The sequence below is a fragment of the Elaeis guineensis genome, chromosome 5, assembly GCF_000442705.2.
Source record: "Elaeis guineensis isolate ETL-2024a chromosome 5, EG11, whole genome shotgun sequence".
Classification (NCBI taxonomy): Eukaryota; Viridiplantae; Streptophyta; class Magnoliopsida; order Arecales; family Arecaceae; genus Elaeis; species Elaeis guineensis.
The window spans coordinates 21848997-21918287 of record NC_025997.2 but is presented as its reverse complement, the minus strand read 5'-3'; the positions used below and the strand labels follow the sequence as shown (position 1 = coordinate 21918287).

The 69291-nt window shown below is 37.2% G+C and overlaps 1 protein-coding gene across 2 annotated transcripts; it reads left to right on the top strand.

Annotated features, from left to right (window-relative positions):
• The first annotated feature begins 18922 nt into the window (after positions 1 to 18922).
• On the top strand, positions 18923 to 49295 carry LOC105045131 (protein TPR1). 2 transcript variants are annotated; one of them, XM_010923287.4, is made up of 25 exons: positions 18923 to 19233; positions 19339 to 19518; positions 19635 to 19748; positions 22043 to 22201; positions 22419 to 22593; positions 22685 to 22814; positions 24785 to 24903; positions 25043 to 25178; positions 25277 to 25386; positions 40608 to 40677; positions 40751 to 40824; positions 40897 to 40992; positions 41075 to 41167; positions 42428 to 42555; positions 42680 to 42914; positions 43003 to 43170; positions 43244 to 43339; positions 44476 to 44628; positions 44723 to 44833; positions 44923 to 45102; positions 45194 to 45322; positions 45407 to 45502; positions 47636 to 47818; positions 47894 to 48069; positions 48868 to 49295. In XM_010923287.4, the coding sequence occupies exons 1-25, from the start codon at positions 19154 to 19156 to the stop codon at positions 49082 to 49084; spliced, it is 3408 nt and encodes a 1135-aa protein (XP_010921589.1). In that variant the 5' UTR covers positions 18923 to 19153; the 3' UTR covers positions 49085 to 49295. The 2 variants fall into 2 exon arrangements, with proteins under 2 accessions (XP_010921589.1, XP_010921588.1); XM_010923286.4 differs by having other exon boundaries at positions 19016 to 19233; positions 24782 to 24903.
• The last annotated feature ends 19996 nt before the right edge of the window (positions 49296 to 69291 follow it).

The following is a 69291-nucleotide window of genomic DNA, read 5'->3' as shown; positions in this document are numbered from 1 at the left end:
GAAGCAGATACTGTTCTGGAAACATGTTGAGGACCCATTGATTAGTGTCTGGCCACCTGCTAGTCAAATCTGTTTCCATAAGATTGATCTAAACTGATAAACTATGGCAGTTTTTTTTTTAAAAAAAAAAGAGGAAGAAAAAGAATGTGGTGGTGGAGATCCTCCATTATGCTTCACTTTGGCTGATATGTGTGGGTCTTCTGAGTGTGATATTAGATTCTTGCATGGTTGAGAGCCATGTTATCAATTCAAGAGTCTGAATAGTCTTATCAGCACATAGTAATCCTATTGTCAGACGTGTTATATTATGAAGTGATAACTGATGAATGCTTCATACTTACATCCAGCATCTATTGGAAATCAAATTTTCCACAATATATGATGTAGGAATAATGATAAGATAAGTCATTGGGAACCTGCATGCAGAAATAAAGATAAGTCAGCAATTTCCTCACTTGAGGCATGACAGGGGAAGTGCTTGCTTGAAGGTAGATAATAATCCATAGCATGCGAATAGTTTCCCAGCAGCCTGCTTTCTGTGCAAAACTTGTTTCATCTCCCTCTTAAAGCTGTAGTCTGATATATCACCTTTAGCCAAAGACCAACAAGCCTTTAGACTTGCAAAAGGTGAGAAATGTGATTTAGAATTAAGTAAAGTTTTTTTTATGCATGAAAAGAGAACATATTTTGAAACTCAAGTACAGATATAGCAAGTCAAAATTATACCCTTATGTAAAGGTTAGATTTTTTCAGAAATTGCACATTTTTGTAATTCTTGACATCAAGTGTCATATCATCCTTATTTTTCTCTATGCTAATTGAAAAGTTTCTTGGTGCTCAGCATAGTTCTCTACTGGACAAATCTCACAGTGCACAATATCCTGGAATTGAAGCCAAGATCCATGCAAACTTTGAGAACATGGTAGCAAGGATTTAACAATTCTCATTACTTATTTGTTGTCCTGTTATAGCAGCCATTATATTATGTGGGTAATGGATTTTACTTAGCATTTTCACTATTCAGATTGAGATACTATTTTGTATTTTGTAAGCTTCAAATACTCATGCCTAATTGCAGTTATATACCTTATTCCATAACTCAGACAAATAAACTTTTTAGTTGAATCTTGATGGGAGGAAGAAACAGGTATAATCGAACAACTAACAGCTGTTATCTCCATTAAAACAGGAGAAGGCATAATTGAAGAGGCCAATTGTTTGGTCCAGCATCGCTTTCAACTACTAAAACTCCTGGACATAGCAACACAGATTCCCAAAACAATCATTACTTTCACATTTATAACCCTATCTTAACTTATAGGAAAAAGTTGGACCAAAGAGGCAAGAGGTGAAAAAATTCAAACCACACACAAAAGGCTCCGATTGTATCTTCTTTGCGAAGGAACGATCGTTCTTCTTTCACAATGTTGATCATTGAATCATGTTCTGCATAGATCTCAAAGCATCCAAATTCTCTTTTCACCATCTGCATCGCTCATGAAATGGCCATTGTACGATCCAACGGTGGATTCACATGAAGAAAAATGAATCCTCCTTTTGGACGAAAGATATAACCCCTGTCCATACACAAAAGCTCTCTAGCCTTTGGAAGGAGTGTGGTCCAACAAAGCTTTATTCCTTTCTATCCCCATCAGACCCCTATCTCTCCATGTAAGAATCCAAAGGCCTTTACCCATGATGGTTTCATTTTGGAAGGGCTACCAACTTGCCACGTTTTCATGTGTCAAAACATTATTTTAAGCTACAGCCAACTCCATGACGGGCAGGACACGAATGACGAGAGATACCAAAGTTTCATGGGATCGTGATTTGACGTATGATATTAACGTGGTGTTTTTTTGGTGATATTATCGAACATCTAGAATGAGTCTAAAGAGATTATCGCGATTAAATGGAGTTGGTGGACCGAGCTGTTGGAGGATTTGGATGAACATGGGGCGATGGATAATGAGATAAAGATAATAAAGCCGAGAAAGTGAGCCTACATAATCATCTCAAACGAATTTGTGGTGTGAGATACGTAGAGGTGGATATATGGCTATATATATATTTTGTAGTACAAATTATATATATAGTTAATATTCTGGTACTATATTGAATTTTTAGAGTACTATATTAAATTTTTATATTGAAGCATATATATCTAATATTCTAGTACCATATTGAATTCTAGTATTATTCCCCAACCTCATGTCACTTTCAGATTCTTTGATCTAATTAGATTCTTATAGCTGATAGAACGGCCCCTTAAAGGATAGGAATATACTTGAAGCAATCATAGAGAATGTATTGTCTTAGCTAAACTGGACAGATTCTCTCTCTCTTGAATGGGACTTCTTATGCCCTTAATTGGTTCAAACCATCTTGGCTGATTCTTTTCTTATCACCTCCAATCCTTCTTTCTTTTTAGAAAAGGATGCATCAAAAACTCCATTCAGGTTCAACAAAAGCTGGCTATCTCATGAATCAATCAATGAGGTTGTATCCAAAGACTGGAATTTCATTCTGCCTTCCGAAAATGCAGTGGTTAATCTTGTTCTTATGTTGCACAAGACTATAGCAGCTCTCAAATCTTGAAGTGCTAAGACTAAAACCTTTACCAATGAACTCAAAGTCTTCTTGCTTCAAAAAAATCCAAGATCTGGACTGTAAAAAGGAAAGGTCCCTCTTTCCCCTGATGAATTTGAGAGTCACTTAGCCTTCAATAAAGATCCCTATAAGATCTATAAAACTGAAAAGATTTATTGGAGGCAGCACTCCAAAGTCAAATAGAGGAAAGCATGAGACAATACCATTTTTTTCTTTACAAGATTGCGAGCTTCAACAAAAAACACAATTGGATCTCCTTTGTCACTTGGAACTGCCACTTTTACAACGATGACCAGGAAAGCAACAAAGGGAATTCTCATCCTACTTTAAAGAAATTGCTAAGCCAAAAATTACCCTTTTGATCTTCATTGGGTTTTCACTTGCTTCCAAATCCATCCATCTTACTTGCTCAAAAGCTTTGAATATTCTACTCGAAATCTTGCTCATGCTGCTTTTTATCTCTCTTTATCTGCCTCACCGTCCAGCCTCTCTCTCTAACGTCTTGGTATTGGATCCGCTTTTTCTCTCATGTCCTTCTGGGCGGTACAAACAAATTCGGAATGAGTGCACCGATAATACGCCGGACCATACTCAAAAAATGAGACTTACCATGACAAAGGTCTGCCTTTCACTGCATTACTTTGGCCTCTCTCTAGCCAAAGCAATGGCATTCAAGCCAAGCCCAGGGAGCAGCTTCACCTTCTCTCCTCCACATGCGCTTGGAAGTTCAATAATATCACTCACTGGTAAATAGCGCATTTAACTATTATGAACCCTCCTTTCATAAAAGTTCCAACCATTTTTCGGCAATCGAGACAGATTCGTTGAATTAGAAATTGCATTATTTTTAGATCGAGGCCCAAGAGCTTATCCGCCAGTGCAGAATCTCCCCCTAAGGCCTCCCACACGTGATCATAAAAATCTCTGGGGACACTTCTCGAGATGCCAGAAGAGAGAAAAACCTTCAGTTTACAACAAAGGTCAAATCGGTTCATGAGCAGCTGCTAAAGGATAGGGAAAGGTAAAGTTAGTGGCTTTCTTTGGCTAGCTGACTACGATGATAGCCCTCATTCAAAAACCGCAGCCGCTTCAAATAACCAATAATAAAAAAGAACGATTTTTGTAAAGACCTGATAAATAATTGTAAGGTAGTTTAGGCTTATCCGTGCCGTGCTGCTCCCTTCTTCTTTCTCTTAGGAGAAGCCCAAAGCTAGCTATCTTTTCCTTGCTCGCCTTCCCTGAGGATGACTTCAGAGTGCTTCAACTTGGCCAAAAGTGGATGTAATCCAGGTAAAAGAATGGCACTTGCTCTATTCTTGTTAGCTTGCTTGTAAAAGGATCTGTACAGACTGTTGCCAAACTCTTTTGCCAATCCTATCCTACCGGTCTGCTGTGGTTCTTGCAGTTATGGCTGCTTACTTCCCCTCAGTCAGTTGTTGACTTCAATTAAATTAAGAGAATGGAAGTGGAAATATGGTTAGGGCAATAGGTATCTTTTTTCGAGTGGATTAGAAGCAGTTATCTCACGTTTTAACGATCTTCTAGCGGGTTTAGTCATCATTCTCATAGGAGTGGGCAGTTTCGAGTGTTATGAGGCTTTCTGTGGTGGTTCCCAATGTGAACGAGTAGCTTCTAGCCCTCTACTATTCCTTTCCAATATTTCTATTTTGATTATGCCGATTGAAGTGACTATTGACTTTGCTTCTTATTCATACTATGAGACGAGACGAGCTACTCTATTGGCTTATCTAAAGTCTTAACTAAACCATTCTGTGAACATTAGGATTCTAGAAAGTAAAGATGTTACATTCATTCCTGCTTCAGCTACTTGTTTAGCAGAGGATATCCGATAATCTGACTCTGAACTTTCCTGTAAACTCGAATTTCCCCTCGCTGTGCACCTTGCTCTCAGGTGAAGTCCTTGTACTTGGCTTGGCCACTCTATCACTTGGGCTGGGATCGCTTCGCACCTAAATCCAAGGTTATGTACACCTTTCTATCCTGATTTCAGCTCTCCCTTTTCTCTCTTGAAGAGATTAAAGCTGATGTTTATAGCTTTAAGGGTGAAAGTAATCCTGGCCTTGATGGTTTTTCTATACATTTTTATCAATATTTTTGAGAGTAGGTTAGTGGGGATCTTCTATAGTTTTTCCAGTAGCTTTTTGATCACAACATTAGTCTCTCTCATCTCAACTATGCGATCTTAGCTCATGTACCCAAGAGGGAGGCAGCCTCTAATCCTTTTGATTTTTAGCCCATTATGCTCATTCATAGCTGCATAAAAATTATGTCCAAAGTCTTGGCTAATCGGCTCAGCCCTTTGTTGAACTCTCTAGTGGATAAGGTACAAACTGCTTATATCAAAGGGCATGCTATTTTTGACAATATTTTGGTGTGCAAATGAGATCATTCATCATTCCATGAAGAATCATTCTGGAGGTATGCTATGTAAGTTTGATTTTTTAAAAGCTTTTAATAAGCTAAATATTGAATATCTCATTAATGTCCTTAAACATAGAGACTTCCCCAAAAGATAGAACCCATGATCTATATTTTTTTCAATTTTGTTCTCCTCTCTCACATTCTTTTGTAGATCCATAGCATATGCCTTTCTAAAATTCCTATAAATGTTCATTAAATTCCTCTTTCTAGTAGGATATTTGTTTAAGCCTACTTATAATTTTCACAAACACATATAATTTATTTTCAGAAACAAAGGATATATAGTAAAAGTGAAAAGTGAGAGATGATAATAAAATCTACCCAAACTATGTCCATCACTTATATGTCTCAACGAGTAATTCTTTGTGCATCACATGCGGTGCAATAGGGGCACATTGTCCAATAATATATGGGCACATAGCGCACTTAGATGAAACAAACATTTAATACTATTCAATTTTTTTTAATTTTTAATGACGAAAATATCTTTCTCCCCATAGAACAAAGAAAGAATAGTGTTATTATTTTCTAATACCTTATATGACTTCCTATTAATATCTATAATGTCTTGAACAATCTATATAATTTTTTATATCTTTATGATATTCTGAATAATATATATAATTTTTTAATACTTTGTATAACTTTCTGTGAATATATATGGCATCTTGAACGATATATATAGCTTTCTAATACTTTATATGACTTTTTATAAATATATATGATATCCTAAATAATGTATATATCTTTTTATGTATATATATGACATCCTGAATAATATATATGACTTTCTATATATCTTATATGACTTTCTATAAATATACATGACATTTTGAACAATATATATTACTATCTGATCTCTTATATTCACAGAAAGTCATATAAAATATGAGGAAGTCATATATATTATTCAGAATATCATATATATTCATAAAAAATTATATATATTATTTAGAATATCATATATATTAACAAAAAGTCATATAAATTATTAAGAAGTCATTTATATTGTTCAAGATGTCATATATATTGTTCAGAATATCATATATATTCATTCAAAGTCATATAAGATATTAGGAAGAGATATATATTGTTCAAAATATCATGTATATTCATAAAAAATCATATATCGTTCAGGATGTTATATATATTTACAGAAAATTATACAAGACATCAAAAAATCATATATATTATTCAGGATATCATAAATACACAGAAAGTTATATATATAGTTCAGAACGTCATATATATTTACAGAAAGTTATATAAGCCATCGAGAAGTAATAGCATTATTCCTTCTTTGTTCTATGAAAGAAAGGGCATTTTTGTCACTAAAAATTAGAGAAAGAAAAAATTGGACGGTATTAAATGTCTGTCTCATCGTTATGTATACTACGTGCTCTAATATATTTGATGGCGTGCTCTACATCAATTTTGTTGCATTGCACGCGGTGCACAAAAATTTTCTCATGCCTCTATATCTTATCTAGCTTCACAAGTTTTAAAATCATATCAGTGCCAACAAAAGTTCAACTCATCATAAACAAGTTAAAATCTTAAGCACATATTCTAATTTGCTTATTAAATAAGAACATGATTCAACTAGCATGATCTGGTTGAAAAGAAGAGCAATATGGTAAAAGAAAGGGTCGTTTGGATTATATTATATTCAACATGATTAACTTGTTGATATTAATTTTCATATGCATGTTACATTTTTCTATGTTGAGCAATGTGGTCGTGGTGTGCCACCGATAGTGTTTGAATGTTAGACTTCTACTTTTAAAGGGCAAGTTCTTAGAAAGGGATGCCAACCAGTTGAGTGAATATATAGCTGTCCACTAACTACAAATTAATATGATACGAATTTTCTATCTCATGTTACTAGCCCTTTCCACCAAAAAAAAAAAAATTGTTACTAGCCCTAACTCAACATGATTAGTTTGGAATTAACAAGAAAAAGAAGGCAAACAAATTAAGCTAGGGCTTGTTTTGAACCCATAGATGAGATGATAAAGAGAATAGAGGCAAACTAGCATGCTTCCTCACGGCTTCAATACTCTGGCTTGTATTTTGTTTGCTAAATATATTTTATATAGAAATTTGAACTAATAGTTATTTTTAAAAATAAAATAAAATACATGATTACAAATTTTGATTCATGGGAAAGATATTTTATGGAGGGTCTGAGAAGATATTTTGCTTTTCACAAAACTTTTTTTTTTATGTGATCTCATGACCTATTAACTTTCTAAACACCAAGTGGGGGATGCATAGCCCCTCCTCACCTCTTGTGGCTATCGGTGCTCACAATTTGGACATGAGAAGCCATACACTAAAGTTTATTATCTTCAAAGAAGAGAAATTCTTTGTGCACCTCCTGTGGTGCAGAAAATCCGACATAGAGTACATCATCTTGTTCGATTGATTCATGTAGCCACCACTTCTCAATGCGTATTTAATGTCAGCAGATCGATTTTTTCGTTTAAAAATTTTGTATGATGAAAATATCTTTCTTAAAAATTATAATATTTTTTCTTAAAAATTATGATATTCCTTAATAAAAATTATGACACATCCTGTATAAAAGACTAAACTGAAACAGGATGTCATAATTTTTATGAAAGGATGTCATAATTTTTAAAAAAGACATCATAATACTACACAAAGAAAAAAATAATGAATATATGTGAAAACAGTATTATGATGCCCCTTCTTAAAAATTATGACATCCTTTCATAAAAATTATGACACCCCACTTTAATTTAACTTTTTATGCATGGGGTGTCATAATTTTTGTGAAGGAATGTCATAATTTTTAAGAAAGATATTTTCGTCATATAAAATTTTTAAACGAAAAAAATGATCTACTGATATTAAATATACGTTGGAAAGCGGTGACTATATGGATCAATCAGATAAAATGGGTACTCTACATCAAATTTTCTATGCTGCAGGCGATGCATAAAAAATATCTACTCCTAAGAAAGTTTCAAGGCCACCGCCCAGCACTTGCTTGGATGCAGGGTGGGGCGGGGTTGGAGTCAGCCCATTGAGGATGGGACGAGCACAAGATTGGTATTAGCTTCTTCTATTCAAAGGAAAAAAGGGAAGTTCAAAGCTATGTTCAAGCCCTTGTCAGCTAGGTTTTTTTCGCTTTTTCGGTTCCGTTTCAGTAAAATTTGATCGTCATATGGTCTCAAACTTTTAGACAAGGGGGTCGATTTGTTTGGGTCACATCGATTTGAGGTCAAATCATACCAATTGGCTTAGTCATCATTTATAGATGAAGCCTAAACTCAACCCATCAGTTGAGTGGATTAACGCAATGGATCCAATCATACCCAAACTCATTCACGTCACTCAATTATACTACTATGAGTTAGCTTTGAGGAGAATAATATTCCAGACACCATATGCATCATCTGGTTATGCACGCCATCAATCATAACCACTCATTTTTATAATGATACAAGGAGATACATGCTTAATGAATAAATTCATAAATAGAAAGGCGATTTTGATTGATGGCATGCATGGCTATATGATACATGCAGTGTAGAAAATAATTTTTATAGCAGTTTTATACTCTATGGTTCCAGCGAACGTGATGCAAGCTTGACAGCACCTAAATTGAGTCGGTTGGCTATCGTGTAAAGTTCCCAGCTCAAGTCTGGTATAGCAAAAGATGGTAAAACTTTAGGAGAGTTGGGTAAAACTTAGGCCGGTCTATCACTCCTATTATTTTTCAAAAATATTTCGGACACCGTACGCGTCATCTGGCCATGCACATCATCAATCATAATCACTCATTTTTATAACAGTACCTAGAGATATGTGCTTAATGAATAAATTTATAAATAGAAAGGCGACTCTGATTGATGGCATGCATGGCTATATGATACATGCAGTGTAGAAAATAATTTTCACAGCAATTCTATATCCTATGGTTTCGGTGAATGTGATGCAAGCTTGACAGCACCAAAATTGAATGGGTTAGCTATCATGTAAAGTTCCGAGCCAGCATATCTTAAGTCCGGTATAGCAAAAGATGGTAAAACTTTAGTGGAGTTGGGTGAAACTTAGGCCGGTCTACCACTCCTATTATTTTTCAAACCACTTTTTCCGGCCCATGTTTTAAGTTGACATGCCATCAAGTTGAATGGCTGCATCTTTCCTCCTTGTAAGCTTGATTTAAGATGCATAATGCACATTGAATGATCGGCATGCCTCTTTAGCTCAATTGTGATGATTCCAAGAGGATTTGAATCCTAATGGATCCGAAGAAAAAGAATAAAAATCATATGGGACAAGCATTAAAGAAGAAAATATGGGACAGATTTCCTATTTGGTCATGCCTTCTCTAGCATCTATTTTAAAGCAGAAGTCCAAAAGTCAGAGACTTTTCTTGCTAATAGAGTTATTGGTTCCTGATAAAAAAAAAAGAAGAAGAAATCATACATGAATCCTCTTTATTTATTTCTAAAATATTTTTTTATCGGCACAAATTACATGATTAAATAATATGCATTAAGCAAATTAGTCATCTAGTAAATCTATGTATATACATACATACATACATACATACATACATACATATATATATATATATATATATATATATATATATATATATATATATATATATATATATATATATAGAGAGAGAGAGAGAGAGAGAGAGAGAGATAAAATAATACATAGTTTTTAAAACATGATGTTTACTGATATATTGTTATACGGTTAAGTGATACATGCTTAACAAATTAGTCATCTAATAACTCAATACACCCCTTCAAATAAATTAATACATGATTTATAAAACATCATGTTCATCAGTACACACTACATAACCTAATGATATATACTCGTTGACTTTTTAATACATACCGCATGCTTCTTTGATACATATATAATAATAATTCAAGATATGTCTTCAAGTAAAAAGCTTCTTTAATGATTATTGTTCTATGAAAATCTTGAATCCATCTCCTCCTAGAAAAACCACAATTGTGTTTTTGTTGCCTGAATCTTAGGTGCCAAATGCTAGCAATCTGACATTGTGACATTGCAAGTCCAGGACCTTAAGACATGGTGCTTATGGTTAACGACAAAGCCTTCTATCAGTATATCATACAGAATAAAGAAATTTTTTCGAAATAGAATAGCTGGACTCTCTCAAGTAAGAATCCTCTATATTTTGAGGATCAACTAGAGATCAAGTCCAGTGCAGCAATTAGAACCATCTATGTTGCATGATTGCCATGGTTAAAATAGGTGCTTTATGATACATGGATGAACAGAGTTTGAATATTTTGTGCAAAAAAAGGATTCACTTCATGCTACATCAATCCACCATTGTATTATATCTGGGTCACTTCGATGATGAATGAAAGGGTTATAAGTACTTGGAGATTTGTGCATAGCATAATTTAATGATCGATGTCAAAAAAAGATCAATCATGTTTTCATACGAAAGATACAACTGGAATTCTATGCGGATAACATAATTGCAATACTCAATCCGTGCAAACTCTCTCTCTCGCATGCGCACGAAGAGAGTTGAGCTTGCTTTTTTTTTCTTTTCTTTTCTTTCTTTTTTTTTTTTTTTAAATGGATGCTCATATCAATCTAATATGGATACACCTCATGAGATCAGAAAATAAAATATCCTGTAGAACCCGTGGATAGGCCTGATTCTGACGCCAGATCCAATGGCCAGTATGTTCCACCATATAGGAAGCGATCCAGTTGGCGGTGCTATTTGCATCATGATAGATATATTGAGCCGGCACTGCCACGCAATCATGAATACACAAACGAATATCCTGAAGGAGTGGATGATCGTTCATGTTCGTCATCTCATCCAGGATCAACTAATCATGGTCGCAAAGTCACCCTCAATGATGATTCGCTTTGTCCGCAACTCTTGTCGAGCACAAATGATGCCTGTCCAGATGGCATGGAGCTCCACTTCTGAGATAGTGGGTCCAAAGAGATGCGAACCCCCTACCGCAAGCAGTATGGCATTCGGTCCCCCGATAACAAATCTTACGCCACCCTTGCCATCCTTGACATTGCCATCGAAGTTAACCTTGACAGACTCCAAAGATGGGGATTCTCAGGAGATGAGAATAACTCTTCAGCTCGCTGCAGAAGCAGCAAGGGAGCCTCAAGATTTGGAGATATCAAGGAGAGGATTGGTAGCTTCGAATCGACTGTACTCCATGGTCAAACACAAGGCTCTCTCGAGCACCCATCTAGCAGACATCATCTCCGCTTCGAAGATCAATTTATTTCTAAAGAGCTAGATTTGGTAGGCAACATACGCCACCCTCTCCCTCAAAGCATAAGTCATCCCTTTAGCAGTACATCGATAGATCATCTTCAGAAAGTGGCCCAATCAGGAACCACTACTAGTCTTTCGGGCCATCCATCTGTCTCCAAATCAATCTCGCCCTCAGACAGTGCGGTAGAGCATGCTCCATCGACTCATTATTCAGTCTGTAGATAGAACAGAACGTCGGGATCTTTATATCTCTGCTCTCAAGCACCATTCATATCGGGAGTTGGTTCCAAATAAATTTTCAGAAAAAGAATCTCATCTTAAGATGAACAAACACTTGCTGTAGGCCTGCATCTCTCGTACAGATTTCTTATGGGTGCTTTGGGACAATAGGAGCGGCCTGATACCCTTAAGTCCTAATAATGGTTGGATTGAAATTAAAATAATGAGAATCTGATTGACAAACGAGTCACCGAATATACGGGCAACATCCTAAGATTTGGTAATAACATTTAGCCTAAGATTTGAGCCTAACCCTGGCTAAATCAGTTGCGGCCTCAACCACGAATCTGACCTCCTCGCGATCCCCATGAAAAGTTCGAGTCCCCAACCATTGACTCGTCTCGCTCACCTATGCGGTGAGCTGAACCGCGGTGCATGCGAGATGTCTTTCTTTATGACCATAAATGCTCGATAAATCCATCATAAGACAAACCAAACTTTAGTTACCCTCTCGATATCGCACGAGAAATCGCTGCAACTAGTGCCGAGTTCTAGTCCATGCTAGTGTTCTAAAAAATAAGTTTTTTTCTTAATTAATATAAAAAAAATTATTTATCTAAATAATCTCATTTTAAACTTATTTATTGGAATGATGCAAAATGGGTAAAACGCCATTTTGAATGGCGTTTTCCCATGGCCATGTCATCCCCTATTTTTCATCATATTTTTTACGTAGAAAAAAAAATTAAAAAACAAAAATACCAAAATATATGGCAATTTTAAAAACACCATTTTGGATGGCATTTTTAAAAACGTCATTCCAAATGGCATTTTTAAAATCGCCATATATTTTGGCATTTTTTTCCCCACAAAAAAAAGAAAAATATGGTAAAAAATGAAAAAAAAATTAAAAAAAAAATTTATAAAAAAATTTATAAAATAAAAAATGAGAGCCAAATAAAAATTATAATTTTTAATTTAAAAAAATAAAAATTTTAACTTTAATTCAAATAAAAACCATCATTTCAAATTATTTTTCCCATTTCAAATTAGTTTTTTTAAAAAAGATATGTCAAAAAAACTAAAAAATAAAAAAAAAGTGCCATTAAAGAGAAAAATATTAAAAAATTATGAAAAATATAAAAATTATAATTTTTAATTTAAAAAAATAAATAAAATTTTACTTTTTTTTCACTTTTCATATGGCATTTTTTTTATTTTTCTTGAATTTAAATTAAAATTTTAATATTTGTTATAACTTAAAATTATAATTTTTATTTTTTTTTCAATTTTATCAATTTTTTTTTGTTTTTATAAATTTTTTTTAAGATTTTTTTATTTATTTAATTTTTTTTAAAAATTAATTTGAAATGAAAAAAGTAATTTGAAATGATGTCTTTTATTTGAATTAAAATTAAAAATTTTATACGCTAATGAATTTAAAATTATAATTTTTATTATTTTTTATTTTTTTAAATTTTTGGCCTCTTTCATGGTACTTTTAAATTTTAAATTTTTGGCGCTTTTAAATTTTCCCAAAAAAAAGAAAAAAAGAAAAAAATGGCCAAAAAATAAAAATTTTAATTTTAAATTTTTTTAAAAAATAAAAATTATGATTTTGATAAAAATAAAAATTAAATTTTTATTTCAAATTATCTTTTTAAAAAATATTTGAAAAAAATTATTATAAAAAAAATTAAAAATATCATAATTGAAAATTTAAAAAAAATAAAAAATTATAATTCAAAATTTTAAGAAAATAAAAATTTTAATTTTAATTCAAATAAAAATCATCATTTCAAATTACAATCTCCTTTTCAAATTAATTTTTTTAAGAAAATATCACAAAAGAAGAAAAAATAAAAAAAATAAAAATATCAATTTTTAATATATTTTAAAAAATAAAATTTAAAATTTTAATTAAAATAAAAAAATAATTTTAAATTATTTTCTTCATTCAAAATTAATTTTTTTAAAAAATATTTAAAAAAAATCTTAAAAAATTTTAAAAATAAAGAATACAATAAAAAAATAAAAAAAATGAGAAAAAAATAAAAATTATAATTTTGAATATAAAAAAATAAAAATTTTAATTTTAATTCAAATAAAAACCATCATTTCAAATTACTTTCTCCATTTCAAATTAATTTTTTGAAAAAAATATGTAAAAAAATAAAAAATTTAAAAAAAATAGCAAAAAAAGTAAAAATATTTTAAAAAATAAAAAAATAAAAATTATATTTTTTAATTTAAAAAAATTAAATTTTTAATTTTATTTGAAATAAAAAATATCATTTCAAATTATTTTTTTCATTTCAAATTATTTTTTTTAAAAAATATTTCAAACAAAGAAGTAAAAAATGAAAAAAAAATGAGAAAATGTACCGCACTTGAAATAACTTTTGCATAACTTTACGTTATAATTTCTATAGCCCTTTTAGCATAACTTTTTTCCTCCTAATGTTCTGAGACACATTTGAGTATGTGTATCCATATCCACAAAGCATAATATCCGATCACTTGAAATTAAATAATATAAAATAAAATTAATATTTAATAATATTAAATATAATAAAAATATCAAGCGTACAAAAAATAGTACAATAAATGTTACAAAAATACTAAGTACAAATCTAAAAAAGACTAAGTCCCACAAGGACGTCGTGGTGTCCGTGGTCACTTGGACCTTCTCAGGAAGGTCCTCACCGGTTGCTCCTGCTCCTGCTGTGACGGCTCCTCCCTTATATCAGTGGAGGAGGTCTGCTGGTCATGCTGCTCAGGAATAACTGATGCTGTCGGATTATCTACGGACTGAACGACCCGCTCAACCCTCTCATCTGAATACACGGATGGGTCTGAAAAGAAAGTATCATACTCATGTGGCCAACTAGTATCCGATGATGTCATTTAAGGGATGTAGGAAGAAGAAGGTGCTGCTATCTGTGGATCAAAAGATGGTGGCATCTGTGTAGCATCTAATGATAACATTTGTGGAATATGCGGTAATGGTATATGTGGAACATATGGTGACGGCGTATATCTCATATCTGGCACATCGACTGCTCCATACCAAGGCACACAGCTATATGGATCAACACCAATCACCATTAATGTTTCAGAACTTGTTCTTTCTATCTCATGCAGTATCCGAATCCATTCGTCCTCATCAGTCGTAGATAAAGCACGACGAGCATCCAACACAAGACCCGACATGGAATCAGTCTACAAAATAAAAATAAAACAGTCAATATATTATAAAATATAAAATAAAAATATAATACAAATAACATAAACTAATTTTTGTAGTCTTACCAAAAGACGCATAGCAGAACTCTCGCCCTCGTATCCAAAAACTGCATATCGAGACTGTCCAATGACTCGCACTGTAATACTAAAAAACCTAGTCATGTAGTCATTGGTATATGAACGGCCTCTCAAAATGGGATCACCATGAACAATGTGATCTCGACATGCATCCCAAATATCGATGTACACTGTATGTCTGATACGCCAGTCAATATGAGCTCTACCTCGTCGATCAATACGATGAAGTCCCTGGCTGGTATCAAACTGCTCTGGGATGCCTTGAATCTGACCAAACTGCCGCCGACCCTCTTGGCCCGCCGCCGGAGCGCGCGGCCCGCCGCCGGCCCTCTGACGCCGGCAGCCAACGAAAAAGAGGGAGAGAGAGAGAGGAAGAGGGAGAGAAGAGGGAGAAAGAGAGGACGAGGAAAGAGAGAGGAGGCAACTCACCACCGTCGGGAGTTCGCCGTCGTGCCGTCGGAGAGAAGAAAATATCGGAGATTGTCGGAGAAAAGGGAGAAGAGGGAGAAGGGAAAAGAGGGAGAAGAGGGGGAAGAAGGGGGAGAAGAGGAAGAAAACGCCATTCCCTTTGGCGTTTTCTCCTTTTTTTTTTTCTCTTTTCTTTTTTTAATGGTTTTTTAAATTTTTTAAAATTTCTTTAGTTATTTTTATGTGATTTTTTAATAAATAAAATTAATTAAAAATATGGATAGTAATTTGAATGATAATTTTTTATTTGAATTAAAGTTAATTTTTTTTAATTTATAATTATAATTTTTAATTTTTTACCATTTTTTCCTTTTATTCACTTCTTTTATGGCATTTTTTGTGGAATTCAAATTAAATTTTTTATAATTTTAAATTATAATTTTAATTTTCTTTCATTTTTATCTTTTTGGTATTTTTTAGGTATTTTTTTTATTTAGAATATTTTTAAAAAAATTAAATTTAAATTAATTTAATTTTTTGAAATGATATTTTTTATTTGAATTATAATTAGAATTTTTATTTCTTAAAATTCAAAATTCAAAATTTTCTTTTTGAATTAGAATTAGAATTCCTATTTTTTTTCAATTCTATTCTTTTCCCTTTTTTTCTTTTTTTATGGTGTTTTTTATTTTTTTACACCAATTTTTTTCTTTTCTTCAGATATTTTTTTAAAAAATAATTTAAAATAAAAAAATAATTTGAAATGATATTTTTTATTTTAATTAAAGTTAAAATTCTTATTTTCTTTAAATTTTTAATTTATAATTTTTTTTCACATTTTTTCCTCTTTTTTTCACTTTTTATGGCATTTTTTTTCTTTTATCAAAATTGAATTCAAATTAAAAATTTAATTTTTTTAATTTAAAATTAATATTATAAAATTTTCCTATTTTTTTATTTTTATAAAAAAAATTAATTTTTTTAAATTTAAATTTATAATTTTTATTTTTTTCATATTTTTTTCTCTTTTTTTTCTTTTTCTTTGATTTTTTTAATTTTTTTAATTTTTAAGATTTTTGTTTAGATTTTTTTAAAAAAATTTAATTTGAAAAGAAGATATTAATTTAAAATTATCTTTTTAATTTGAATTAAAAATTTAAATTTTTATATTTTAAAATTCATTCAAAATTAAAAATTTTATTTATTTATAAATTTTTATTTATAAATTTAAAATTATAAATTTATTTTTTTCTAATGTTTTTTCATTTTTTTTAGAGAAAAAATAGAAAACGCCATTTCAGAACGAGCTTCACTACATTATCTTTATTTTCGAGGTGACTCTGATTTTTAATTTTTTTTAATAATAATATTTTTTTCATATTTTTTGAAATAGATAATTTGAAAAGTAAAATTTGAAATAAAAAATTAATTTTTATTTTTTTAAAAATCATAATTTTTTTTTCAAAAATTTAAAATTAAAATTTTTATTTTTTGATCATTTTTTTATTTTTTTGAAAAAATTTAAAAATATCATTTGATACGGTGTTTTTATAAACGCCATTTAGAATGACATTTTTAAAAACATCATATCAAATAATATTTTTATTATTTTTTTTTCATATAGTTTATGTGAAAATTAGGAGGTGGGTGATGTGGATAATAAAATATTATTTTGAATGATATTTTTAAATTTTTACATCAAATTGATAAATAAATTTAAACTTATATTATTTATATAAATAAATTTTTTTTTTATATTATTTTAGAAAAGCACTCTTTAGAAAACCATGCACATAACCGAAGATGCGTGCTGCCATTCAATTCCAAGCTCTCAGTATATCCATCCACGCTTCGTGGGCCCCGCCCTTTTCCGACATCTAACTCACGGTCAGAGGACGCTGGTTCTAACCCAACGCCAGTTTTTGTCCTTACTCTTTCATTATTCTCGTTATTTCACGATAATTTCATGAGAGCGAAGATATTCGGTGTTTCGGGGGACGTGCCCCTTGATACGAGCCATGACACAGGTCGGTTAGCATTCGTTCGCTGCGATGGTCCTGGGAGCGTCTCCTCATCATAACAGCAGACAGCCTTGGGTCCGTTCTCTCATGCATGTGCCATGCCGTTAGTATCCATATATATATATATATATATATATATATATATATATATATAATGATAAGATGGAAAACTTATATTATATAAAAAAATAAAATATAATAAAAATATAAAAAAAATATTTAAATCTCTCCAAAAAAATAACACCAAATAATTTGCAACAAACGAGATCATTCGCTCTGCAACATTATTTGCTTCTTGATACACATACTTAATACTAAAAGAAAAACAATGATCTGCTGATCTCCATATATCAAACAATAAAATATGAGTATTTATATATTAAATTCATCTCAAAATCCAATCAATCACCGTGGATGAATCTCTCTTAGGAAGAAAATGGCTAGCTTCTCACACAAGTTTTATGTATCTAAAGTTCTTCTATGTTCATTTAAGCTCCGCACAAAAAATAATGATGTCCATCAAATGAAATCTACTATCATAATAAAGTCAGAGTTAGGTCTTCTAATCATAAAATCAGCATCTAGATATTTTTTATATTACACTTCATGATATCGTAGAATAAAATTTAAGTTGATTTTATTCTCTAACAATTTGAAGGATAAATTATTTTGAAATTTAATATTAATATTCAAATTATAGTTTTAATCATAATTTTGTTATGCTTTATACCGATCCTATCAATTATAATTTTTTTTATCATATGACATAGCATCTTTTTGGTACCATGATTCATCTCGTGGTATTAAAAAGCTAATTATATACTAACATAAATAGTAAGATGAAATATAAATTAATTAAGTTATAATTATTATTATATAAATTTGATAAATTATTTTGTATCACATATGTGCTTTGAAACAACGGATCTATCCACTATCTAGTTCAACAATCTTATATACGGTTCGAGAATTAGTGGAAAAAAAAATGATCATATCAATCCCAAGTAATTTTAATTGATTATTAACTCCTACATTAAATTTAATAAAAAATAAATGATTTTTTATATTTTTTTTAAAAAAATATAATTTAGATTTTTTTTTAACTTTTTAGCAATGAAAAAATAGGATCATCGTATTTCTTCAAGATGGCTATGCATCCCGCGTGATATATGGTATTCAAAAACAAAAAATGTCGAGTTTTCTGTTCTAACCAAAACAGCTGATCGAAGAGCCACCTAAAGCAACCGTCCTCCGCCACGTACTTCAACGAAAGTATCACGAAATTATCGCGCTCCGAGTAGCAATTCGAGATAGAGCACGTCATCTCCCGACAGCTTAGGTGGGGCGGACGTTAATAAGAATATCCACCCGATTTGAGACGATCGCTTCGAATCCGCGAGAACAGAGTCCGTTCCCCTCAGGACTTATCATATAAGCCGATGTTCCTATCTATAACCACACGTACTTATCACAGATAAGTCGGTGAAAAGGGTGGGAGAGGACTGCAAAACGCATCGAAGAAAGCGAGACGAAGTCTCATCCTGTGCTCAGCAGCTTTTCTTTTCCCCCATCTCTTTCTTTCTCCCCCTCTCTCTCTCGCAGCTTCGGTCCCCTGCACTCTCGCAGCATCCTTGAGACGGGGTTCCAAACCCTAGACCACGTCTACCCCGGCGAATCCTGAAATTTCCCTCCTAAAATCCGCAAATTCCTCCTCCAAATCTGTCCACCACCAGCTTTCCCTCCCTTCTCTAGCTCCAATTCGATCTTTTCCCCCTTTCTTTCAACCAAGATTTTGATTTCACGCGGTCTCTGTCAGTTTCCCGGGTGAATACGAGTTGAAATGTCGTCGCTGAGCCGGGAGCTGGTGTTCCTCATCCTCCAGTTCCTGGATGAGGAGAAGTTCAAGGAATCCGTCCACAAGTGAGTTTTTTGGGGTTGTGGTTGGAAAACTTTTGTTTTGTTTTTTTTTTCTGGTTTCGAGGTTTTGATTGGTGTGGTTTGAATTTCGATACGTTCTGGTGGCAGGCTCGAGCAGGAGTCGGGCTTCTTCTTTAATATGAAGTACTTCGAGGAGAAGGCGCTTGCTGGAGAGTGGGACGAGGTGGAGACGTATCTCTCCGGGTTCACAAAGGTGGATGATAATAGATACTCTATGAAGATTTTCTTCGAGATCAGGAAACAGAAATATCTGGAGGCTCTAGACAGGTTTTGTTTTGATTCCTGATTCCTCTGCCTCATCGTTAGTCTTTGTTTTTATTTTGTGTTATTTTTTTAATGTCAAAAAGGTCTTTTTTTTGAAAAAATACTTGTTCCTTGCTCAGGCATGATAGGGCAAAAGCAGTTGAGATACTGGTCAAGGATCTTAAGGTCTTCTCGACGTTCAATGAAGAGTTGTATAAAGAAATTACTCAGCTTCTCACACTCGACAACTTTAGGTGAATTTGTTTTTTTTCCCTGCATCGTTCATTTATCTGTTGTTTTCGAATCTTTATTGAGCATTGGCATTAACATCCTATAAGGGGTGTCTTTTATAAAAAAAATTAGAATATAATGAAGTAGCAAAGAGCATTTGCAGAGCCCTGTGCTGGTTTTACCTAAGAAGGCGGCATTATACAGACTATGTATTATGTTAAAAAATCAAATGAATGAGAAAGAAATAGTTGCATTTTGATTCAGGTCCTAAACAGTTAGAAGTATGCCCATGAATGCCCAGTTAAATAGGAAACTTCTTCTGGTTTTATGATGAATTACCATCTTTACCTGGAAATCTCTTTTGAAAGTGGATTTTTGCTCAAAGAAAGACCTGTTTTTATTCATTCTGAATGCTGGACAATTGTTCGAAAGATAACTTTAATTTTTTCTGATTTAATAGAGCCTAGAAAGAGTACAACCAAGCTAGTATATATTAAGATCCTTCATGTTTTAATCAAATAATACTATTATCCACTTCTTAAGAAAAAGGGCGTCCGGTTGCAAGGCTCCCACACTATAGGGCTTGTGGAGTGTTTGATGTATGCAGCCTTGCCCTCACATGGAAAGGAGAGGCTGTTTTCATGTTTCGAGCCTATGACACTCAGGTCACAGTGGAGCAATCTTACCATTGCACCAAGGGCTGCTTTTTGCTACTATCTATTTCTTTCCGTTAAAAAATTAGTTGGCACCTTGTGTGAAATTAAATACTATTCACTCAAAATTATGGGAGTATAAATAATATTTCAGTGTATATGTGTGCATAGATTCATGTATCCAAAACACATAAAAGCCACATGTTTCATGTTCTTGTTTCATTTTAATTTCCATTCTTTGTTCTGAAATCTTTTTACTGTGTAGAGAATGTTAAATGCTAGCATGTGACACTTAATGCATGCTTGGCTGATGGGTGTCAATGTGCTGATCCTAGTTCAGTGCACCCTTTAATTGGGCTTGTCTTGAATTAGCTAGGTAAGCCGTGATTGGCTTCACCCAAACTTGAAAGTATTGTTAAGTCTTACACTTGAACTTGGACAACTTGAATCTAATTTAATGCCAAAGAGGTATATAGGCATAATATTTTATATTTCACACATAGTAAGCTTGCAGTTCAAACCTAACATGCATGGGCGGTTCAGGCAACTTAACTTGCACCGCCCTATTCAATGCATGCCGAGTTGTATCAGCAGCGGACAGCAAGCAAAATGAGAAACCGGAGACAGAGGGAAGATAGACAGGGGGAGAGGGAGAGAGATGCTGGGAGAGGGGGAAAGAAGGGCTCGGATGTGCTGAATTCACTTAAAGAAGTGCAAAAAAGTAAAGAAAAAAAGGGGTTCAGTTCCTATTTTGTTCGAAATAGGGCTCCGCCTGATGGACCTAGCGGATGACCAAAAGAGGAGAGGGCTTCTGAGCTTCCTCTCCTAACATCCCCCCCCCCTCTTCTCTTCAAGCCTCTATTTCATTCTTAATAAGGTTCTGCTCGGCAGGGCTCCTGGATAACTAGAGGAGGAGAGGAGGGCTTCCGAGGCCCCCTCTCTCCCTCTCTCTCTCTCTCTCCCTCTCTTTCCTTCTCTCTCTCCCCCTTTGGTTCTCCTCTTTTGGTATGCATCGAGATGGGACGGCTAGCCTACTGGTCTGATATTGCAGGCCTTGCATGGACCTAACCCAATGGTCCTTCATGCTATTTTGGCTCATTTGAAGCCTTGACTGCACTTCCTTGCTTTATAGGAGTGCTTTAGTCATTATTCTTATGGGTGCATATTGGTCATATGTTTTAGAGGGATGGATGGATAACTACTGATGGACCAATCGTTCTAGAGCTTGAACTTTAGCTAGACTCCTCCTGTTGTTGGTTTTTGTTGTTAAAGATACCAACATAGTGGAATGTATGTACTCTTTAATAATTACCTACAATATTAGCAGCTGCTTCAGAAAGAATATAAAGTAAGAGCATCATTATAAATTACAGACATAAACTATTGCAAGAATATCATGTTGTATTGTTTCTATGCAAGTGAATGTGGTTGCTGTTCTTCTTGCTGAATTGGGTCTAGCTATTTGGAGTCCTCATAGAAATCTGTGAGATGTCTTTGTTTTGGATCCTTCAAACATTTTTATACACAATTCTTTTCATTATGAATTCCTTCTCCATACTATAGCCTCTTTTGTCTCATTTCTCAATGTGTCATTGTCCCTTAAGTCTTTTCTATGTATTATATGTTTTACCATAAATTCATTTGACAATTAATTATGACTGCAGGGAAAATGAACAGTTGTCTAAATATGGTGACACCAAATCTGCAAGAAGCATCATGCTGATTGAGCTCAAAAAGCTGATTGAAGCAAATCCTCTCTTTCGAGAGAAGCTAGTTTTCCCCACTCTCAAAGCCTCGCGTTTGCGAACTCTAATTAACCAAAGGTAGGGAAAGTGTTGGATAAAGAAGAAAACACCTTTCTTTGTGCTGTTAATAAAATTTATACATCCTTTTCTCAACAGAACAGTGCATTTTGATATGCACGTAATGCATAAGATACCTGCTAGATTCATCTAACTTCTTGTCTCTAAGCAGTATCAATAGGGCTCTGTTAGATACTTGAAGTGATTTCTGGCATGTGCTAACTGGTTATATTGGCAGTTTGAACTGGCAACATCAGCTCTGCAAGAATCCAAGACCCAATCCTGACATCAAGACCTTGTTCACAGATCATACTTGTGCTCCTCCAAATGGAGCTCGTGCTTCACCAGTCTCTGTTCCACTTGCAGCTGTTCCAAAAGCTGCTGCCACATATACACCACTTGGGGCTCATGCAGTGCGTTGCTATTTAACACTGCAATTGTTACAAAGGAGTAAAGTCACAAAATGCTTAGATTGATTTTCTTTTCATGTTTTCATTCATGCAGCAATTCCCACCTCCTGCGGCAGCTGCAAATGCAAATGCTTTGGCTGGTTGGATGGCTAACGCGGCTGCTTCATCATCTGTTCAGTCTGCTGTTGTTACAGCATCATCAATACCTGTTCCACCAAATCAAGGTCTGTATTTTGTTGTTTTTTCATTCTTCATTGTTGTGCCATATTGTGCGGTGATTCTTGACTATAGTGTCACATACAGAAAAGTGCTTATTACTTCATCTTCTATAGCATTTGATTTTATTGTGATGTCCATGAAATGTAATTCCAACATCCCTAAGGTTTATAAAACTATTCTAATAGTCCATAATGCTTAGTGTTTTATGTTTAGCATGCCGAAAAATGCTTTTGCTCCGGCTAATGTTTTCAAATTATAATTTGATCATTTGTAAAGTAGTGGGAAATCATTTTCTTCCTGCTGGGTGATGAAAACCTAAAAAGAGAGTCTTATTGTGGACTTAAAATATTGTTTTTAATGATCCACTAGCATATTTTGGTAGCTGATAGTTGGTATGCTCCACCAACCTGATTTTTTGTTCTGACGACATACACTATGTGAATTTGCATAAAACAACCTCTAAATCTCTTGGGAATTTCATTCATTGATTTGATTATCCTTTAGTGATCTGATTAGGGATCAAGGTGCTGCATCCTGTTGTGGCAATGCCATGGTTCTTCCAAGAGATGGCTCTAGACAAGAAGGTGGTCCCAATTGTATTGGAGCAATCTCATGCCCGGAACCCTTGTCATTGATTTAGAGAAAGAGTGAAAGCAAGAAAGATGGATTGGTATTCATTGGAAATTGATAGGAATTCCCTGGGGATTGCCTTCACGGAAATGTTCTGGACTGCATTGTTAACAACTTTCAGAAAAATGAGCAATTGTAGCATAGGGATCAGATTGACTCAGCATTTGTATCTATCTAGTTAGATTGAATGCACCTGAGAGTTGATCAAATCTCACCTTTGATGCCAGGATTTTGACCTAAATATGGCATGGAGTGTCAAAATCCACCTTTACTTGGAAGCTGTGAACTAGGAGTGAAAAAGGATGGTGAAATTGCTTCAACCTTATTAATAGTTTCTTCAATTCTATCACTACTACAATAAGGATAGTCATGACTGATTAAAAAAAATGTTTGATAAGATTTAATTTATAAGCAAGATTCAGAGAACCAACTGTAATGCAGCCCCATAATGGGGTGCACCGAGGTATGCACTGTGTGCTTAAAAAAGTGTACTCATGAATCATGAGTTGAGACAAGCGTGTACTGCAGTATGCACCATGCCGGTAGGTGATTGGTTGCACCCTTGTACCTCAAACATTGTCTCTAAGAGCTTTTGACGTTTGAGAAATCCGACGTTGCAAGCTATTTAGAACTTGTTTCTGTTTAACCAGATCACTTAAGTTCAAATATCTATTGGAACTTGGAAGTACTAAAGATGCAGAACATGATTTTTTTTTTTTTTAATAACTATAAAACTTTTATAGGAGGATACTGATATTAGCCACTATATCTGGAAAGTATCAATGCATTTCTCTTCCTTTAATATGTTGTTTGCATGCAAGTTAATTGTATTCAACTTGAGTTTAATACATTAGAGAACATATGTTTCAGTAATGGAATCTTTTTCAGGGTAATCTAATTTCTAATCATTTTGCCTTTTTCGTTTTTTTTTTTTTTTTTGGTAGTTATACATTAAGAAGCTCATGTAGATGAGAGTTCCTTAAAATATATGCTCTTTATGCCACCATCCAAATTCCTTCAGAATTCAGATTGGATTCTTTTTTATTTTTTAAAATTAAATATGAACACTTTTTTTTGCATTTACACTTTAGACACCTTTGAAATCATTAAACTCCCATCTACAGATTATTTTGTTTGTCAAGATGCTTTTCCTTTATCACTGTAAATAATAATTATTTGAGTTTCAATTTCATCTTTCTGTCTTCTTAAGATCGAGGAAATCATGAGCTAGTATTAGATTGTTGCAGTCACATGCTGAGGAATGTCTCCCAGCAGCTGTAGATTGTTACCATGTATAGCAACGTTACTCAGAAATCATAATACCATGATCTCTTTTCTTCAGCAGTTTCCATTTTGAAACGCCCACGAACTCCTCCAAATGCACTCAGTATGACAGACTATCAGAATGCTGAATCTGAACAGGTAATGAAACGTTTGAGGCCTGGTGTGCATCCCGTGGATGAGGTAATATTAATATATCCAAATTTAGCCATTTTGCATTACCATAGATTGTCATCCTAGGCATACTGTGTTAGCATAATTTGTCATCTGCTAAAGCTTTATTTCTTTCATGCATATTACTCATATATTCTTTTTAATGCAGGTCACATATCCTGTACCCCATCCACAAGTTGCATGGTCACTGGATGACCTGCCAAGAATGGTAGTTTGTACATTGATACAAGGATCCAACGTGACTAGCATGGACTTCCATCCTACCCATCAAACTCTACTTCTTGGTATGGTGATCTTTCTGGTTTGAGATTGCTTGAGTTACTATGAATAAATCACTTTTATATCACATGTAAATGAGCTCTTTCTTATAATATTTATACAGTGGGTTCTGGAAATGGTGAGGTTACACTTTGGGAAGTTGGTTTACGAGAGAGATTGGTGTCAAAGCCATTCAAAATATGGGATATGACAGCTCTTTCATCGCAGTTTCAGGTCCTCATCATACTTTGCAAAGAACTGTGGATCCCAAAAAAAAATAGTACCACCTTAAAAAAAAAAAATTAACAAGCCTTTGTGAATTGCATTTCATTTTTGCTCTATGGTTTTCACTTCTTGATTAATGGCAAGAACTTCACTTTAGCAAGTGATGTTGGTTTTGATGTTCCATATCTTCATTAATGTATAAATTCAAGAACTTCAGCCATTGACATGAGTTGTAATGTTTCATATCTTGCAATGTTTTAAAATAAGAATATCTCAATCTCTCAAGTTCCCATAGGCAACACACATTTATTAGCTAATGCTAGTCAGTCCCCTCACCCTCTGCACTGTTCTTAAAAATGCTAGTGCTGCCGTAACAGTATGCAGCAGGCATATGTATGCATCAAGTCATCAACACTGCTCAACTATAAAGATTTGCTTCTATTATGGTGGTTAGCATACAAGCCCATCACTGTGTATGTTTTCAAATTTGTGCTCTATTATTTTATTATTTATCCTTTCTATGAGCTCGTATCGTGACCATTGGTAAGGTTTATTGCATGCAATCCCTTTGTGCAGTGACATGCTCATTTGAGTGTGAATCTTTAATTTCATAAATTGAATTGCATTTCTAATGAAAATTTTCATAGCTGCAATGTTTCTTCCTCAAGTTTTAAAGTATTAGAGTCCAAATGCCATTTTCTCGAGACTGTCGCAAAGTTTCAAAGATTGTATCTAGGATTATTGTCCAATGGGCCATCCTGCTATTGCATTAAATAGCTGTGCCACTATTAGCATTGTTGAGCACTGTGCCCCTTACTGTCAGTTTGCCAGCATATCATCTGATATAGACAATCTGTCTCTTGCTTTCTATCTGTTTTAACCTTTTCAAATAGAACAATTCCTTAGGGGTTTTGAAGATCACTTTAATGACTCTCTAGTGGTGCCTTCTAATAGTTGCAAAAATTGTTGGCCAACTCCCACCCCCTAGAAAGATTTCTCCTTCATTCTTCCCAACTTTGTTTTCCTTCAAGTTGTAGTTTCCTGTTGATGCGAGAATTCGTCTGGCGTCGGGACGCTGGAGTTGACGGCAAGGCTAGCCTCCCGGGAGTGCGATCTGTACAAAAGTCCTAATTGGAGATGGCTTCGACGAGGATCCTCCGACACTTAAGTCAGAACTCTCGTTCAATAGAAGGAGAAGCGTAAGAGGTAGAATAATGGCGTACCTTTTTCGGGGGTCTTCTTTGAGTCTCTTTTATAATGGAGAGTTGGAGCTTCAGTTGGCAAGTAGTTGGCGCGATCCTGCATGATCAGAATGTGAATCATGGGGCACGAGATTTGCTCAAAATTTTCGGGATGTGGTGGTTATAGTTGTTTTATCAGTCCAGCGACAGTTGTTGCCTGGTGGGTGTTGTATTTTGAATAAAATTGCCAATTGAAGATTGTCGAGATGAGGGTTGGTTGGCGGTGACCAGCGGTTGGTCGCCTCGGCTGACGAGGGGTCGTCGGCGGTAATGTGCAGGGATCATCAAGTAGCTGTTGACGGACTCTCGTTTGCTCAGAAAGTAAAGTACCAATCAGGTAGTCACAGAGAATTAGCTCGATGAAAGTTATAGTCGACCTTGAGTCGGCGAAGGCTTCAATTGATGGGCCTGTTGAGCGCAGATATCTTGGGTCCTGGGTCTTTTCATATAATCGGCCCATGCAGAATTTCTCCCAACACATGCCCCTCTACTCTTGAGTTCGATTTTATTCGGACGAAGGGAGTACATTTGTCTTTCTTAAGGCCGAGGATGTGAAAAGGCTCTTCAACTGATGGGATGTGCATGATTTTGGAACGGAAGTGAGGCGACATGACTTGAGTCATCGTGATGGAATTAAATAGATATCGTTTCAACATCTATTTTTTGAATTGTGGCACTGATTTGCGTAACCGATGGCAGCAGTCGATCGAATGGAGAGATGCCACGTGTGTCACGTCCTGCGATTTATTGGAGAAGAAATGATTCGATATCCAAGCGTTATCTTCTTCTGGCTATAAATAGGGGAGGTGCCTATCCCTAGCTTTTTCGATTGCTGCCATGCTCTTCGATTCCTCCTTTCTCTTCTTCCATTACTGTAGCTTCTTGGAATAAGGGGTTTTCCTTCTTCTTTGGTACATCCTTCAGAGGGATTTTTCAAGATCCTTGTGACTGCTTCACTTGTTCTGTCTCCTTTCGTTCTCAGGTGGATTTTCTTTCTCGTCCATCTATTTTTTTGTTCTTTCCTTTTTTCTTTAGATATCTTTTCGGTTCTTTTGTTTGAGGATGGCCGAGCAGAGCGAGCTCCCAGTGGTTATAGCTCTGTGTTGAATCAGATGATTTGAGCCAGATACAGGTTTGGTATGGATCCCTTCCGATTTTGATCTTGAACTCTCCAGGGCAAGCGATCGTGTAGATAACCCGCCCCCTTGTCGGCTTGCCGTGTACGAAGAGTCACTCCGGACGGACTTAAGGTTTTTTGTTCATCCCTTCATCCTTGACATCTTTTGTTTTTATGGTTTGTCTTTTTGTGCCATTGCTCTGAACTTCTTTAGGTTCGTGGTAGGTTTTTTGGTCTTTTGCGTCATGGCTAGTGTTCAGCCATCTGTTGATCTTTTTCGTTCTTTTCACTATCAAGAGGCATCCTTACTCCAAGGATTAATGGTATTTTTCTTTTCAGAGGGGGATTTTTTCTTTGATCAAGGGCGCTCCTTCCTCCATTCATGGGTGGAAGGAGCGATTTTTGTTTGTGTCTAGCCTTACAATGGAGGATTGGGATTTGCTGAGCTAGGGTCAGTTGAAGGCTTCAGCATTCAAGGTTCCAAAGCTGGGGGCTGAGGAAGAGGATCGCTTTAGAATCCTCAGAGACTTCAAGGCTCCCTCGATCGACAAGTTGGTGTCCAATGAGGCCCTCTTTAATGCTGGACTCAGCCAGATCGACCCAAGGGGTGAGTACTGCAATTGTCCACCTTATTCGTTTTTTTCTTTAAGGTTGTTGACCAAGTTAGATTGCTTGCAGAGATGAGGCCTGAGGACATTGCCAAAATAAAGCGGAACCTTCCGAAGAAGAGGAAGGCTCCCACGTCTGAAAGTGCCTCCAAGAAGCCGGTGACCTGCCGAGGAAAGGCTACGGATAAGCGTGGCTCAGCGGCCGAGGCCATGGTTGTCTTAGCGACTCCCACTCCAAGTTCGACTCCATTGGCTCTGGCTTTAATTTCTATGGTCGCTTCAGCGCCGGCATCTCCATCGCTCATGGCTTCCTTACCCATTGCTCTGATGCCTCCTCGCAAGACTAGAGCTCAGTCTTCTTCCGCTCAGCTTTCTCCTGCTGTAGGTCCAAGCAGCATGCCTCCTTCCAGTGAAACGCATCCTGGCGCCCGTCTCGACTCCATTCCTGAGGATGCAATCTTTGATGACTGGAGGGTTATCAAAGAGCTAATCGGGAGATTGGTTCTTCCCATGGAGTTGAAGGGCGTCGCTGACATGGACTTTGATGACCTACAGTGGTACTCGATGACCGCCGTGCATTAGATACCCTCTTTATCCCTAGTTTCATTTTTAGACTTCTCTCATCTTTCTGCTGATCATAATCTCTCTGCAGGTACTCCATTTTTTAGTCAACACTTTAAATCGTGCACGCAAGGTGAAGATCCACAGAGCTTTGCATCGAAAGGCCAAATCCAATATCGCAGAGGCATGCGCACACGTCGACAAGACCAAGACAGAAGTTGATAAGCTGAGGGAATCCCTCAATAAAGTTTCCATCGAGCTCGCGCAAAGAGGGAGGGAGCTTCAAGCGATCAAAACAAAGCTTGCTGAGGTCGAATAGGAGGTCGAGGAGTGAGTTGCCAAGGCTAAGGAGCGGGTTAAGGATTAGGTTGCTGAGGCCAGGTGGGAGATTGAGAAGAAAGTTGCTAAGGCCCGTCGATCGGTCGTGGAATCCTTCAAGGTCTTGAAAAAATTCAAGCAGGAGATGGGTAAGGCAGTTGACGACTATAAGGCATCGGAGGAGTACCACAATGCCTTGGTCGAATACGGTCAAGACTCTTTCAATGAGGGACATGGGATCAGATTCAATGATTGTCGCCACCTGGTCGCCACCCGATTTTCTGAGGCCGACCTCTCATTCTTAGACGAGGATGAGGACGATGAGAAGGTTGCGATTGAGCCGGCTCCTAGTTCTGAGGCCATCGAGGAGTAGGCGAGGAACAAAGAGACGATGATTGAAGTTTATTTGCCGTCCGTTGTTAGTCCTTCCGAAGCTGTTGGTCCTTCTAAAGCATCCCTGGGTCCTTTAGGAGTCGCGTCCGACTCCTCTGCTCAAGGCGAGGTCGGAAAATGAAACTTGTACTTTTTTTTTCTCTTTTTCTTTGTAAGGAAGTAGTTATTAATGAAACAATCATTTCATCTTCTTAAATTCATGTTGCTTTTCTTTCACTTGTCCAGTTACGTCCGTGTGCTCTTGTCGAATGTATTCCTTTGGTTCCTGTTGTCGAGGCTTTATCGACGGCATCTGCAGCGAGGATCAAGTCCCGTATAAGTGACCTTAAAAAGAGTGTTAAAAAAATAAATAAGCAGGTCGCTGTCCGGAAGAAAGAACTGTCCAAGACCAAGAAAGCTCTAGATGAGGCCTCAGCAGAAGTCGATCGATTGAGGACGATCAACCGTCGGAGTGTTGTAACGTATTCTGCTGAGAAAGCTCGGCTGGCAGTTGAGTCTGCAAGGCTATCCAAGCTTGTAGAGGATGCCACTTGGGGCGTCGTTGTCAGATAGCAGGACATCCACCTTCGACTCCGTTGGTCTTAAGATAGGATGTCGGAATTGGAGTCGTCGGAGGCTGCTGCCAAAGAGGCAAAAAGGCGCTACGCTGACCATGTGGTACAGCTTCAGAAGGATCTCCATGCCGCTCAAGAGAAGATCTCTAAGTTTGAGCACTCGGACAACGTGGTCGCTGAATATAGGCCGAGGAAAAGTCGGCGGGCAGTCATAAGAACCTAGGGTTTGGTCGGACATGGATTGGGCGATGCCGCATCTCCAGACGACACGGTCCGACGCATGTTTGATGCAGGCTATGTGGCTGGATTCTGGACATGCCGGAACCAGATTAAGATCTCCAACATTTCTCCCGAAGGCAACGTCGAGCCCTCCACCACTCGGGGTAGGTTTAGAGGTGTGGAGATCCATGAGCTTGGTCCTGCTGGCGAGGAAGTCCGTGAGGAGGTCTAGATGAAGCCTCAGAGATTGGGCCTGGTCGCGATTGAATGTAGAATTTTTTGAGGTCGTTGATGCTCCTGCACTTGCGATGAGTTATGTAAATACAATAATGAATACTTCTCTTATGTTGCCTTTTTTTTGCTGTATGATGCTGTTTGACATCATCGTCTATCCTGGTTCGGGAGATTCCCTATTTCCAATGAGGACTTGGTGTTTTTCCGTCACATGTAAATCGTGGAGGGTGCCATGATGTTTCGTAACTTTCAATTCATTAAATATGAGTTTGATTGAGGCGAGCGATGATTGTAGGGAATGACGGTCGCCACTTTTTTCGATGGAATGAAATCTGGGAAGGGACATCGGTCCTTTGGGGATGCACCATGTGGCGACATGTTGATCCACGAGGCATCATCCGTGTTGATTTCCAAAGTTGGAAAAATACATCATTTATGGCCCGAAGGATGGTTGCATCTTTCAGGCCAGTGATTGGCGGTTGGTGTGGGCGCTGATGCCTATAAATGGGGGTTGACGGCCGGTTGAACTCTATCTCCCACCCTTCTTCCTGTAGTTCTTGCGAAAATCTTCTCTTTCGCCACCATGATGCTTTCGAAGAAAGCCATTAAGGACTTAGTGAAGGAGCAGAGGACCGCCGAGAGGGAGGCCTGGAGGAGGGCAAGGTGGCCCGGGCAGTCCTCCCATAGGGTGCCGTCGACTTCGTGATCTTCATCATCCTCTGGGGGCGAGGTTGCCCCCCAGGCCGAGCGGATTCCCCATGCGGTTCGGGAGCGCTGCGTTAAGGACTACAAGGCCTCTGCGGCATTCGAGAAGGATGCCCCCGACATCGCTGTCACTGTCTGTCCTCGGGTTCGAGGACTGTAAGGTCTGCCTATGGCAGATGATGCCATAATTGGACCTCCATTACCTCCTCTCGGAGAATAATGATGAAAAGGTGGGAGCCTTTTCGTCAGATGAGGAATGAGCCCCCTCATTTTTTCTTCTGCTTTTCTTTTCTTTTCTCCTCTTTTTTTTTGAGTGGTGCCCAGAGCGTCACTTTTTATAAAAATGAAAAGCGTTCCGCTTTTATCCATGTGTTTCGAATGCGTATTTTCTGATGATTGTTTTTCCGTTAGGCCGATAGGGGTCATTTTGTTCGAACACGAAATTAATTGAAGGCTTTCCCAATAGATTGACCAATTAGATGCCATCCCTAGTCTTTAAGGCCGATAGGAGGTTTTTTCAATTGACGGGCTGACTTTAGGTCGACTTATGCTTTTAGTGACTGTGCCGATCACAGGCAGTCTTATATTTTCAACGACTGAGCTGATCAAAGTCCGTCTAGTGTTTGCCATGACTAAACTGATCAAAAGCCTTCTTATGTCTACAATGATTAAGCCGATCAAAGGCCATCTTACGTCTTCAATTAACTAAGCTGATCAAAGGCTGTCTTACATCTTTTATTGACTAAGTCGATCAAAGCCGTCTTTATATCTTCAATGACTAAGTCAATCAAAGACCGTCTTTATGTCTTCAAATAACTAAGCTAATCAAAGATCGTTTTATATCTTCAATTGACTAAGCCGATCAAAAAACGTCTTTATGTCTTCAATGACTAAGCTGATCGAAGGCCGTCTTTAGTTTTTTGTAGATTGACGAGCAGACAAGAGACTAGTGTTTTTAGAAAAAAGAATTTCATTGAGAAAGGTCATGTGATACATTACTGATAGTAGATTCGGAGGTTCTCCGAATTTCAAAGTCGGGAGAGCGTTGTTCCATCAAGTTGTTTCAGTCAGTAGGTTCCTGGCTTGATGACCTCATCCACTTGGTATGGGCCCTCTCAGTTTTGGGCCAGTTTGTCTCGTTCTCCAGGTTGTGATATCTCCGTCTTGCGCAGGATCAGATTGCCAACCCTGAAGATCTTGTTTCAAACTTTGGTATTGTAGTACTGAGCGACCTTATATTGGTAAGCTACCATTCGGACATACACTCTTTTTCTGGCCTTTTCGAGTAGATCTAGGTTAGCGCACAGCCTCTCCGAGTTGGTTTGCTCGTCAAAGTTTTTAACTCGCATCGATGAAACTCCAATCTCAACGGGTATTACTGCTCCATCCCAAAGGCCAAGCTGAAAGGAGTTTTTTCTGTAGGAACTCTTGGTGTCGTGCTGTATGCCCAAAGTATATGGTGGAGTTTGTCGATCCAAGATCCTTTGGCTTTGTCCAATCTTATTTGTAGTTCTCGCAAAATAGTGCGATTTGTTATCTTAATTTCACTATTAGCTTAAGGATTGGCGACAGAAGTAAGATGGTGTGATATCCCATGCTCCTCACAGAATTCCTCGAACTTAGTCCTTGTGAATTGGCATCCATTATTGGTGATTAGTACTCGAGGTAGGTCGAATCAATATATGATTGACTTTCAAACGAAGTCTACTGTCCTTGCTTCTGTAATACGAACCAGTGGTTCGGCTTCTATCCATTTAGTGAAGTAGTCTATGACGACGAGTAGGAATTTATGCTGACCTGACATCTGTGAGAAGGGCCCAAGGATATCCATCCCCCATTGCACAAATGGTCAAGGGGTGCAGATAGGAGTGATCAGCACGGCCAGCAATCGTTGTATGTTGGAATTCCTTTGGCACTTATCACACCGCCGCATATAATTTCAGAATCTTTCTGCATGGTCGGCCAGTAGTAATCTTGTCTGAGGAGTTTAGGCCAGTGCTTTCTTATCAATATGACTTCCGCAGATACCTTTATTTACTTCCTTGAGTGCATAGTCGGTTTCAGATGGTCGTAGACACCTTAGGAGAGGCAATGAATAAGACCTCTTGTTCAATTTTTTCTTGTGAAGAAGATAATTAGCCGATTGATACTTGATCTTCCGAGCTTCCTTTCGATCCGCAGGCAATATTCTATGTCTAAGATAGCTGACCAACGGATCAATTCAAAAGGACTCCTCATCAATCTGCAACACGGTCGTCGGCTCCTCCATGCTCGGTCAATCCATTATCTCAAACAAGGTTGTCCTAAGCAACTCAAATGGTGACGATGTCGCTAATTTAAATAATATGTTGGTCCTTGAATTTTTCGCCTTTGGTACCTGCTGAATTTCAAACTTGTCGAATGCAGACACCAAGTCTTTAATCTTCTGGAGGTATTTGATCATGTTGTCCCCTTAAGCTTCATAATATCCTTAAATGTGCCCGACGATCGACTGCGAGTCACTACAAGCCTTCAAATTTCTCCAACTCTTTGGTTATTTGGAGCCCCACGGCTAAGGCTTCATATTCAGCTTCATTGTTTATAGTCGGGAACTCGAAGTGCAAGGCATACTCAGCTATCGTTCTTTCTGGACTCGTGAGGATTAGTCCTGTCCCAGATCCTGCAGAGTTGGACGAGCCATCCACGTACAATGCCCAGAAATCACCATTAGCTTCGGGAGGTCCCCCATCGGTTGAGACTTGGGGTTCGTCTTCTTTCTGCTCAGTAGGCTCGTTTGGAATAGTGCACTCGGCCATAAAGTCGGTCAGGATCTGAGCTTTGATGGATGGTAGGGGCTGATACTGGATGTCAAATTCTGAGAGCTCGACTGCGCACTTTGCAATCTGTCTGGATTGTCAGACCGATGGAGAATGCCTTTTATTGGCTGATTAGTCTGGAGGATGATGGTGTGAGTCTGAAAGTACGGTTGGAGCTTTCAAACTGTGATGAGGAGTGCGTAAGCCAGCTTTTCTAATTTTGAATATCTGATCTCTGCATCTTTTAGGATCCGGCTGATGTAGTAGATCGGTCTTTGGATTTTATTCCGCTCTCGGACTAGCACTGCACTCATAGCATCAGGTGAAATTGCAAGGTACAAATAAAAGTCTTCGTTAGGGTCAGGCTTACCAAGCAGTGGAGTGGAGCTAAAGTAGTCGTTGAGGTTGGCGAAAGCCTTTTGGCATTCCTCAGACCGCTGAAAATTCTTCGATTGCTTTAGGAGTTGGAAGAAGGGCAAGTACCGTTTAGCTGATCTTGAAACGAATCGATTCAAGGCAGTGGCTCTCCCTGTGAGACGCTGTACCTCCTTAATTGTCCTTGGAGAGTCATCTCCTGCACAGTCTTGATCTTCTCCGGATTGGCCTCTATTACTCGGCTGGAGACCATGAAGCCTAGAAACTTTTCGGAGGTTATCTCGAAAGCACACTTGACTAGGTTCAGCTTGATCTTGTACTTCTACAGGATGGTAAAAACTTTTTTGAGATCATCAAGGTGGGTCCTCGTGGATTAGCTCTTGACGAGCATGTCGTCCACATATATCTCCATATTACGTGCGATCTGGTCTTTGAAAATTTTGTTCACGAGGCGCTGATAAGTTGCATGTATTTTTCAGACCAAAAGGCATGACACTGTAACAAAAGAGACCTCGATTAGTAATAAAAGACGTTTTGTCCTCATCTTCAGGCATCATCCGGATTTGGTTATAGCCGGAGAAGGCATCCATGAAGGATAGAAGTTCGTGGCCCAACGTGGTGTTGACTAGTTGATTGATCCTTGACAGGAGGTAGCTATCTTTTGGACAAGCCTTGTTCAGGTCGGTGAAGTCAACGTAGATTTGTCATTTTTCGTTCATCTTTTTCACCGTGGACACATTAGCAATCCACTCTGGTAGGTCGTCTCTTTGATGAAATCTACCTGGAGCAGCTTGTCCACCTTCTCGGCTATCTTCTTCTGTCTCTTCGGTGCAAAACTCCTCTTCTTTTGCTTAAAGGGGGGTAGTTTGGGCTCACGTTCAGCTGATGCATGATTATTGAAGGATCAATTCCTGACATGTCTGCTGGTGTCCAAGCGAAAATGTCCAAGTTTGCTTGCAAAAAGGAGGTTAGATGGTCCTTCATTACCTATTCTAAGTTTGACCCGATCTGGATCATATACTTTTGGTTTCCATCTGTTAAGAGGATCGGAATAAGGTCCTCGACGGGCTCTCCTTGTTCCTCAGCCAACTCGTCGCAGGTATCCAGCCCCTCGATCGAGTATGACTCGATGAGGCGACCTTCTTGGAGAGCGATGCTATAACAATGACGCACCAAGTCCTGGTCTCCACGAACTTCTCCGACTCCATTCGCTGTCGGAAACTTCATCTTCAGGTGGTATGTGGACACGATAGTTCGGAGCGCATTTCGGCCTGGCCAGTTGAGGATGGCGTTGTAGGCCGAAGGTGCTCGGACGATCAAAAAATCAATCTGGGCAGTAGAATGGATGGGGAATCGGTCGGCCTTTATAGGCAAAGTGATGATTCCTTCGACGGGGATAGCATCCTCGATAAATCCGATAAGTGGGGAGTCCATCCTCCCCAGTCGATCATTTGGTACTCCCATCTTCGAGAAAATATCATAAAACAAGACATCGACAGAGCTTTCATTATCGATTAGGGTGTGACGTGTATCATATTTTGCAATATTTAAGGTTAAACAACCACATCATTATACGGGAACTGAATTCCTTGGGCATCTTCCTCGGTGAAGGTTATTAGCTCTCCAGTCCTCTGCCTCTTTGTTGTCTCCTCATCCCTGTCGAGTCTTCCAACTCCATGCCCCCCAGTAATGGCGTTGATCATGCCGGCTGGGGGTTGGTCTTCCTACAGCCCTATCTGTCGTGGTTGCTCCGCTGGTTGAGGGGATCTCCATCGCCGTCTTTCTCGCCGCTCCCACCTTCGAAGGATCAACCGATCGAGACAGTCATGCCTGATAAAGTCCTTGATCTCATTCTGAAGTTGGATGCACTCCTCTGTGTCGTAGCCGTGGTCGCAGTGATACAGACTATTTTTTCGGATCCCTCCGATTCGGGAATATCCGAAGCCTCCTCGGCTTTGGGAGCTATCCCTTTATTTTCATTAGCACCTAAGTCCTAGGTCCGTTCAGCGGAGTGTAGTTTGTATATCTCTTCGGCGGTGAGGCGCGTTGATCCCTTCTCTGAGGGCTCTGAGGTCGGTGGTTTCGAGGAGGGGCCCCATTTTTCTTCTTCTGAAATGGGGACCTGGAGTGTTGACAGGTTCTCTCCTCCCGCCTCGGGGAGCGCTCCTTATTTTGTCTCCCTGTCGCAACAAAACCGGCAGGGGTATCATCTTCGGCGAAGACCTCCTCCGTGCGAGCATACTTCTCTGTTCGGGCCAACATATCGGGATAATTCCGAGGGTAGGTCTTTATTAACAACTTTTTGAGGTCATTCTTCAGAAATCCGTCCATCATCGCGGACATCACGACTGACTGATCCAGATTGCGGACCTCCACGGTCGCCGCATTAAAGAGGCTAGCAAAAGCTTGGATCAACTCTCCTTTTTTTTGCTTGATAGTATGGAGGTAGTCGAATCACTTGTATTGTCGTCGGCTGCTGACAAAGTGGCCGATGAAAGATTGGCTTAGCTCTTCAAAAGAGTGGATCGAAGTCGGTTTTAGGCTGGAATACCAGCGTCAAGCCGCCCCCTTTAGAGTAGTGGGGAAAGCTCGACAAAGAATGGCATCAGTTGCTTCATGGAGGAGCATTGCCGTCCTAAAAGTTTCGAGATGGTCGATGGGATAGGCAGTCCTGTCGTAGATCTCAAACTATAGAGCCTTAAAGTGCCGAGGGAGCGGCTCCTGCATAATTCTCGGAGCAAAGGGCGGGTCACTATTGAACTTGTCATAGGGTGCTATAGGGGTATTGCAGATCGCATTGATCCACTTATCGATCTCCTGAAATCGTCTTTTAATAGCAAAGTCTTGGGCGATGCAGGCCTCGGAATGTTGGAGAGATCGACGATCAAGGTTGAATTGTGCCCTGATCGAAGACTCGGAGACCGCCACCTTCCTAGTTCTTGAGTTTTGAAGCGGCTTTGTCGGGTCTGCCTCCTTTTCGGGCTTTGCGAAGGCGCCTGCGGCTGTTCTGGTGGTGGCGGTGGCTGTGAAGTCGGATTTGGTGGTGGCGCCACCGAAAGAGGTGCGAGGATAGTCTGATTAGGCTATGGCGTCACCGATGGAGGCACAAGAACAGTTTGGACCGTCTGGACGGCGGCCATCAGAGTTTGAACCTACTGGAAGAGCAGGTTGAATCGGTCCGCCGTGACCAATGCCGGCTGGGCTGGCAGAGGAGTCTCTGTCATCGGTTGTTGCACACGGTTGTTGGCTTGGCTCTCCGCTGGGCGGGAGACAGTAGCATTGGTGTGGTGTGATGAAACTCTTTTTGTTGGCATGTTATCTTGCTGCTCTCAATTTGCGCTCCAAATGGGTCAGGACCATTCCTCTAGCATCAATCTGTTGATGCGAGAATTCGTCTAGCATCGGGACGTTGGAGTCGACGGCAAGGCTAGCCTCCCGGGGGCGCGACTGCACAAAAGTCCTAATCAGAGATGGTTCCGGCGAGGACCCTCCGATGTTCAAGTCAGAACTCTCGTTCAATAGAAGGAGCATGAGAGGCAGAATAATGGCGTACCTTTTTCGGAGGTCCTCTTTGAGTCTCTTTTATAGTGGAGAGTTGGAGCTTTAGTTGATAAATGGTTGGCGTGATTTCGCATGATCAAGATGTGAATCGTGGGGCATGAGATTCGCTCGAGATGTTCAGGACGTGGCGGTTGAGGTTGCTTTATCAGTCCAGCGATAGTTGTTGCCTGGTGGGTGTTGTATTTTGAATAAAATTGCCAATTGAAGATTGTCAAGACGAGTGTTGGTCGGCGACGACCAGCAGTCAGTCGTCACGTGCCATCGTCAGGATTTGTTCAATGACACATAATTGATCGCGGTAATGTGCAGGGATTGTTGAGTAACCGTCGATGGGCTCTCGTCTGCTTAGAAAGTAAAGCGCCGATCAGGTAGTCATAGAGGACTAGCTCGATGAAAGTTGTAGTCGACCTTGGTCGGCGAAGGCTTCAGTTGATAGGCCCGCTGAGTGCGGACATCTTGGGTCCTAGGCCTTTTCATATAATCGGCTCATGCAGAATTTCCCTCAACATTTCCGAAGGCCTCATTCTTCTATTTAGATCAGTTTTAGGGTCAGCTGCCCTTTCTTGGGGTCAAATCCTGCCTGACTTAGACTGCTTAACTCCTACTGAGTCATTTCTTTAGGTTAATCTACTAATCTGTTATTGATCCTTTCATCGACATTCTTTATACTTGTAATTAAGCTGTTCATTTTCTTTGGGTGCACATTGAAATCAGATGCCATTGGTGAATGATGTGTCTTCTACTGATTTTGGAAGGAGTCTGAGAGATCCATGGTGGCACTGGAGTCAACCAGAAGTGCCACCTGTTCAGCAAGAATATAATCTATTTGTGTCAAAGTAGGCTTATGTGCATGGCTAAAGCATTGATATGATCTAACACCAGAGCTCCAGACTAGAGTGACTACATGTTTGTTGCCAAAGGCTAGATAGTGCTACAGAGACAACTATATGGAAAATTAAGAAAATACCTGCAATACTTTCCACGGAGGTAATGTTGGTCTAACCATCCCACTTAAAGGAGGATAAGCATAATTCATGAATTGATGAATGACTAATAACCAAAGTATCAATGGCAAGCTTAAGCACATGAAGAAAGTGAGAGGTTTTTTCTTTCTTTTTTTGGGCATGGGCCCCAGGGGGGGCGTGCGGGCGGAGGTCTGTAGAATATTATGTTATGAATAGAAAGAAGTGTACTTCTGTAGTAACATTTTCCAGTAACCTTGACAATAGTAAAGGATGAGCTAATAAGCACATAATTATGTCATGTGAAGATATGTACCTGGATCAAGATTCTAAGTATGGCCAGATTACCAAGAAACCAAATTTGACATTCTCTAAATAAAGAATGAGTCCATAACTGTGGTAGAGGCATGTATTAATGGGGCGACTGATTCATGTGTCATGGTTATGCACCAGAGTTATTCATTAACAAGCCAATTGATTATAATGTCCAAGAAGCTGTTAACAACAGTGGAAGTGACGGTACTGGAAGGCAATTTAGAAGCAACAATAGCTGTTAGCAGCATAGACTTGCGGTGAAGGTTTATTTATTTATTTGCGCAAACTTGACATGGGTGATTTGGGGAGGAGGTTTCCTAGGTCAAAGGGAATGAGACTACCACATGGTATCTCAATTGCAGGTGGTTAATAATCCATGATAGTTAAAAATCAATATAACGAGCTCAGGAAAGTCACAGAGCATCTTCAAACCAGGTAAGCTTCTAAAGAATGCTCAGTCATGGTGGCTGTAAGCCAAACAACTTTGTAGCGGTTGGTGCTCTTTAAATTGCAATTTCTTGAGATCCTCTGGTGAAGGTATATATGCATAGGAATGATGCAACACTTTAATCAAATGGATCAGCATGAAAGATCTATTATGATAATGCTCTTACACTTTGGTATCTGATGCCATGTTCTTTGTAGATTAAGAGTTGGGAAAGAGCACCAATTGCATTAATCAACTAAATGGGCAGCACCTCTACACACTTGTATGTTAGTGGTGGTGTGTACTATATAGAAAATAATAGAATGTAAATATAATAAAAAGAATGAGGTTTCCATACATTAAAACTGGCACCTATATGACTGCAATAACATAATAGAACAATAATGAAGTTTCTAGAGATTTTAAAATGATCCAGGCTGGAGTTTGACTGGTCTATGACCACCAAACAAATCCTATCATAACTTAAAGCATTCTATGTGTATTTGTTAACCTGCTGATTTAGTGCATTGATGAAATGATCCGATGAAGTGCATTGCATTGTGTTATCACCTAGGTTATTATCTTGCTTACCATCCATGTGGTTAACAGCATAAAATTAATTATCATCTATTTTGTGCTTTTATTGTCTAAAGAATGCCTCTTTCAGCTGTTACTGCAGGTGCACAAGGTACTTCCATACGTTGGACTAATTCAAACTTTATGTGACATAGTAGATCGTTTAGCTTCTTTTGTAGTTTGTGCTAGTAAATGAAGTGGAAACTTCTATGAATATTTATGTTTTTCTTTTGCCTGATCCTTGTCTTTTCTCATTTATATTTGAGCAGAGTGCCATTGTGAAAGACTCTTCTATCTCCATTACTCGAGTTACTTGGAGTCCAGATGGAAGTTTGATAGGCAAGTCTCCATTGGTGAACATCAAGTTATTCTAGTATTATCATTTTCTTTAATCTTGATTTTGTGGCTTCAGGGGTTGCATTTACAAAACACTTGGTTCACCTCCATGCATATCAGGCACCTAATGATCTACGCGAAGTTTTAGAGGTCAGTTGCATGTTCTCATTGCCTGCCTAAGTATGGGATGAAAGTGGTATTTAAAGTCCCCTTTGTTAGCAGATTGGCGCACATGTTGGAGGAGTCAATGACATTGCATTCTCTCGTCCAAACAAACAATTATGTGTGGTGACTTGCGGAGATGATAAGCTGATAAAGGTTCAAGCTGGCAAAACCTCTCTATGTTTCTATTGGTTTAAATTCTATCTTATCTTCCTAATTGAGATTTTATACGTTATAGGTCTGGGATCTGAATGGACAAAGGCTTTATGCCTTTGAGGGGCATGAGGCACCTGTATATTCTGTATGCCCCCACCACAAGGAGAACATTCAGGTATTTTTTGCTCAACAACATCTAGCTGAATTTTCAAGTAGAATGTTAGTAATCATGATTTGAATAAATGATGATGGTACTGAATCTTCATTTTACATAACAGCTGTATTTTCATCTAAAAAGTTAGAATGTAATTAGTAAAGATGATGAAATATATGTATTGGCTAGAATACTCATCTGGAAATTTAAATGTTTAATATGGTATTACTTTCAAAATTTATGGAACACTAGCTCTTGAATTATGAGCTTCTTCCATATTTCAGCAAACCCTTCTCGATTTTCATCACCTCTTGGCAACTGTTTGTCATGAAAGCCTCCCTCCACCTGCAACAACCCCCCACCCCCCCTCCCCCCCACTCTCTCTCTCTCTCTCTTTTTGTGTGCGCGCGCGCGCGCGTGTGTGCATGTGCAAATTACAGTATCCTAGGAACTTCAGATCATGTATAATTATTCAAGAGGGACTATTGTGATGGTGAATTATACCTGGAAAGAAAGGCTTTCAGAGTGATGATCTTTGATGTCTGATTTGTTCTTTCATCCTTTCCAATTTGAGCTTCTCAGGCATGCTTCAGTTCCTCCATCTCTATATTTAGCCCATAGAAATATCTTTTGCCAATCAAGTAAAACCATACCCCCAAGAAAGAAAGAAAGAAAGAGAACTCAATTTAATTGGAATGAATAGTAGAAATAAGACAAGCACTGAAGTTGTCTTGTGATAATAGCTAGTTCCTGCTGCATCTAGAGTAGCAAGTCTGATGATTTAACTCATCTGGATCTATGGTAAATAAGACAACAAATAAACATGACGAGAATCTTCTTACTTATGCATTTAGATTTCATGAGATATATGAAGTATAAACATTGGAGTAAGATGTTCAGTTGATTTTTTTTTTTTTTGCAGTTCTTTTTTCCCCTTTTTTGTCTTTCTAAAATGCATCTTTGCTTATTTGGTAAATGAATTCTGCATTTGTTTTATTCATTTTGATTGCATTAGTGAATAATCAAAATTAATTATATATGTGAGGTCATATTGGACTAGCAGTTAAACCTCAGCAGGTATCCTTGGTTAAAATAAAGATGGATTTCTGGATGCATGACTAGGTTAGAATTATGTCTGAACTGAGCATTTCTGAGTTCTTTCTTTGGATTTGTCAGTGTACTTGGAGGTTTTCTCCCGGAATGCCAATACATACAATAAGTCTATTTTTTCAATATGGATACATGCCTTTCTGACAAGTTTGTACTGTTTTGACTTTGTAGTTCATCTTCTCAACTTCTTTAGATGGGAAAATAAAGGCATGGCTATATGATAACATGGGCTCTAGAGTTGATTATGATGCTCCTGGGCGTTGGTGTACTACAATGCTCTATAGTGCAGATGGGAGTAGGTAAGAGAATCAATATTAAGAGATCTGCAATCGAATTTGGTGATGTGTCCATTCCTTGTAAATATGATTGTTGTTTCCATTCGATGATTAATGCATCGCCCATCTGTCTCTCTTCACTGTATAGATTATTCTCATGTGGAACTAGTAAAGATGGGGATTCTCACCTGGTTGAGTGGAATGAAAGTGAAGGAGCAATAAAGAGGACATATTCTGGGTTCCGGAAAAAATCGATAGGTGTTGTGCAGTTTGATACTTGCCAGAATCACTTTTTGGCTGCCGGTGAAGATAACCAGATAAAATTTTGGGATGTGGACAATGTTAACATGCTTACAAGCACAGATGCTGACGGTGGACTCCCGGTCAGTATATATGATACTTATATGTCCATTGTAGAATTGAATTTCGTTTTAATCAATCCTTTTAATATTGGTGCGTCAACTACTTCAGAGTTTTCCACGTCTGAGATTCAACAGGGAAGGAAATCTTCTTGCTGTTAATACAGTTGATAATGGTTTTAAGATACTTGCTAATGTGGATGGCCTTAAATCCCTGCGAGCTTTTGGAAACCGACCTTATGAAGCATTTAGAGCTCAACATGAAGTTACTCCTATAAAGGTTACAACTTACAACTGAACTTATATAATATGAGATCTACAATGACTTCCTAACCTTGAAAATTCTTAATCAGGTTTCAGGAACCCCTGTGGTTGCAAGCATCTCTCCGAACATCAGCAGAGTCGATCGATTGGACAGAAACTCTCCTGCAAGGCCATCTTCTATCCTTGTATGTTTAATAAGAGAGGGAAAATTTAAGGCTTTATGAGATTATTCCTTTTGCTTTCTTGGCCAGGCATATCTTTTCACATGACAAGCATAAAGGATCCTCTTGTTTGCATATGTTGTCATTTCACTTTTCAGTCAATCATTTAGATTTCCCTTATTTTTTTAAAATTCAATCTTTCTATTCTCTTGGCCATTATATGTTGTGCGCAGAATTATAATGGTCTGTTGGGCTACAGTTCGTACAGTTAGCTGCGTGTGAACATCTTAGACTCGCTTCTTAATCAGCCTGCCATGCTCATTCATTCAAACAGTGTGTGAAACTCAAGCTGCACTTTAGGGCACAGTTATATACAAGCTGATTCTAAGTACATTCTGATTTGCAAAAACACATATATGCTTAGCCTTGTTAAGTAAAGCTTGAACATATAGGGCTTAGGTTTGCTTGAAGCCTAAGTTCAGCTGAAAAGTTTTGTTTACATAGCTAAGCCAATGCCAAACAGTCCTAAGCTTACTTTGTTTGTGGTCATAGTGGTGTGTTTTTTCATCACTTAAAGTCTCAACATGTTGGACTTGACCCTTTCCCGCGTTGATGGCAAAGCTTTAAATAATACACAACACATGCAACATTGGTGTGATGTGGAGCTCTTATATAAAAGGATTTTAGATTACGTCTAAAGTTTTGCCTTTTTATATATGTATTTGTCTATAATTCTGGTCCTTATAGACATGTATGTGTACATATGTAAAGAATCTCTCAAATGAAAACACAAACAAAATCAAGGAGCTGCATTCTGTACATCTCGTTCTATTTCTGGCCAAGCACAACACTCTGAATGGGAAAATATCTTCATGTCCAGGACCCTGTGTTCTCCATAGTAGGCCTCCTTGGTGGGGAAAAGCTGGCCTATGCTACTGCAACCATTTATGGGAACATGCAGATTCATGTGCAATTTCTGTTCCATAAATATTGCAATTAAATTTTATTAAATCCATCAAGGGGATGCTTTCCATTGGCCTAATTGTATCTGAGTACATTAGACACATGACACTTCTCTTGGCTCCCCCTTCCCCCTTTTGGGAGAGGGGGGAAGGGTAATGACATGGAATGTCTTACTTATGGTTTCATGCTTTTTGTAGAATGGAGGTGATCCATCATCTAGGAGTATAGATAAGCCAAGAATTTCAGAAGAATTGCCCGACAAGACTAAGCCTTGGGAATTGGCTGAAATTTTAAATCCACAACAATGTCGAGTTGTTACCATGCCAGAGAGCACAGATTCTGCCAGCAAGGTGCTAACTAATCTATGTTAATTTATATCTAATGCTCACAGAATCTTAAATCTTGAGTTTCTATTGTTTAACAATCTCACTTTCTCACATATAGGTTGCAAGGCTACTTTACACAAACTCTGGGGTTGGCTTGTTAGCATTAGGGTCAAATGCTGTTCAGAGGTTGTGGAAGTGGAGCCGTAGTGAACAGAATCCAAGTGGCAAGGTTATTGGCTAGCATTTTTCTCTGTTCTTTATATGTATTTTGAATATTTATATAAATAAAGAAGCATACTAAGTTATTGTGGGTTATAGGCCACGGCCAGTGTTGTGCCACAGCATTGGCAACCAAACAGTGGTCTTCTTATGACTAATGATGTGTCAGATACAAACCCTGAAGAAGCAGTACCTTGTATTGCACTCTCAAAAAATGATTCATATGTAATGTCTGCATGCGGTGGGAAGGTTTCATTATTTAACATGATGACATTTAAGGTAAACTGGCAATGTCTATGTCATGGATTATATGCAAACATAATTAATGCTAAGCATTTTGTGACTGGGCAGTGTACTTATGCTCTTGCAGGTAATGACAACATTCATGCCACCCCCACCAGCATCAACATATTTAGCATTCCACCCACAGGACAATAACATTATAGCAATTGGAATGGAAGATTCAACAATCCACATATACAATGTGAGAGTGGATGAGGTAATTTTCTTTAACCAGTGACAATGTTGCTATTGTTCCTATTACTACTGTTGGTATATGTTTTTTTTCGCCTACTTGTGTCAGGTTAAAACAAAGCTGAAAGGTCATCAGAAACGCATAACTGGTTTAGCATTCTCCAACAATCTCAATATACTCGTGTCATCAGGTGCTGATGCACAGGTGAGTAACAATAGCGGTTTCTTGCATTTTGTCTATCTTGAAACATGGCCTCAAATTTCTGAAAATCCTGACAAATTTCATGTTCTGTGTATGGCAATGCATCACAAACACAGACATGCACAGACAGATATGTGTATGTACTACGCATATATTCATGTAACAATATCTTAGTGGTCTGAAGGAACGATAAAACCTCTCATTTATAAATTCATGAACTCAACTATTCAGTGGGTTAGCAGTGAGAGAATCTCAACTATTCATGTAACAATATCTTAGTGGGCGCCACCTTTGTGGGGACCGGGACATCTAGCCTGCATTTAAGCATGTACATCCTACGCCAAGGTTGTGTCTGGCAAGGATGTATCACTATAGGAAGTGATGCTTTATATGGTCCATTACAATGTGGTCTGGGGACAAGGAAGCAACCGAGCGGTGGGGAGCAAATGGAACTTGATTTTTATTCGCACTGTCTTTCCATGGGATTCTTGCTTCTGCTGTTGTGGTAAAGGGCTTTAGAGTACTAACCATGTCCTCTTGCATAACACTTGGCTACGGGTGCATCATTTAACAGCATTTACATTATAATATGTTGTACACTGGTGTGCTTCTGTATTTCTAATCTTAATACTGGCTTCTAAATCTTTCCAGATTTCTTTATCTTTTGAGAGAGACTGAACTGTAATGTTTTCTTGCTCCAACATCATCCCATATCTCACAAAGGTTCCTTCTGCCATTAAGATTGTTTGGCATACTTCTAATCATCTTGTGCAATTTTATCACCACTCCTATTTACTGCACCAAACAGAGATCCTGGATTTTATTTGCTGATGAAAATCCATGTAAAAATCTATTAGTATCTCCTATGCAAATTCTTTTCTGATTTTATACCATTATTTTGAGTGGGATCATAAGAAATATTAATATGTATAAAGTATATCGCATGTATCTTCAACATAGCCTTCTATGTTAACATATAGGTGTTTTCCATAAGACATTTAGTTGATTGCAAATGTATAGAATGGATGTAGGAAAATTTGTTTCTGGGAAGGAGGGGTCTCCATGTCTTTGTTGAAGGATACAGGAAGAGTAAACACATCAAGTAACATAGATGGAAGCTGTGAGGAAGGACAACGAAAAGCTTTAAATAAAGTTGGAGGTAGCGCTGAATCGGAAGGCATGACATGTTAAGATTCAATCTGACTTCAGATAGTTGTGACAAGTCTTAGTGGTTATGATTATGGTTATAAGCATGCAGATTGGACTATAGCTGCCACCTGGTGGTATAAAGCATCTGTCTTACTTCCTCTGACACTTGCTGCTCTAGTTCTGATTGCCTTTGTGCACTCTTAATTATCTGATTATCCAGTGTATGAGTTTTAGATACCTATATAATTTATTACATCTCTATTCTCTTTATAGTCCATTCGACTTGCTAGTCTTAATTCCAGATGCATTACTCTTTATGCTTGGTTAGCCCTATTTTATCGAATGGTTATTATATTTCAGTTATATCCTTTAATTTGGCCTTTATAAGATGATTAATCAATTGCAGTTCCACATTGTCATTTTCTTCATATTTTGATGCTAGACCACCATCTTTTTTGAAGTTGAGACAGGTCACTTTGGGGTTAACTAATCTTGGTAGCAGAGTTTCAGCCTTTTGATTTCAATTTCGTTTGTGCCACAGTTATGTTTATTGGTAATTTGTTCTATCATTATGATCTCTTGTGTTACACTCTGGACTTTGTGCTTTAGGGATTTCAAGCATTATTATGTGCATCTCATGTATGCTTTAATGATGGCTTGAACCCTTCAACCACGTCTCCATTTAGCTGCTACCACTGGCCCTTCCATCATTCCCAGCAGACTACATACTGAGACTGGGAGCGGCAAGATTCTCGCTCTGGCATTTTTGATACTTTCTATCTCTTTGTTGGAATCAATTTTGGTTTTGAGTACAATTTTCATTACTTTTCATTTCATTACTGTTTGAACAGTTGAATCTTTTCTTCTTTCTTTTTTTTTCTCTTTGGGTTTTTGTTTGAGTTAAAGTAGCTGATTGGGATGGTCAATGAGGCTAACTTTGCTATGCATATTTTGGTTTTCCATTGCAAATATAATTTATGTATGCAGCTTTCCGTGTGGAACACTGAGACATGGGAGAAAAAGAAATCTGTAACCATCCAACTTCCTCCTGGGAAGGCACCAGCTGGCGATACGCGTGTCCAGTTCAATTCTGACCAGAGTCGACTATTGGTAGCCCATGAAACACATCTAGCAATATATGATGCATCCAAAATTGAGCGTGTTCATCAGGTAACATATTGTCTTTGAGACCGATGGCTCCATGATGAGTTCTGAATTTTCTCATGAAATGTATCTCCATTTCAGTGGGTTCCCAGGGAAAGTCTTTCTGCCCCTATATCATATGCATCCTACTCATGCAACAGCCAGCTGGTCTATGCTACTTTTTGCGATGGTAACATTGGTGTTTTTGATGCTGATAACTTGAGATTAAGATGTCGAATTGCCCCATTGGCATACATGTCTCCAGCATCTGCAAACAGGTAGTCATGTTTTCTGTCAAGTATTATTCAACCTTTCAGCAGGAACAACTGCAATCTTTTAAAACTTTATCTAGTATAATATTAGGTTGCATTTTAAAGTTCAGCAGTGCCACTCATATGGTTATATTTTGCTTCTTTGCGACATTGGCAAAAAGCTTTTTCTTGCTCTCAATTCGAGTACATTCTTTGCCAAGTCTTCCATCATTTCGTCAATTCCTTGTGAATGCTGACTATGTAAAATAATTATATAGCTTTACCTTCTACAATTCCATCGCGTCTGTTACTATTTAAGAATTATTAGTTTTCCTTTCATTCTCAAAATTGTAAATGTTTTTATGTTTTCAAGAAAAGGGGCTTTTTTTTTTTTTAAGTTGGTGGGGTGGGGGGGGGGCGGGGGGTGTTGGGTAACAAAGAAAAGGGACTTTTACGAAGTACCATCATGCTCACATTTTCTCCCCTGCAGCAGTTATTTATTAGTTGTTCCACGTTCTACATTTTTTGACGGCACTTAATTTTCCTTTAAGTCCCTTTGGAATGTTCATGCTACTAATGCCTATCCGAGAACAGTTCATTTTTTTGGTTGAACTCAACTTCCATTGACCAAGCATCATGCTCACATTTTCTCCCCTGCAGCAGTTATTTATTAGTTGTTCTACGTTCTACATTTTTTGACGGCACTTAATTTTCCTTGAAGTCCCTTTGGAATGTTCATGCTACTAATGCCTATCCGAGAACAGTTCATTTTTTTGGTTGAACTCAACTTCCATTGACCAAGCATCTTACTTTCTATTTCCGTAGCAACCCGCCAGTGTATCCTCTTGTTATTGCTGCACACCCACAAGAGCCAAATCAATTGGCAGTTGGGTTGACGGATGGAGCAGTTAAAGTGATAGAGCCCTCGGAGTCCGAGGGTAAGTGGGGAGCTCCAGTACCTGTTGAAAATGGCGTACCTAACGGTAGGACACCAGCATCATCAGCTACAAGCAATCCAGCTGCAGACCAGCTCCAAAGGTGACGGTGATGGCTCCATGTTTGTAAATGTTCTAATCTGATATTGACCTATCTGTGTTTATGTTGTATTGATTTGTAGGCTTGCCTTTATTTATCTCAAGATAACGTTCTATACCATTATATGTGCCTGTTCAAAGGTGACCATAAAAAAACAATAAGAACAATGTAAGTTTGTGCATGTTATAAATGGTGAATTCTGATCTGATATTTACATCCTTGTTGGAATATACCTTTTAAAGATTAAGGCTTGTTGAAATTTTTCTAGACCAAATTTTCTTTTCTTGTATCGTTTCCATGAAATAGCAGCCACGATCACTTGAAGTCTCAGGTTATTCCTGATGAGGTTGAAATCCATATGCTAGGGACGTACCACATACAAATGCCATTAAAAATTTCCAAATTTCATTCTCATCAACGTCGCGGAGAAGCCACATGCAGAAATTATGCTAATGATAAACTTTGGCTGGTTGTTGGCCTCTTTGACAATATTTTTCTGCCTTCTGTGAATATTATCAACAGTCATCTCTCTTTTCATGCATGTGAAAAGTTTTCGGCAACCTACAAACTAGAATTCGTTCATGGAGGAATATGAAAGACCTCTAGCATGGTTCCTTGTGATGGCTTACGAGGGAAGCTTTGGTAACAACTGTTTTAATTACTATTGTGCATTATTTTCTTTGATTGTACTGTTAGGTTTAATATTAGGATGAATAAAATATGATTCGATCCGTCAATCTAATCCGTATCCGATCCATCATAATCCGTATCCGATCCATCATAAGTAGATTAAAATTTGAGTTAAATAGGTTCGAGTGGTAAATAAATTGATGTATTTAATCTGTTTAATATTTAGATCGAATTCAGATTTTATGAATCTGATCTATTTAATTTATTTAATATTTGAATTGGATTAGATAAACGAATTGATATATCTGCTGTTTAAATGGTAAAAAGATGGGATGCTGCTTGCGCCTGGGCTTGTTTCCGCATGGAAATCGCGATTATACTTTCCAGACTTCCCGTGGCCCATCCAACTAATTCCACATTACTTTGGCTGTCAATAATTGCGTTTCTTTTCCCATTCCGGGATGGGCTCCTACCCCATTGCGATGGTGATTTTAGGGTTTCGTTCTTTTTCCCTTCTCTCAGTTCCTCTTGCTCTTGGCCGATGCCAACTGAGTGCCCATTCCTCATTGATCGAGTGACAAGCCGATAGTCTCTTTCTTGATGTAGGATCAAGGAAACGGCAGAGGTTGGTCTAGAATGTCGTGCAAACCTCAAAGATATTTTTTTTCTTTCTAATTTTTGGCACCTTTTTGTTTTGATGTTTTTTTGTTCTAATCTAGCAGATCCATTGAAGTTTGTTCAGATCTATGGATTAGATCGGATATATTTCAACTTTTTATGTTTAAATTAATTTTTATTTTTGGATCTAAGATTTTGATGGACGTTATTGGATCTGGTGAGGATCTTTAACTATTTCTAAGAGGAGTTGCTGGATCCCGATTTTCCTCGAGAGCTTCCTCTTATGAAAGAGTTGGAGACTCACGTGGGAGAGAGGATGGTAGGGTTGATGGAGAAGAAAGTGATGACAAATACGGAGGTGTGGCCCACATATCTAGAGGCGTGGTTCGCCAAGCTCGCATCACTTATCGCCCATCGCATGCTGGCATTGGAATAGCATAGTTGTCGTTAGTGCAACAAGCCCTTCCCTTTCCTCTCTGTTTCCCTTATACGACGCCATGAATCATCATCTCCGGCAAGAGATGCTCATCCATCGATCGGCATGGCGCCTACCACGACCTCCCTTTTTTTTTTTTTTTGTGGGGGGTGGGGGAGTGGGAGGGTGGGGGGCACATTAAGAAGTATATGTTTTTTTTGTTTGTTTTGCTTGGAAAATTACAGTTCCATGTGCAGCTTCATTCAAAAGTTTAGTTGGAGGTGCTTGTAATTCGATCCAACTTGAGTTGGATCTTTCTGAGGTTGATATGATCTAGGAGTTAATTATCTGTAACCGTATATCATTAATACTCACAACCTGGTCTAGGAACTCGCCGGGTGTTAATTAATATGGCACCCAAGTAGGTAGTAGAGCACTGGTCAATTAAACAGGTTAAATAAGCCGGGCTGAGTTGCGCTAATAAGTTATTTGTTTATCAAACAAATTAAGCAGGCCATTTACCAAAAAAATATAAAATAAATTAAGTAGGTCAGATCAGATTGGATTAAAATGTTATCTATGTATTAAACAAGTTTAATAGGTTAGGTCGGATTATTTGTTTCTTCAATATGATAGATTCAAATTGCAAATTATGATGTGTTTAATAAATAAGTTAGATCTAAGTTTAAGATTTTCTAATCCGATCTATATTTGATTCGATCCATTTATGATCTAATCTAATATGATTACCATCCCTACTTAATATCTCATCTAAATTGTGGTTGTTGAGTATAGATGGGGCAAAATTTTCACTCCATGCTTGCCAATTGACAGTATTAGTTATTATTGGCTTAGTCTAATTATTTGATTGGAGGAGTTTTTTTTCTGATTCCGATTTTAAGAGAAATGTGATGGCTTAATTCCTCCAAAATCCAATCCCAACTCTCTTGGGCTTGTTCTGCCATTTAACATGGGGGTTCATTAGGGGAGGGGAGGGTAAATGAGGGGAGGGTAAAGGATGAACCCCAATTTGATAAAATTTTTGAGAGGTAAAGGAGGATAAAGAAGGTTTCTCCCAACCCCTTCCTACCCCTCCATCACTCAATTTTTTCTACCCCCGATTTGGGGTGTGAAGGAGAGGAAGATTCAAACTCAAATTTTATTTTTCTAATTTATCTTTAATAAAAATTTAAAATTATAACAAAATTATTTTATTATCTCTCTTTCTACCGGCACAGATCAACTTTTTGTTTTTCGCATAAGTTAGAAATCCTAGCCACCTCTTCATTGCAGGTCGTCACTTCACATGCAGATCTGGGTATCACGATCTTTGGAAGACAAATTTTGATGGCAGAGATTCGAAATCTGCCGATAATCTCTTGTAACTTGACTTCAGCTTTTAGCATTGGCATCCCTATATTTTTCTGATGTGAATGCTTTTATTAGTTTTTTTATTTTTTTTTTCTTTCAATAGATTTCTTTTTATATATATATAAAGGCCTGAAAATATCGTGAAATGGATGTAAAGGTACATGATTCCTTTACTTGACCGCTGTTGACCTTCTCTTAGCTTTTCTATATGTCACTTGTCTAAACAAATCTTCTGTTGCGAGTAATTTTTTTCTGATAAACCATAAATTGCCAGTTGCAAGTGATTTATTTATGGGATAATAAGTTAATCATAACTAATTACCTGTTTGTCACCTCTAAACTCGAATACTTTATGCAAAAATATTAGAGGACGCCTGCAGAACATTTTGTTTTTAAAGACTCTTTGTTTATGCAATCATTGGAGTGAACTGGCAGTGTTCTTTTAAAATGTTGTAGAAACATGGACTTATGATTTTATGCTTCTGGCAGAAATTCCTAAAGCATCAGAAATTTCTTATTTTTCCAGTCTCCCACCTTATAATCACTTTGTTTTTTTTTTTTTATTACTTTTATTGGGAAGTAAATATCTCCTTGGATTCTTTCTGTTAGAAACTATTAAATATCTGAATCCCTGAAGACTGATTTATACTTTTAAGAATTGTGCAGCATTAATTACAGTTTTTTCGAAAAGAAACTTTGAGATATGCAACTGTTAGCTTCTGATAGTGTAAGATATGGGAGTTTATGACCAATGCACACCGAATTCTCTCTTGCAACCCCCCTTTATAACTTCTGCAGTCAAGATGATAGCAACCTTTAATATGTTATATATGAAAATGAGCCTTTCATCCATCTATTCTTTGATTATTATGCAGCAATAAAGTCATATGGTTCTTGATGAGCTACTGTCATTGATTGGCTGCTTTATTTAAAAACTTTTTTAGCCTTTATTGAATGGTAGAAACCCCTTATGTATTTGTTCTGTCACCATGCAATATTATTCTCAAAGTAAAAGGTGTTCTTTACAATGTTAAGTTGATGATAATTATGATTGTCCTTTTCTTGCTATAGGTTTATTTAGTGGTGGATTCTTTATAAGATGGCTTATATCAATGATGATGAGTTTTTTAATTTACAAGAATTACATCATATGGCTGCTGCACAAGTTGTTTGTGTTCTTTTTTATGGGTGGTTCTTACGTCGAAGGCTTAAGAGAAAGCGACTTAAAATTCCTAAAGAAATTATGGAGAAGAGAAATATGAATTGACAATCATTGCTGCTGATCTTGCTAATAATATTAAATGCCATAATACTTGTCAAATGGGAACAATAGCCTTTCATCAATTATGTCATATTTTAAAGTCCGAGGGTGGTCTTCGACCTACATGATGAGTGAGTGTAAAAGAACAAGTTAATATGTTTCTTATGCTAATGGGGCATAAACTCAAGAATCATCTAGTACAATTTATGTTTAACCGATCTAGAGAGACAATTAGCCATCATTTCTATAATATTTTAAAGACTATCAGAGAATTAAAATGAAAATCCTACAACAACCCAATGGATCTCAAGTTTTTGCAGAAATACTTAATAGCTCTCGATTTTTTTTTTTTTTAAGGTGAAAGAAATACTCTCAACTATAAGTTATACTATAACATGTAAATTATATCTCATCAAGTAATAAAGTTTTAATATCAGGATTGTATTGGTGCGATTGATGGAATAAATATTTGTGCAAAAGTTTTTCTTATAGTTGTTCCTAGGTATCATGCTAGGAAGGATTATCCTCTCCAAAATATTTTAGCTGCTTGTACTTTTGACCTTAAATTTACCTATATTTTGCCTGGATGGGAAGGGACTGCATCCGACTCTAGGATTCTAAACAATGCATTAACACGAAGATTTCGACTAAAAATTCCACAAGGTAAAGATTTAAAGCAACAGAATGATTTAAATACATATATATTCCTTTTAACTATATATGATGAGTGTAGTTTTTCTAGAAAAATTCTATCTCATTGATGCTGGCTTCACGATGAAGGGTGGAATAATTCTGTCTTATAGAGGAGTACGTTATCATGTGAAAGAGTATTCGAGAAATCTATCGATAAACATACAGGAGTTATTTAACCTTCGACATGCATCACTATGCAATATAATTGAAAGGATATTTGGCATACTTAAGAAGTAATTTCCTATCATAGCAAGTGCTGATGAACCTTTTTTTTTGTATTGCAACACATAAGCAAATCTTTATAGCATGTTTTATTTTATATAACTATTTGATGAGCGTGGATTCAGATGAGAGATTTATTTTTGAAGTAGATGAAGAACTTAATAATCAACATCTTGAGCCAAAACTCATTTCTGAGCCTTCTGATGATGTAGAGGATGAACGTAGAGGACAAGGAATTAGAAACTCAATAGTAGCTGCTATGTGGATGGATTACATGACATAAATATTTTATCTCTATGTTTTTTATAATATCAAAAATTTGTCATATATTGTACTTTGATCTCATTTATCAGAACCAATTTGTGGTTAAGAAATTTTTTATATCTGACAACATTTCATTTTTATTATGGTGTGATCGATGATAGAGTTAATTGCTTCTTTGTATTACTACTTTTTATATTGTACATGTAAATGCTAATTTTGTGTAGGTATCCATGTGGCACGTAAAAGAAAATCTTTAGAATTAAATAGCAAGAAAGATTGTATCATCTGGACAAATGCAATGAATGATGTTCTTTTAGATGCCTTATTGCAACAAAATTATTCTGAAAATTGAGTAAACGGTATATTCACTATGTTAGCATATGACAACATTCTTCAAGAGATATGAAAAAAATTTCGAACAAAAAATTTGATAAGAAAAAAATGAAAAATCATATCAAATATATCAAAAAGAAGTTCGCTTCAGCGTGGGACTTCTTTAAGGGTAGTTTGAGCGATTTTAGTTGGAATCTAAAGACTGGAATATTTGATGCTGAAAAGAAAGTTCAGGATGCACTGATTCAGGTATATCTATTAACTTCAATGATTAAATTTTTTCTAAAACTCTTTCTCGCATTCAAGTTATCTTATTAAAGTTACTTATTATTTTGTAGAGTAATCCTAAGGCTCAAGAATGGAGGAACAAGCCATTTTCCAACTAGGATAAGCTATGCATGCTTTATGGAGCTGATAGAGTGACTGATGAGCAAGCTGAGATAGCTTCTGAGATGAGGGAGAGGTTAAGAAGGAAAGGTAACATGAATACTATTGATGATGTATATTACATGGTATCAATAAATCAACCTACGATTCATGAGGATGATGGAAATGATAACAATGAAAATTATGACGATAGAACTGGTGACGACATACACAATGTGAATAGTTCTTCCTTTGACTTTCTCCCTTTTTGCCTGATAGATGCTTCCAACAATCTGATGTATCCTTTAGAAAGCTAAGAGAAAAGCTAAGATAGATAAAGTTGAAATTTTGAGGAATGGACTCAAGAGTGTTGCGGATGCTATTGAAGCATCAACATAAAAATACCGACTTTTCATTGAAGAGGATGAGGTTGCTGCTCTAGTGCTTAAGCTAGGCATTGAGGATATTTTTTTTGACGAATGCTATCTCTTTCTCCTGAATAATCCAGATAAACTGAGAGCATTGCTTGGATTACCAATGGTAAGGTGCAAGAGTTTTTTGATTCGAATGGTTTTCGGTGCCAATCCCCCTCATCCACCTACTTTTTCCTCTTCACCTAGCTTTTAGTTTATGGACTTGGTGTTGGCGTATGATTAGAGCACCTAAGTAGCTATTTCATATTTTGATTTTATGTTGATTTATGTGTTTTGCATGCACTATTTGAAATAGCCATGAAACTTGTATTACTAGTATCTCCAACGAACCATGTAATTAATATTTTGTTTGATTATGGTATGTGTAGTGATGACATTTCTATGATGATATTATGGTTTGTAGTGATGAATGATTTTTCTATATTGACATGTAGTATTGTGATGCTTTTGCTATGAGATTATACCCTTTTGCTATGAACGCCAGTTTATTCAGGATATGTAGCTATCACCGTATGTTGTGGTCAATATATGCAGCTGTTAGGGTATGTTGTTCTCTTCTAGCAATACTACTAACTTCTTCAGATGATCTGATATTATCCTCCTTTGGATAAAAGAAGATGTAGCAGTGAGCTCCTTACTTGATGGGCCTCTTTCTATTACTTTTGAATAAGGATTTTATGTATGCAATATGAGATTTTATATATGTAGCGAGCTCCTTACGAGCTCATAGTTTCAGTATGAGATTTTTGGATACATAGAGCAATGCATCTTATATGAAAATATTTAATAAATTTGTTCTAGATAATAAAAAATATCACAATATTAAATGGTCATATATTAATGAGAAAGGACATATTTATCAAAATATATATAAAAATTTTTCTACTCCTCCCTTTATCCCTCTATCCAAATATGGGTAAAGTATGTAACCTTCTTTATCCTTTCCCTCTCTATCCAAATAAGTGTTCATTAATTTTCTTACCCTCCCCTCTCCTCCCCTCCATTACCCTCTCCTCCCCTCCCCTTATGAACCCTCGTGTACCCTGAGTGCAATCCTAAGTTGCACGCCTGCCGCCGTATCCGGCCTTGTTCATGATCCCTTCGTTATGGGCCTCCTCCACCTTGATCCCTTTGCCCTCGCTCCCGCATGTGCTCTCTTCTGCCATGTTTGGGCTTGCTCCCCCTTCATGTGGAACACCCTCATCCACAACCACCTCTCCAATGGCCTCTCCACCTACACCCTCTCTCTGTTTGCCCAAATGATCTGTGACCCCACCTCACCACCCAACCACTACTCCTTTCCTATTGTCCTTAGAGCCCTTGTCCAACTCCAATCCTTTTAAGGATAGGGTGATAGTGTGACCCTCCATTCTAAGATCCTCAAACTCAGCTTTGACTCTGAACCTTTTGTCCATCCCACTTTAGTCCATTTCTATGGCACTTGTGGTCACGTTGAGGAGGCCCATATGGTCTTTGAGTTGATCTTTGATCCGAGTATCAGTGCTTGGACTGCACTGCTCCTTGGGTATGCAAAATTAGGATGGTTGGTGGCTGCCAGGGAGGTGTTTGATCGAATGCTTGAGAGAAATTTGGTTTCTTGGAATGACATGATTCTGGGCTACGTTCAAGGTGAGAGCTCACCTCAAAACTCCTTATCCACCAAGAAGGGCCAAGAATAAAAGTGAAATTTAGGTTGATTTAGCTTCCTATCTTTAAATGAACCAAACAATAACAATAGGAATCATCTATTCCGATTCTGATTCCAATTTCGATCACAAACCAAATACGTTGAGGGATATGATCATTTCGATTCCTATTATAATTCATTCTGTTTGTGAACCAAAGATGCCCTTACTATTTTCCTCAAAAAAAAAAAAGCTCTTACTACATGTTTTGTCAAAATGATGTTACTAGGCAATATTATGTAATAATGTGGTAGATCGTATTAACTTATATCGGGAATCAGGATCAAGATATTGTTGTTTCCTTATTCAAAGTTCTTTCATCTTTCTAAACCATCCAGCATCTTTGTAGTTTTAAAACTAGTAGGTTCTACCAAAATGATTGTTTTTTCTCATGGAACTCATTTTGTCAAAATTGGCAATTCGTAAGCTTTCAAAAGTGAAATTTATGAAAAATATTTTTTTTATTAAACTTGTTTTATAAATTCATTATTATCTATTTTAAAGGAACCACATTAATATGTCATTTCGCAAATCCCATTGCAATAATGCGGTGTAAGTGGATCAAAGCATCATGCCATAACTATTTGAAATAATTTAAAGTGGTGATCACAATAGTTGTTTTCGGGTCTATCATAGTTTGCCACGTAGCGAGCTTTGGTTGGATCTGAGATGTTAGGCATGGATTTATCTATATGGCATGATCTACAAGTCATTGCGAAGAAGAGTTGCGCAACTCAGACTATGGATGCCTGCCATGCATCAGAATATGAGGCACGGATATATCAATTCAGGCTGCAATGCTTAGTATAAATTGGGCTTCCTCCATTTTTTCGTTCATTTTTCCCGTCGAGCCTTACTTTGTCACTGCTGTTGTTGGAGAGCCTTTCACCACTTCATTCACCACCATCTTCTCCAGTGTTGTCTCTGATCATTTGAAGACTAGTTGGTATTCCCTTTTCCTTTTTTTCCTATTAGTTTTCCTATTTTCTTGTCATCTTCATTTAGTTCTCTCGATTTTTTCACAGTCCCTTGTTTTAGGTTTTTCGTTCGATTTTCTCGCTATTTTCTCTCATTTGCTTCTTTGTTTCTCAATTCCTTTGTCTTTTGATGGTGGTGAGACTAAGAGTGAAAGTTGTCCGAGTGGAAAGAGTTCTTGGTCATCCCTTCCTTGGTTCGGGTCGAAGGGCGATCCTCAGACCACCGCCATATCAGGCTCCGTGTCCCAGCACCGATCTTTTGACTCTATGCACTCGGATAGTCTTGTTTGTAGGTTAGGAGACTTCTGAGAGTCAGATAACGAGGAGTCAATCATTATTAAGCATGACCTTGAAAGGTTTTGGGCTCAATATTTTATTCCCTCCATCTGCAGATTCCTGGTGGAAGACCGATAGGCTTAATATTTATGGAGAGATTTGATTCAGATTTTATCTAATCAGTCATCAAATAACTGATCTAATTAGCATGGGCTAAATCAAACCGTCAAGCAACCACATTCAAGACTCAATCTTCTAAATTGGTCAGATAAATGAAGATCAGTGGAAGGCTCCTCTTTGATAAATCAAGGATCCTAATTAAGTAACCACCTCTCAAGTACTTGTATTAGATACCAATAGATCGATTGATTTAAATAGGTTAGCTTAGGTGAATCAGACTCGAATCACAGAACCGAATTAGGTCCTTAGGTTAATTGATTCTATATATAGATATCATTCGACTCGATCTACAACAATTGTATAATCTTAAGCTCTATTAACTTAACCCTAATCAATACTTGACTCGATTTGATCAACCGCTAAATCGATTTAGACCCAATGTGATCAAATCAAAAAGTCTAGGTGTAATCCAATTACATTACCTAATTTGATCTACCCATGACCAATCTCTCATGCACAAACATAAATTTCAGATCTTAAATCTAAATTTTCAGATCTAAATTTTTTGTATGAAAAATAAGTTTTGGATCTCAAAATAATTTTTAGATTTTACATACAATCATATATCATATATATGAATAAAATTTAGATCATGTAAACTAATTTTAGATCTAAACATGTAATCACATATCATATATATGAATAAAATTCAGATCATAAAAATTAATTTCAAACCTAAGCATGCTTTCATATATCATATATACGAATCAAAATTAGATCTCCAAATCCTTTTCAGATCTAAATCAAACAGGTATACATCTCCAGTATGGATTAAAAATCAAATTTTATTTTTTTTTTCAAATCATGCATGTTATTTTCATACATATGAACCCATAGCTCTGATACCACTGTTAGAATTTTTGAGGTGCTTGTGCATGTAGATTTTAATTTTTTTTTAAAATTAAAATATAACAGAATAATAGATTAAAATACTTTTAATCTAAATATACATACATCATATGTAAGCACCTAAGGATCTAGTTCATATATAGAAATAACATGATCTGATTTTAATTTGAAAATAAACATGTGATTAGATCGCGTACCTATTTTGCCTTTCCATCTTCAAATCTGGATTTTCACCATGAGCTGATCTTCACCTACAAAGTGATGATCTTGGATATTTTTTGAAGATCCATTGAAGCCACACAAGCATCCGACCTCTACGGATATTCACACAAAATTTTGATCTGATTAGAAGCCTTTGATCTCATTGAAGTACTAGCTCCCTTGCAGAGATTGCATCTTGACGATTGATGAGAATTCTTCTTTTCTCTCAAGATACTCTTAGAGAAGAAGAAGATTAAGAGGATTAAAAGGAAGATGAAGATCAAAGAAATCCTCTCCTTTTCTTTCTGGAACCATGTATATGATCTTTATGCTAGAGATCTGGAGAAGAACCCTTTCTTCTCTTTTCTTCCACGTATGAGAGAGAACCTTTCTCTCTTAATTTTCAGACCTTCAACGAGGAACTCTTCCTCTCCCTTTTTCCATACATAAGAAGAAAAACTCTTCTTCCTTTTCTTCAGCCCATGAGGAAAACCTTCTTCCTCTCTTTTTCTCATGCCAAGGAAGGACCTATTTCTGATTTTGTTTTCATAAAAACCAGCAGCCCTTCAAGGTTAAAAGCCAGCCAAACCCATGCCTTAAACTTCTAATTTTCTTTCATTAACTCTAGCATCCAGCACCCAAGAGAGGCCTTTTAAAGGGGCGTTGGGATTAGTTTGAATAGGATTCAAAATCCTATCCTTTTGTAGCATCAAAACACTACAAGAAATAAGATAATTAGCTACATAAAAAAAGCATAGCTAAATATTAAAAAGCATAAAAAAAAATGACCGCCCACGTAATATGAGTCGGCAAATAAGTATCGACAATAGGAGGGTCATTGATTCCATTTACCAATGCTTTAAATTTTTCATCAACAAATATTACATTTTGCTGATGCTTATCAAAAGTGTCATTGGTTCTATTTACCTACGCTCCAAAAAAGCATCGGCTAATATATATTTAGCGATGCAAAAATTATGTCGAAAAAATGTTTGTTTACCTACACTTATTATGCATTGCCAAAAGTTAATTGTTTGCGATGCTAATTTTACATTAGTAAAACTTATTAGCGACACTACTTGAGCATCGATAAATATTGCCTAACATCGCCAAAGGAGTCGGGGCATGCCGTGGTTTTGCCTCGCCAAAAATCTTTACCTATGCTTATTTTATGTCGCTAATATCCTCTTTGGTGTTGCAAAATAAGTGTAGGCAAATAGCGACGCAAATTAGCATCGATAACTATTCCATAGCATCGCTAATGGTGGCACTTCTGGCATCCCGTCACATCTTTTGGTGATGCTATGGAGCGTTTGCTGATGCTTATTAGCATTACTAAAGGGTTTTATCTATGCTTGTTTTATGTCACAGTTTGGTGATGCCCATTAGCATCAGTAAATGTACCATAGCGTTGCTAATGGTGGCATGCTCGATATCCCGACATGCCCTTTGGCAATGCTACGGTTTATTTATCGATGCTAATTAGCATCGCTAAAGAGATTTACATATGCTTATCTTGTGTTATTAATTATCTTTTTTATCAAAAAAAAATTTATTACTTTCATACCAATTTTTTATATTTTTTTTGCAAACCTGTAGATAAATAAACATATATAGTATATACAATATATACACTATCTTCTTCATTAATACATATGTCAGAATCAAATTCATTTCACTTTAATAATGACATAATCTATATATATATAGCAAAACATTATGTTCATTTTTTACAACCACACATATAGCAAAACAAGTATATATACAACTATATAAAATGTCATATAAATATATACATCCATACAAAATAAACTCCACATGCCAAACCGTATCACAGACCTGTAATAGATTAAAAAATAAAGTTAGCAAACTAATTATTTAATAAATAATAAAAATATATAGATTCAAAATAATATCAAATAATATCGATTATAGGAGGACACCTATCATCATCATTGATAGAGTCATTATCAAAGGCATCAGTAGAGATGTCGGGAGTCAGTGGGGGAAGCATGCGGTGATATAACTCATCGAACTTCATCCCAAATGCTGCAATCTAGGACCTAAGCTCAATATTATCACGCTGTAGGGTTGGTATGTCCTTCTAAATCTACGGTGCTCCTCCTCAGCTCGACGCATCTCCTCCTTATGTCTCCTTTCTGCCTCACACAGTCGAGCATCCACCTCACGTAGATGAGCATCACAAGAAACATGTGGTGCTTTAGAGGAGCTAGGGGCCACAACCGTATATCTCAACCCCGTAATATAATTGGATTTTCTACCAAGCATCTCATCATAGATATCATCATTTGTGGATAGGGTGGAGCTCTCAACGATGGACTGGGATCGTATATGCATCATCTGCTCTTAATTAAAGAAAAAAATAAATGTAATCAAAATTTTAAAATTTATAATGAAATTGAAATATAGAACTTAATCAATTAATACTTACATACATCTCCCTAGTCCTAGGAAGCCACTCCCTCATCATCTGACGATTGGTCTTCTGGTAGACATCAATCTACCTGGACAGCTGTCCTATCTCGATGTCACTCTAAAATTTATAAAGGTAAGTACACAAGCACACATATTCTAAAAAATTATTAGAGATATATGTATGTGTATTTACTAGCTCATACTGATGTTGTGCAAATAACTTCGATCCACCACAATGCATCACCGTGAGCCTCGATCGGTTCGCTATATTCTTTTCGTAAAAGATCTAATAAGCAAATACATTCAAAATATTAGTGAACATATTATACCACATCAATTCAATAATTCATATTTTTATTATATATAATAGTTATATTCGGTATGCAGGATCCTCATACATGTTGCAGAGGAGATCCCAATTGGAGTGTGAAACATTTCTGTGGGGTGTCTCACATGCCGCCGCTGCCCCATGTGCACTGAAGACCTCCTTCCAATGGCTATGAAGCTCATATCTGAATCCCTTAAGCAATCTCCCCATATGCCTAAGGATAGCCTCCTGCATGTACGGGATATCAATCTCCTCAATATCAAAGTCATGCTGCACAAATAATATACAATATATAAGATTTAAAAAAATAAAAATTATTGCCCAGCTATGCAACCCAAGAGGGGGGGGGGGGGTGAATTGGGTTTCTAAAAATTTTAAACTTAACTTTCAACTTATGAAGATTATCTAACAATAGCAAGATAAGTAAGGAGAGTGTAATTGATTCAAGGCTAATGGTTGAATGCAAGAATGCAAGAGAATAAAGAAGTTCTAAAGAAGAGCAATTAGACACAACACAAACAAGAGAATTTATAGTGGTTCGGTGCCAACCTTGCACCTATATCCACTCTCCAAGCTCCTACTTGAGAATTTCAATCCACTAACTTGTATTCAACCTGAATACACTCGTCGGAAACTCCGACTCTAGCTATCCCAAGCTAGTCCACTTATTTTCTGGGTACAAACCAACCCAATACAATCCGATTCAAGATTCGGATCAACCTTCCTACGTTTTGGAATCCTTCTAAAATAAAAATAATAACTCAAAAAGAGTATTACAATTAACAGCATAGAAAATATAAAAGAAGCTCTTTTAATGAGTGAATGAGGATTTAAATATACTTTACTCAAATAGAAGAAAGCTCTTTCCGATTTTCTCAAGGTGGTTGGAGACTTGAATGAGCACTTGAGGAGTTGGTAAACTTGAATTAAAAGCTTCTTGAATGCTTTGAGTGGGCTCTTGCTTAGAGCTGAAATGCATGCTTGAAATTCTATTTAAAATCTTTTTTTTTTCTTATTTTTGATTCTCTCCTTTAAGTCCCTTTATATATTTTTAAATAATAGTGGAGAGTAATCTGGACTGAAATAGAGCCGTTAGAGCACATTAAATGAGCATTAAATATAAATAAAATAGATAAAAAACTAGCCATTACGAAACTTTTCCGTCACAGAGGTCGACTCATAGGGTCGACTCATGCTCATGGGTCGACCTCTATGAAAAATAGTAGAAAATAATGGTTCTATAATTTTGGCCTAAAAGCAGCAGAGGTCGACTCATGCCTGGGGATCGACCCATGGGGTCGACTCACAGACTGTGCCAGTCAAAAAATCTTGCGTGCCATTCAGTCCTTTGAGCCATGAGTCGACTCATGGGGTCGACTCAAAAAATAAAAACCTGATTTTCTTACAAAATATACTTCCAAAAATATTAAAATTTCCTCCAGTAGACTACACGTCTTTTGTTCTTGTTCTTGAGGCCTCTGAATCAGGTATTGATGAAATTATGATTTTACCCCTGAAATGCAATAAGTCTTTTTTCAAGCCAAGATCATTAGTAATCCCCTCAAATATTTTGTAATCATCAAAATCAATTCAAGGAGCAACAATCTCCCCCTTTTTGATGATGACAAAATACTTGAGCAAAAGCATATATAAAATATTGAGCATGAATTTTAAATTTATGAAGATGCATCATTTAAGTATTATAGCCATGTGTTGGAATGAAATGCATCATAAGTAGGTTGAAGACAAATTTGAAATTTGCTACAGATTTGAAATTTTGCTTATTAGTGCATTTGCTTGGAAAGAAAAGCTGATGATTTTGATTCTTTGGCACATGTGCCCATTTGCTTAGCAATTTACTTATTGCCCATGCTTGATTTGTTGCTTATTGTTAAATCTTTATTGCTTTTATTGCTCATTTGCCCATTTACTTAGCAATTTGCTTATTGCCCATTTGCTTTTGATTCTTTACTCCCCTTTTTTGACAGCATCAACTGAGATTCTCTATTTCCTCTTTTTTAATATATTTTCTATTCCTTCCTTTTGATGGGATCAATTTAACTTCTTTAGCTTCCTTCTTTAATTGCTTGTTTTGTATTGCTTATTGCTTTACTCTCCCTCAACATAGCAATCGTAAAAGATATATTCATTGAAAAGATATTGCTATTCAAGTATTGCAAAATTTAAAAGTATCTTCAAGTTGACCACATTTAGAGATATTCATTGAAAGTCAAAGTGTATATATATATTCAAAAGATCTTTGAGTACAAAGATATTTTAATACATAAGTGTTGACTTAGAGTACAAAAGATATGGATAGAAATTATCCAAAAGTCAAATAGTCAACATTGCATTACATGGCCTACAAGATAGATCCTAGACAAAAACTAAAGAAAAGATTGACTACTCTGGATCTAGTAGATATCATGACTGGATGGATCGGAGTCAGATGAATCAGAAATGGGATGAGGAGATGAAGGATCACAACCATGGGCTCGACCTCGACCGCGTCTGCCTCTGCCACGGGTAGAGGTGCCAGCACGAGTGGAGGGGTGAGAGGATCCTAAAGGCTGAGAAGCAAAGGACTGTGCTATAAGTGATAGTCTGATGGTATCCAAAAGGTTTAAAGCTTTTGAAACAGATTGTAGCAGTGCAGTGAATTGAGTGGAAGCATGCTCACTAGAGCCCCTGATCTCTCTCCTCAAAAAATCAAAGCCACTCTCCAAGACTCCTCGCAGTCTGGCTGCCTCTGCAGATAGGTCTGAGACCTCAGTGATGTCCTCATATGGCTGTGGATGGGCCAGAGCTAGTACTTGCCTCTGCAGGTCGAATACTCTGCCAGTCAGTCTCACCACACAACCCTCAAGCTGCTCGATGCGAACTGACTGATCAGAAATCATCTAGAACATAGTGGAGATGTGGGGGATCAGTGACTGATCAGATATATCATGAAATATCGATCCCTGAGCAAAAGCTGAAGTATCCATCTGACGAGATAGTATGGAAGCTATGTGCTGAGATATCATCTCTATCTGGTCATCAGCCAATCTGATCTCTAAGGGATGTGCTCTGCTGTCCGGCTGCGGGACTGAAGTGTGCCTCCTCATAGACTCTGACGGCCCAGCCTCATGGTCAGAAATAAACTGAATGTCTGGAGATACAGCCCTGTGATCTCAGAGAGGTGATGATGGTCCTTCCTCCTCTGCTCTGTCCTCAGCTCTCTCTTCCACATCCTTTGTCCAACCACCATCAGTCTTGAAAAATTCCATGCGGTGCAGAGATGGCAGTTGATAGTGTCAGAGTGAGAAAGCCTAGCTACTGCCTCCCCCTCAAAGCTAACTCCAAACCTCCTGAATACTAAAGTGAGAGCCATACCGAAAGGCAAATGTGCCTTGGACCTATTCAAGGTCTCTCTCATAGCTTCAATCATCAATGCCGGGAGGTTTAGGGGGGTTTGAGTAATGACATGATACATAATGCAGATGTCCCGACCAAAAAGGAGATCATGTCTACCACTTCTAGGGAAGAATAACTTAGTTACCATTTGGTGTAGAAGTCTCATCTCAACGGAAAGGTTCTTGGCCTCTAATTTGTTTAGGCTTCCCATGAAGGTTCTTCCTAGAATTACATTTATTCCCTCCTCCTTGACTGGGAGTTCCATGTTTGTGTATCCCTCATATGGTAGATGAAGAATTTCTCCCAAAAGCATAGGATCAAGGCTAATTTCTATACCTTTTACTGTGGATTTTACTGTTTCATTTTCATATCCCATATTCAGATAAAATTTTCTAACAAGATCCACATAGGTATTTTCTTTAAGTGAGCAGTAGAATTCTCAACCTTGATCTGATAGAGAACCCTTCCTTTTCAAAAAATCTGAAATCAATATTTTTGCCGGGCTCTACCTTCCTATCGGAGAGGGGTATCTTACTGGGGCTTATTGGAGACCGAGATGTAGCTGGAGCAGATGCAGGAGCAGGGATTGAAGCTGACGTGGTCTCGGTTGCCTGTCTCTTTCGGTGCACACCCTCTTCCAACCCGCGGACTGATTTTCTTCTTTGTGGAAGCTTCATTTTCGGAGCCATTTTCACAACCAGAGCAAGCAAGGATCTTAGGAGATCAAATGTGTGGAAAGACAGAAGGTTTTTAGGGGAAGGAAAAGGATTTTGGAGAGGAGGAGTGCCGATTTGGAGAAGACGGGTAGAGTCTAGGGCAAGCTCTACTCGCTCCAAATGACGAAGAAGAAAAGGGAGGAGCTTGGTTCCAAGAGGGCGATTTTGAGAATGAGAGATGGTGGGAGAAGAGTTTTTGGGGAAGAACTTGGGTTTGAGGAAGGAGAGAAGGGGTCTTTTGGCTTGGTGGAAGGAAGAAGAAGAGGAATTGGGTCGGCTCAAGGGAGGTTTTCAACAAAAGGAAGCACCCGAATGATTTGGTTAAAAAATTACAAGTTTACCCTAGGGTCGACCCTGGGGGTCGACTCATGGCACAGAAAAATTCAGAAAAATGATGAATCAATTTTGAAAAAATTTGAAATATTATGGAAAGGATGTATACCCAAAAGTTGATTATGAGAATGATTATTTTGGGTGATTGAGCTCAAGAGATGAGAATTAAGCTAAAAGAATTTTTGGTGTTGATATCTTGGAATCAGAGAGACACCTAAGCAGATGGATCAAGGATTCCTAGTTCTCTCTTAATTTCGCAAAATCTATCTTCACTTAAGACCTTGGTAAAGATGTCAGCTAATTATTTTTCAGTACAAACATAGTCAAAAATTATGTCTTTATTTTGGACATATTCTCTTATGAAGTGATGCCTGATTTCAATATGTTTTGACCTAGAGTGTTGAATTGAATTTTTAGTGAGATTTATAGCACTAGTGTTATCACATCTTATGGGAGTTTTATTAAGTTTGATACCAAAGTCTTCGAGTTATTGCTTAATCCACAAGATTTGAGTACAACAACTTCCGACTGCAATGTATTCGGCCTCGGTCGTAGACAGTGCTACCGAATTTTGTTTCTTGCTAAACCAAGAGATTAGGTTTACTCCAAGAAATTGGCAAGTTTCACCAGTACTTTTTCTATCTAATTTACATCCAGCAAAATTAGCATCAGAATATCCTATTAAGTCAATTAATGAGTCCTTAGAATATCATAATCTTAGAGTTTGTGTACCATTTAAATATTTAAGGATTCTTTTAACAGCATTCAAGTGTGATTCTTTTGGATTTGATTGAAATCGAGCACACAGGCAAACACTAAACATGATATCAGGTCTACTAGCAGTTAAATATAATAAAGAACCAATTATGCCTCTATAAAATTTTAAGTCTATACTCTTACCTTCTTCGTCCTTGTCAAGCTTACATGTTGGGCTCATGGGTGTGCCAATAGGCTTGGAGTTCTCCATTCCAAATTTCTTGAGCAATTCTCTTGTGTACTTACTTTGGGTGATGAAGATTCCTTCCTTTGTTTGTTTAATTTGAAGTCCGAAGAAGAATGTAAGTTCTCCCATCATGCTCATCTCGAACTCCCCCTGCATGAGCTTTGCAAAATCTTAATAAAGAGTTTCATTAGTAGACCCAAATATAATGTCATCAACATATATTTGTATAACTAATATATCATCTTGATTTCTTTTGATGAATAGGGTTGTATCTACATTTCCTCTTGAAAATCTATTATTAAGTAAAAATTTGCTTAGCCTTTCATACCAAGCCCTGAGTACTTGTTTCAAACCATATAGAGCTTTATTTAATTTAAAGACATGATTGGGAAAAGTATGATTTTCAAAATCTGGAAGTTGTTCTACATAGACTTCTTCAGTAATATATCCATTTAAAAAGGTACTTTTGACATCTATTTGGAATAATTTAAATTTCATAAAGCAAGCATAAGTAAGTAGAAGTCTAATTGCCTCTAATCTAGCAACAGGTGCAAAGGTCTCATCAAAATCAATTTCTTCTTCTTGATTATAATCTTTTGCAACTAATCTTGCCTTATTTCTTATCATATTTCCATGTTCATCCAATTTATTCCTATATACCCATTTTGTGTCAATTATTGAGTAGTTTTTAGATCTTGATACTAAGGTCCATACATTATTTCTTTCAAATTGATTAAGTTCTTCTTGCATTGCATTAATCCAATTATAATCTTTTTCAGCTTTGTTTATAGTTTTAGGTTCAAGATGAGAGACAAAAGCACAATGATTGAGTACATCTTTAAGAGAAGAGCGAGTTCTTATCCCATGTGTAGGATCACCAATGATTAGTTCCTTGGGGTGATTGTGATCATACCTCCATTCTTTGGGTAGATGGTTTGTACCTTGAGGTTGTTCTTATCGATCTTCACCTTCCTCATCTTGTTTGTCTTCATGTTCTTCATCATCTTAAATTGTTGAATCTTTTAGAGTGATCTCCTTCATCCCTTCTATAAGTGGATCTGCATCATCAAAACCTTCATTCTTCCTTGAAGGAAGATCGTTAGTTTCATCAAAGACAACATGGATTGACTCCTCTACTACTAAGGTTCTTTTGTTGAAAACTCTAAAGGCTTTACTAGAAGAGGAGTAACCAAGAAAAATTGCTTCATCGGATTTTGCATCAAACTTTCTTAGTCTTTCTTTACCATTATTTAACACAAAATATTGGCAACCAAAAATATGAAAATA

Coding starts and splice junctions, on each gene's coding strand:
- LOC105045131 (XM_010923286.4), top strand. CDS start 19,154: ATGTCGTCGCTGAGCCGGGAGCTGGTGTTCCTCATCCTCCAGTTCCTG. Junction 40,825..40,896: donor ATCTACGCGAAGTTTTAGAG/GTCAGTTGCATG, acceptor CTTTGTTAGCAG/ATTGGCGCACATGTTGGAGG. Junction 43,171..43,243: donor ATGAAGTTACTCCTATAAAG/GTTACAACTTAC, acceptor ATTCTTAATCAG/GTTTCAGGAACCCCTGTGGT.